Source organism: Bacillus rossius, chromosome 15 (genome assembly GCF_032445375.1).
Source record: "Bacillus rossius redtenbacheri isolate Brsri chromosome 15, Brsri_v3, whole genome shotgun sequence".
Taxonomy (NCBI): Eukaryota; Metazoa; Arthropoda; class Insecta; order Phasmatodea; family Bacillidae; genus Bacillus; species Bacillus rossius.
In genome coordinates, this window is record NC_086342.1 from 41,869,940 (window position 1) to 41,928,698 (window position 58,759).

General features: G+C 37.4%; 1 protein-coding gene across 1 annotated transcript; it reads right to left on the reverse strand.

Moving 5' to 3' along the window:
- Window positions 1-9,769: 9,769 nt before the first annotated feature.
- Window positions 9,770-40,121, reverse strand: LOC134539494 (actin-like protein 6B). The gene is made up of 4 exons (XM_063381569.1): window positions 39,256-40,121; window positions 35,125-35,376; window positions 33,622-33,819; window positions 9,770-11,490 (listed from the first exon to the last, which is right to left on the reverse strand). The coding sequence occupies exons 1-4, from the start codon at window positions 39,919-39,921 to the stop codon at window positions 11,275-11,277; spliced, it is 1,332 nt and encodes a 443-aa protein (XP_063237639.1). The 5' UTR covers window positions 39,922-40,121; the 3' UTR covers window positions 9,770-11,274.
- Window positions 40,122-58,759: the final 18,638 nt, after the last annotated feature.

Sequence of the window (58,759 nt, forward strand, 5' to 3'; positions counted from 1 at the left end):
TAGAAAGGGCTGGTAACTCGTCCCCACTTGGGCTACGTCGCGCCCTGAGAGCGAGACTCAGCCGGGTCCACGTGCCCTTACACGTGGTGGCGCCCATGCATAACTTCTTAAAATCACCGGGAACGTGCGCGCAGCCCTCAGTACATACCATAAAAATAATAATATAATTTTTCGACTCATTTCTAGTTTCAATAAAGTTGATCATCTTAATCTGTGAAAGTGTAGCTAGGTATATAATGTATTATTTTCTTTTTTTAATTAATTTTTACATAAGCCTGCAATTAGTAATTTCATTATACTGTAATGTCTATGTTTTGTATTTCTTTTTATGCATTTTATATTTTGATGTTTATTTTTAATAGTTATACTTATTTTAACTTAACTTGTTTGTTTGTATTTTGTTTGTATTGTTTATATGTTGTCCTTGTATATATGTGTCGTGCCCACCGCTAAAGCCCTCGGCTGTTGGTGGGCATGTTACAATATTAAATAAATAAATAAATAAAAAACTATAGTGCGTTTACGAGACGTGTTGTAAAATCACCAAAGATTGCGTACCCCATACGTTAAACTTAAAGCGCATGTACGAGAACTCTCGTATTTCGGCAAAACTAACGTGATCAAGTTAACACAAGACAAATATGGTAAGAAATGATTACGTAAATTACGTATTTTAAATTACTGGGATGTATTTATTTTCTTTGGCCTTTTTGGTATAACAGTCAGGTACTGAAAATATTAATTTAATTTAATCTTGTTTATTAAAAGTACTGGTCCAGTATATTTTACAGTATGGTACTAATTTGACTAGAGTAGTCGCGGCAGCCATCATTATTTCTCGTGTTTTCTTTTTTCCGAAGCAAATTTCTATAACCACACTTCTTACGTTAAGTTTACAATATTATTGTTCTTGAGGTGATTTGCGATGAGCAGGCTTACGTTGTTTAAGTTTTCCAAATGGAGAAAAGATAATGACGACCCAGATGACCCAGAACCACCCCAAAAAATGTCTAAAGTTTCTTCTGACGAGCAGAATTCTTCCAAGAAAACAGCAACTGCAGTCAGCGCAGTGGCGTAGCCAGGATTTGCGTATGGGGGGTGTTAAGAAGCATGCCCCCCCCCCCCCCCCCCGTATTAAAGCGGGGGGTCCGGGGGTCCTCCCCCGGGAAAATTTGGATTTTAAGGTGTATAATAGTGCTATTTTAGCAGTTTTCGGTACTTAAATTTAAATATTGTAATGGTAAAAATTTTATTAATTTTAATATGAAATTTGTTTGAGTGATGAATAAGAAATTAATTAAAGATTTGGAGCTAAGGGGGGGGTTCGAACCCCTAAAACCCCCCCCCTGGCTACGCCCCTGAGTCAGCGGGTTTTGTAATGTAGATAGGTAACTTAATTCACATTCGACTATTTTTAATGTCCTTTTAAAAAGTTTAACTTATTAAAAATGTTACGTTATGTCTACCACAAAAATATGTTATGTGGCCTTATGCTGAATGTTCGTCATCTTTACAATAATATATTGTTTTTAAATGAAGGTTAGTGTACACTGAAAAAGGAACGTAGTCTTTTTTGAAATTTAGATGGAACTTCTCCATGAATTAAAAAAAAAAAAAAAAAAAAAAAAAGATATATATATATATATATATATATATATATATATATATATATATATATATATATATATATACATATATATAAATTTAACCAATTAATTTCATAAAAACTCAAGTTTGACCACAAAATTTTTACCTAAAATCTTTTTTTCCTATTTGTTTATTTAAAAAAGAAAAGTTTATTATTCAATAGTGGACTGACAATATAATGCAGTCGCGGCCGACGTGTACTAAAAAATTGTTTTGGCAGCACTGCGCACGAGTCAGTGACAATAAAAAAAACTGTTTAGTGTTTATGTTGTGTCACAGAGTCAGTTATCAGTAATCTGTGGTCGTGTCGTGTTTAAAAATAACGAATAACGAATTGAATTACATTTGGTTTTGTGGACGAAATAAGATTGAAGTGGATTGTGTATAGTTTATATTAATATACCTACTCAATATAATGAAATCTCATCTTTTTGTGAGCTCACATATTCGATCGGACTGAGGTAAGTAAGTAAGGTTATAATTATGTTGTAGTTCATTTATTATCATGTCAACAAGAGTAACAGTAAAATCAGTAATTTACTGAATAACAGACTAAACAGTGTTAGTAATTAGATTAGTAAATTACTTTACCTGTAACACACACATTATTTATTAACCTACATCGTTACATTTATCGGGATTATTCTACTTTGCGATACCATAACAATATTGATGACGTCAACAAGATGGCGTTGCTTACGTCATTACCACCCTACTTTCTTTCGGGAGAAGCGCGGGAACATGGGGGTTTTGGGCGAGGAACAATAAACACACTATTTTTCACGCATTTCATTTTTTAAATAATATATTTTCGCGGTATCGTAAACTAGAATATAATCCCACCCGCTCTATTCTATTTTGCGATACCACCAGTATCGCAAAATAGAATTGACCCGGTGAGACTATATTCTAGTTCACGATACCGGATACCGTGAATATATTTTATTGAAATTACTCCAAATCAATAAAATAAATTCTGGTATCGCAAAATAGAATTGACCGGGTGGGACAGTATTCCATTTCACGATACCGTGAATATATATTTTTTTAAATTATCACTTTCTAAGAAATATTTTCCGGTATCGCGAAAAGAATTGACCGGTGGGACAGTATGCTATTTCACGATACCGCGAATATATTTTAATGAATTAAAAGAATTGCAGGATTGTGAATTAGAATAGTCAAATTAATTTCGTGAATAAAACTGCTTCTTAAATCAACGAACATTACACAACACACGCAGTACATAACCGCCATCACTTCCACTAACTGTAACTATTTCGCAAACAAATGAACAACGGCAAATCAAAAATACCCACTTTACTACTACCAACACTTTAATAAACTTCTACTTGTTACCAATCTCATTTGCCTACATATATGACATCATACATTTCCCCTCCGGGGTTCTCAACCAATATAAACGCAGGTATCGAATAATAGAAAATACCCCATTTATCTAGCAAACTTATTTCGCCAAATTGTAAACCTATATTCATTTATAAAACAATAGGTATATTAATTGATGAAATCAAGGAATCTATTCATCATAATATTAGTCTGAATCATTCTGTAATGAGGTATTAAATTTATTTGTGTGTTATGATAGTGATGTGACATGTTTGATTGATGAATTTATCGATTTTAACTACTATAATAAATGAACTTTTTTTTATTTCAGTCTGACAACACGTACGATGGCACCTTCCAAGAAGAGTGATGTATGGAGGTTTTATGATAAAACTGAAGGAAACAATGACTGTGCAAAATGTAGACTCTGTCAAAAATTAATCAAATCTTGTGGCAATACAACTAATTTAATTGGCCATTTAAAAAATATAAATAAGGCTGCTTTTCAAGAGTTCAATAATGGATGTTCTAAAAAATCTGATATTCAGAGCAACACAATTAACAAAAATATACAATTAGTCCCCAATAGCTCTGATCCACTACCATCAACATCAACGAGTTCTGCTGGCATAATGGAAATGGAATCAACTAGTGATGTCGATAAAAAATGTGACTCTTCAAAAGACGATGTATGTGTTTCTATCCCTCCAGCTCCAAAAGGTCAGAAGTCTATTGTGTCAAGTTTTGAAGAAATTAACGCTTTTTCAGAGAGAGGTGATAAAACATTAAGAATAAACAACGCCCTAATATATTTGATGTGTAAAGACAATCAACCATTTACAATTGTTGAAAATGAAGGCTTTCGCAGTTTGATTAAAGTTGTTGCACCACATTATAAACTACCTAGTAAAACAACGTTGACTCGATGGGTTGATGATAAATACACAGCATTATCAACAGTCTTCAAAGATAAGTTGTCTAATATTGAATACGTTACTCTTACTACTAACACGTGGTCTGAAACAATGAGCATGAGAAGTTTTTTTAGGAATAACAGCACACTTTGGTGAAGGTAATGATCTTTTTTCAATCACTCCTGGAGTGTACGAGTCAAACGAACGCCATACTTCAGAACACATAGCTGAAATGCTGCTGAAAACTTGTGCTGAATGGGGTATAGATAGTGACAAAGTTTCAGCTGTAGTCACAGGTAACGCAGCTAACATGGTAAAAGCTGTTGATTTAGCTTATAGAAAAAAGCGTATACCATGTTTCGCACATACGTTGAATTTGGTTGCACACAATGCTATACAGCAGTGTACTAATCTGCGAAACTTGATAACCAAACTAAAAGAGAAAGTAACTTGGTTTAAACAAAGCAATGTAGCCAGTATTGAATTACGTGAAGCAACCCAGAAAGAAACTAAATTGATACAAGAGGTCCCAACAAGATGGAACAGTACTTATTATATGATCGAGAGATTTTTGGAGCTTCGCAGCGTCGTCAATAATATAGTCATTCGTCATAAAAATGCACCACCGATGCTAACTGCATCAGAATTATGTATTCTTTCTTCGGTTTTACAAATTCTGCAACCGATTGAAGCTGCAACTAAGGAAGTGTCAGGTGATAAGTACTGCACTAGCAGTAAAGTTATACTACTTATCCATTGTCTTCTTTTAAAAGTTAAACCTCTTAAAGTCGAAGAGTCTCTTGCCCAAGAATTGCAGTCATTGATCCTGAAAGAGATTGACAAGAGAATGGGTGTTATAGAGAGAGTAACTCCTCTCGCTATAGCCACAATCTTGGACCCCAGGTTTAAAATGCATTTCACGGACTCAATTGCTTGCTCAATAGCTGTTTCAAAAATCAAGGAACATATGAAAAGTAGAGTACAAAATGAGTCTGTGGAATCTGATTCGTCAGTGTCAGATCTGTCTGACAAAGCAGAAGAAAAATTTTCTCTGTGGGAAGATCACCACAAATTAGTCCACAAGAGCTGGAAAACGGTGAAATCTGACGATTCTATTTCAGATGAACTATCTACTTATATACGTAGCCCAGTCGGCAGGTTAAATGAGAACCCTTTAAAAATTTGGAATGATCTAAAGATTCAGCTTCCCAAACTGCATACAATTGCATACAAATACTTAACCATAGTAGGAACTTCAGTCCCATCTGAACGTTTGTTTTCTAAAGCGGCACAAATCGTCAATCAACAACGAAATAGGCTGCAAGGCAAACGTTTAAATAAACTGTTGTTTTTGCAAAGTCTCCCAAAAGAACAGGACATGACAGACTTAGCAAAATTATTACATGGCCTTTACTTTTTTTATTAAAACAATGTTTGAATTAGTGATGGTTTGCATGAAAAGTTGTGTTGAGTATACCTGGTCTGTGTCCTGTGAATTATATTTCTTAGCTACATACAATAGAATCCCGCTGATGCGACCCCTCGCGGTTTCTGTAAAAACGGACTTATAAACGGAATGGTCGCAATAGAGAATTCGGGGTGTCACCGCATCGTCGGATACATACACGTGAATGCCGCACGGGCAGTGTCTATCCGAGCTCTGCGCCTCCACTATCGCAGGAAAAGCCGTCTCAGCTGTCATGTTATCTTACCCGCCCGCACGAAAAGCCGCTGTGGTAGCTGTGTTTTTTTTTTTTACGCTGTGAAGGGACGTGGAAAAGATAATTGCTTGAGCTGTCAAAATAAACATCGCTGACGGCAACGGCGGGAGCGCATCCTGTCGGTCTGTCGCTGTGATTATCTACTCCAAAAACATGTCACAGCATTTCAGGATAGCATTGTTCTTATATCTTTCGTTTATAGCTGAATGTTTTCTACCTGATCCACACAAGTTCCTTCGCCACGTTTTGAACGAAAATAACCACTAGCCGGCTAGCATAGCCGAACTCGCATGACGCGAATTCACGTAGCGCAAGTATTATCAGAACCCATTGTTCGAGGTATGCGAGTCCGAGCTCCGAGGTGTATAGAATAATTCCACGCAATTTTTTTTGTTTAGCTGCGCATGTGCAAAGTCAGCGATGTTATAGAAAAATAGCCGAGAACCAAACACCTGGCAACGTCGTTAACACAGTGAAAACAGCTTTGTGTGGCCAGTGACACCTGAGATGCAGCTGGCAAGATCACACTAACCATTCGCAAGACAAAGGCACGGGACCGGGATGGCAATAGACGTGCGCGTAAATGCTATCAGGTGATGCGCGCAGTTTCCTGGTATTGGCTAGCGTGGACAGTCTAGAGGGGTGGTATCTATTTTTAGCAGTCTTTTGTATGCCTGCCTGCTTACAGTACAGCGCTCGCCAAGATAAACGTGAACACATAGCGCCCAACAAAGTGTAACAGACTTGTTTTTCAGCCGATTTTACTCAAATTTTCGACTTTCTCTGCTCAAATTTTTCACGGTTTCTCAAAAAACGGTCGTATAAACGGAATGGACGCATCAGAGGGGGGTCGCATCGGCGGGATTCTACTGTAGTTTACTATCTGTGTTACAATTTTCCTGATAAGATCTTCTAGATAGCTTATTTTTATTTGAAAAAAGCAGTGAATCTGTGACTACATTCAAAATATTGTGAAATAATTTAAAAGATGTTCTAGGAATTCGCAATTTCATATGTAGCTATCCCAACCAAACAAACCTAGCACCCGATTATACAATAATTTTTGATGTAGCTATCCTAACCTAATTAACCGTCTGAAAGGTATTTTTTTAGTTTCAAATGTGTTATTAGGCTAGATATGTTTGCTTTAATTGTTAAAATAGACGGTATATACGGTGTAAATTAACGTAAATAAATAACAACAAGTGATAAACGTGTAATCTGTGCATTCGGCCCTTAGTGTTAGTAATAGGAACCCGTTTAAACCCGGAACCCTAAAAAAGTACTCGCGTACAAAACATTGATGTTTTCATCCGATAAATCGAAAGACATCGATGTACAGTTCCGATTTATCGAATCGAAAAAACATTGATGTTTTTTCAAAGTGGACACCCCAAGTCCACACAAATAAATAAATTGTAGATTCTTTAAATATAAATGACAAGAATTCCGTAGCATCCCTGCTGGAAGTAGAAGACATTCTCTTGGAAACTCCTGGTTGCTCCGAGCGCAGTGCAGAAGAGGTAGGTGATTGGCTTGCTTGTGGGTATAAAGTTCCAAGCGACGATGAGCTAGTTCAAAGAGTAACACAGGTGACCAAGAGGATGACGTGGCTACTGAACCAGCCGTGGGACCATCAGCTAGTGAGGTGTCAGGGACGGAGCGGCAGTCCGGCAGTCCGGCAGTCCGGCAGTCTGAACGTGACCACATCCCGCTGCTCACCGTCAAGCACACAAACAACTTAACATGTCTCAACAGCTGACTCTTACCAAAATGTTTAAGGAATCGCAAGCATTGTACTTTAGGAAATATAAACATTTTTTTTTTGTTACTAAAATAAATACAGTATGTATATATTTTACTGTACATATTCTGTAGAATAATTTGCTTGCTTTTTTTTTAAAGAAATATTTAACTGATTATCAATTATTATCCAATTATCAGGATATTTGGTAATCCAGATCAGGTGTAGTCCCAACTGATCCGTACAATTGGACTTCTACTGTATCTGTGTGTTTGAGCAACTATGTGTACATTGTTATATGAAAAATTGCAATAATTTATATGTTAGAGATATTGTGCTAACTTTGAGAAGATAGGCAACCAGATTGGTTGGCAGCTTGTAATTGGCTTGCATTGTTTGAAAAATTATGTGATAGTGAACTAGGAGGTAGAGATTACAAAAGAGGCTCCTCTACCTTGATGCAGGAAGAATAAAAAGAATTTGGCTTGGCCAATTTTAAGGCCTAAAGGGTATATTAGTTATATAGTATATACACAGCTGAAAGACTTGTTACTGTTAAAGCCAAATGAGCCTAAACGTGTTACTAATAATAAGTTTGTGTGTCTAAATTTAATACTTGGAAGTTATTTTAAGCGTTAAATTAGTGACTGATTTTATTAATGGTCATAGCCATTTTGCTTCTTCAGGGTGAATGGAACTTTTCACCAACTGAAGCTATACCATTATTTTTGCCTGCACTGACAGATCCCAATATAAGTATTGATTTTGATGGGATTTTTTTAAGTGATCATTCCAGGGATAAAAATTTTGTGCATGAACTTAGATTTATAACTACGTAAACTTTTATTAAAAAGTAATCCGCATTAGTTAGATGGCAAAAACCAGTGATAATATAATGGAATTAAAGAAATTCTACTTTTGAGCCTACACCTATCCCTCACTTAGCACGGCTTCAGATTGTGCGAATTCATTTAGCACGATTTTAATTTTACTGCCCCAGTCTCAAATAGCACGTCTGTAAACTTCAGTTAGCACGAAATCTCGGAAGGAAAAAAAAATAGTCGAGCACGATGCCACGAAGTCCGTTTCAACTTCTGTGAACATGTGCTGTGGGATACATTTAGCCAAACAAGGGGAGGGGGGGGGGGGGGGGGGTAGAGAGAATCGCGTGCAGGTCTGTCTACACTATCGGCTGTTGTACAAACAACAGCTGTGGCAAGTTAAATTGCAGCTATGGAGTGTAAAGGACAAAATGTTTTTAACGTCCGCGCGTATGCCGCCGTGCCGTACCGTTGTCGCTGTACGTGCTTGATCACTCTTTCATAATGCATCATGTTCAAGTATTTTAAACAAAACTAGAAGTATTATGGCACGCAGATTGTCATGAAGGCCACACTTATGTTGGTCGCACTTTAGTTTTAAGCAAGTCAACTGTGCACACAATCGTACAAAATAAGGACTCTTACCAAAAGTTTATATAAGTCTGATACTGTTGTTTGTACTAGCGGGAATATATTTGACATTAGATACCGGAACAGAATTAACAGTTGATTCACGTGGGAAAGGTTGTTAAATGAATGTTGTAATGAAAAAAAAATTGCTTAACAGGATTGGTGTGTACCAGGTGGTGATACGCAAATAAAAACTTTCATTTTTGAAAAATTAAATTATAATCATTCCTACAGTAATATCGGTTTCACTGTCAGTAAAGGATGGTTTGGAAAAGTACGCGACGTGAGTTGAAGGTCACACCCAGGCGGGAAAGTCAGCCAGCCGACTGACGATAAAGTACATAACCACGTATCTCCCGTTACGTGGTGTCATATTTGTCATACAAAGTGTGATTAGAGGCATATAAAGATATATGGTGTGACATATTTATAGTAGAGTGTTTTTCAACGCATTTATATTACGTAAAGTATATTCCTGCACAATTTTGGAACACATTAAATAAATTAGCCTTGCTATTTATGAAAACTAATGCTTCAGAATACGCTATTTAGAATAACACGAGCATTTTTAGGAACAAATTAGTCGTGCTAAGTGAGGTATAGGTGTACTGAGCATTAAATTTCATAACCATTTTTTGAACCCTAAGAATTAAAGAAATAAAATTAAGCACCTGATGCTAAAAAAATTTGTTTATGAACAATATTAGAAAACCATTGAATACTTTAAGTTGTGATCACCAGCACCATTTTATTAGCTAGTTTATCATTATTTTTTTTATTTATATTAGTTGGAAAGCATTGTTTTCAAAATACAAAAATATAAATTTTTCTTCTTAAGACCTGTAAGTATATTCATGGAAAACATTGTACCAAAATACATTGTGTATATTTGTTGTGGTCCTGTAAATGGATTTCGGGCTAGTAAAATATAGTTGTCATATCTTTGGATGTTAATTCAGAATCTTTTAAAGGTAGCAAGAGACAAAACAAAAGGTAAGAGGTGACACAATACGACACCATACACTATATTTCCCATAGACTAAGCAACAAACAGAGTGACTACAATATATCAATGAAAAACTAGACCTACAATGCATCTACAACCACTATATTTCAAATCATACCGTAATTTATGGGCATTATTACTTCAAAACTGTGCAAATCTAATAAAGTTTGCATGATTGAACATACTTAGTTTGTTAATAATGAGGGTAAATGGAGAAAAAATAATACATGGCTTCTTTGTCATGAGGGTAACAAAATGAACAAACTTCAGTTTGTATCAAGCAGACAGTTGCATCACAAGAGCAGATGTTAACATTGACAGATTATATAACTTACCATTTTCATTCATCTTAGCTTCTTTTGCATCTCCTTTGTTGAGTAATAACACCACGAGCTATAACAAACCCGTTTTTTTTAACTCTCTGTCTGAATTCTCTTTTACAGTCATGTCCCAAATTGACAAAGTGACATTCTCTCTTGCAATTCTGAAATCAACCTTTTGGTGTGGGACCCTGACTTCGCCATCACTCAAAAGAAAAAGCTATATTGCAGAAGTGGCTCGATCAAAAACGTACCAGAACGTACATGGCCAAGGTGGCCACTCAATGTGAATAGTTCTGTGTGGTTTCTCATCATTGAGTTGCCAGCGTGAAGGAAACCTTAGACTATGGACTCTCAGGAGATGAGGAGTTCAAATGTTGCAGTTAGGGCACAAGTAAATGTTCTTACATTTTATAACCTAATGTTTTACAGAATACTTGGCCCAGTTTTCATAGCAGATGGCTAAGGTGCAGCCGGCAGAGTCGAAAAAATGAACATATTCACTGCTTCTTTAAAATACAAATAATGCAAGTTGGAATTTTTGTAGGTGTCATAGCTGAGGAACATAAACTTCACTGTAAACAAAAGCAATTAGTACAAGTGCACCACACAGGAAGTCAAATGCCACACCGTCATTATGCCACCCAATAGCATTTGGCCGCTGTTAGTGTTTTGTTCTGGAAAAGCCTAATTTTGTTTCAGCTCGGTTTGCTGTCATACTCTGTAAAATTGAAAATAATCTAAGAATTTAGATTGTAATTTATACAAACTAAAGTTCTTTAGGAAACTAACACGAATCATACTTGTTCAAGGATCTTGCAAGTGTGTGGGACAATGTTTGCGTGAGTGGTGGGCGGTTCGGAGAGCTTTCTGCTGTTACAAGTATTACTGACAACAAATTTTAAAAGAAAGAGATATGACTGTGGCCAACTTCAAGAGAAGAGTTATTCACATTTAAGCAGACTTTATTTCTAGTTAAGGTTACCTTCAGCACATGTCAACACATACTGTCTGCATTATTAAAAGTTCAGTTTTAAAACTGCAATAAACTGGAACATTGTAAAATAATGTAGAAAAAAAATTAAATGTTAAACGTAGTGTTTGTAGCGAATGCAATGCTATCACGGGCACTTTCGCTCCACTTGGCCTTTGCCACCTTCTTCGTACTCCTGTTTGGAGATCCACATCTGCTGGAAGGTGCCGATGGATGCCAGGATCGAGCCACCGATCCACGAGCCGAAGCGGCGCTCGGCACACCCGTTGGCGCTGATCACCTTCAGGCGCATCGAGGACGGGATGCGCACCGAGAGGTCCCTGTTCAGTCGCTCGGGGAAGCCCTGGAGCACATCACAGGCATTCACCCTCCACATCAGCTGTTGGAAGAGTTTTCTCGCATAATCCCCGCACATTTTATACTAAAATCAAGTTTGAAAATCAGGGGTGCGACGATTATGCGGAAAAAATTTTTTTTGTCAGGTAAAGTTATTCATAAAAACAAAACCAGTTCATGAAAAGTACGTTTATTTAAAAGAAATGGTGGTATATACAAGAGCACGCCAAACAATTTATATCAATAATTCATGCAACAAAAACCTTTCTTCAACCTTAAAAAGAAAAACAAAATCTATGACCCGAACGCAATCCACTTCAATATGTGACGTGAACTAACGCGTAAACTATCGTTGTAGTACACATTTACCACGAAAGAGTGCGGGCCATCAAATGTAATTAAGAGGCAGAGTCACAAATTTGCGCTCCTATCTATATCAATGTTATTTTAAAAGGCAGTTTTTCTCAAAGTCTATAAGAGGTAGGGGCCGGAAATTTCGCCTACTGAAAGTATACAATACATTTAACATAACCGCTTGTTTCAAATTTAGTTATCATATCATATATTATTTCTGTGATGAAAATAATATTATCAATATTTTGATTTGTCCAGATACATTGAAATTTTGCTTATATTTATAATTATTTAGCAAAAACTGAAAAGGCCATTGAAATGTATTGCACAGTACCTTCCGATCAGTGACTTCATGATCATGATGGGTTTATAAACCTGGGTGTAATCAAGTCTTTAACTATTACATGACAACATTTATACTTAATAATTTGGAGATAGGCCTTTTCTATCCTCAGCCCCTCAGCTTTTACTATCTGGTCTGGCGACCGACCTGTCACCCTTCAACCGCCCCAGGGGTCTCCGACTGCACATACCATAAAAAAACCTGTTCGTTCATTTGTTTTTGTGTTCGAGTGAAGGTTTACTTCTCCACAAGTGCCACAGTCTTCACACATTTATGCTAAGGGAATATTCCGCTGATGTGATGCCATACGAATGCATTATTCGCGACCATACAACTTTTTTGTTTGTCATCGGGAAGAAATAAAATCATGGTGTTTTTTTATACAGGGAAAAACCATCGTTTATCAAGCAAGAGTGGGGTGTTTATTTCAACTAGAAGAAAGAAAAACAGAGGGGAAAGTTTGCAGAAATGGAGATGCAAGGAAAAATTTAAGTAAGTTGTTTATCATATTAACATTAATAGATAGTAAATTGTCAACATCAGCTATGAACATTAAAGATAGTCAAGAGATCGCCCAAAACTTGTACAAATTAAATTAAAAGCTATATCCATAATGTAACGTCGTGTGCAGAATGCCAGTGCTGAGAATAGTTTTACCCTCTAGGTTTATTATCATGAGAAATTACTTTACATCTTCCCTTGACCACAATAATCCAATGTTAAATTAGTTTAGGCTCTTTTTGTGTTTTAATTGCAGTTTTTTATCATGTTATATTTGAAGATAATGAAATGGCTAAGAAACAAGGTTAGGAACAACAGGCAACAAAGAAAATATAATATGTAACTGCCTCTTATTTTATTGTCACTGACACAATTCGGAGTGTCATCCTAGTGTGCGAGTGTTTGAAGTGAGATTTAATTTTGTTATTTCGTTGATTTTGCATTTATTTTGTTGAACATGCATAGCACCACCATACTGAATGATCAAATTGAAAATTTTATTTGGCCCAATGATGAATCTTAAATAACAGTATAAACAGTGAGGATGTGCACGCAGATTGTATACCTACTTTCCAATAATTCTGAAGCAGGGATTGTAATTGTAATTATTTGACATGGTGTAATTATTTTAATGGATGAATTCCCACATCTAATTTATTATATTTCCTTACATTGAAACAAAAAACACTACGTGGTGAATAGCTTCAAAATTTCTATGTTGAGATCACTATCACATCCAAAATGCAAATGTACCACCTTGTTCCCCATAAAAAAATCATTTTGTCTTTTACTTTCAACATATATATCACAAACGTTTTGTTGTATATCGAAATGAATAGATATGATATGTGCCATACATTTTCCTATTTTTATTAACAAAATCCAAAAACTCAGGAAACTGTATCATTGCCAGCAAAAAGTACTAGTCGTGTAACAGTTTCAATGATTTTTGAAACGCCTCATCGTATCACAACTAAACGATATGATGAAATGTAAGATACAAAATTTATTTATTGTAAGAGTATGACTGGTATATTGCTAAATTACATCCGACAGCTTCCAAAATGCTGATTGTCATGCTACGTCTGCAGAAGCATTCGTGAAGACTATTTTGTTTGAAGGCTAATCGTGTGTTTTCAATAATATTGCAGTGACATGGTGAATGAATTAGTCACATTCAGCACAACAGTCAATTACGAAAATAAAATATAATGTTTGTAAATACTGAGTTTAAATTATTGAATAGTCAGTAATTTCCATAATTAATCACTGTCTTTCTTTATGAAATGTAGTGGGAATCCTGAATAACACATATAGGGCAAAGGATGTTAGACAAAATAACCATATTAAAAATATATATTTAAATTGTAAATTGCAAAATTCTATTGAAATAATCTGCATCCCAAATATCTAAAATATCAAAGAATAAATTGGATATATTTTTTACAAGAATTATGTTAACAGCAGGTACTTAAACACTAAACAAGAAAATTATGTTACGTCAAGCATCAAGTTATAAGAAATTTCAAATTAAATTTTAAAAATGAATAATACATAAACTGATGTGCATGATACTGAAGAGACGGTCTACTTATATCACTCTATAAAAAGAAAATTAAAAAATAACTTTAATATAGAAACTTGGCTAATGGTTTTGCGACAACATTATTGCATGTATAAAACAGTTTTTTTACATTGATATGCCATCTGACGAGTGTGACTATCTGAAACAGTTAAAAATTACCCTTAGACCCTTGTTTCTAAGACATAGGTTCAGGTTTAGTCCAGAAGTCAACTCTTTATCGCAACAACCTGCCAGCATAAATGCGAAAATTAATTAGTTTAAAAATCGGGCTAAGGATATTTATTTTTCACTAGCAATAACTTATGCTAGCAGTAATTTTAATTGTTTTTTATATTACAGGCTTTAAAGTATATCGATGCCTAATTTACAGATTTATGTGTAGCAGAAAAGTTATGTCTAAATGCATTGTTCTTTTTTTTTTTATTTTGCTTTTGAAGAATCATATCTGTTGTGAAATGAAAAATTGTTTTTCAGACTCCAAGAAAGGGACAACACAGAGACTTGCTTCTCTGATTTTTCACGAAAGTCATCAGAAAAGTATCAGCAGTCAACTAGTTTTCCTCAAAAAACACATGAACAACAGAAAGCTCTAGCAGCATCGTGTTCCACTAATAAGTGTCAGTCAGAACAGCAACAAGTTACCCCAGATGGTAGCAATGTGGATACTGAAGCGTCGTTTGAAGTGTCTGGAAGAAGGATAACTGACATTGATTATTTTTTTAAGACTAAAAGTTTTGTGTAATCATGGACCACTAGGATGTGGCATACAAAACTTAGTTATCACAAATGAAGCAAGAAGAGGTCTCAATTCAATTTTCAGTGTGAAATGTAACATGTGCAACTTTCAAGATACTCTACACAAAGAAAACCCAAAAAGTGAGTCTATGGACATAAATACAGCTGCTGTAACGGGATCAGTCTGTACTGGCATTGGACACAGGCAGTTGGAAGAACTCACTGCTGCCATGGATATACCAACAATGTCCGCAAACACGTATGCTAAATATCATGACAAAGTGAGTGATGGCTGGGGAAAAAACTGCAATAAAAGAAATGGGAATTGCAGTTCAACGAGAAGCACAGTTAGCTGTGGAACGAGGCGATGTCGACGAAGATGGATTCCCAGTTTTTACAGTCATTGCCGATGGTCAGTGGTCTAAAAGAGCATACAAAAACAGCAATTACAGTTCGCTCTCAGGAGTTGCTGCCATCATTGGATTTTACACAAGAAAGTTTTGTTTATCAGTGTGCGAAACAAATATTGTACAATGTACGCTCGAGCAGCAGCTATGGGCGTAGAAGTTAAAGAACACATTTGTTACAAATTGGTCAGGAAGCTCCAGCAGTATGGAAGCAGATATTATATTGGAGGGTTTTAAAGCAAGTGTGGAAATGTATGGAGTGAAATATGGGACGCTTATTGCAGATGGTGACTGCAGTGTTTATAATAGCATTGTGACTGCAAGACCTTATGGAAATTTGTCTGTTAACAAAATAGAGTGTCGCAACCATATTTTAAGAAATTACTGCAACAAACTAAAAGACATCACAACAAACAGTTCTTTGAAACATATCTCTGAGAAAAGCACTGGGGTCAAATATTTTAAGAATGAGAGGTGCCGTGAAAGGAACTGTACGTCACTGGCAGAATGAAAATGTCAGTGAATACGAAAAAATAGTAGGCCTGCGAAAAGACCTCACAAACGGACCCAAGCATGTATTTGGTGAACATTCCGAGTGCTCAGAATATTTTTGTAATGGAGCCAAGAATAATGAAATCAATTTTGTTCCGCTTTTAGAAGAAAGCGGAATTTTGCATACCATAGAAGATGTTGTAAGTCACTGCATACTGCAAAATGCACGAAGTCTCTTGAAAGATGTGGACAGCAATTCTGTTGAACAATTTAACTCGATTGTTGCAAAATTCATCGGCGGCAAACGTGTGAATTTTTGCCTGAAGAGAGCTCACTCTGCAAGAAATTACGCTGCAGTCGTATCTTACAACACAAATACACCTATCTACAAACTTCACAAAACAATGTATGAAAGAAGCCCTGGAAAGTACGTGAAAAGACTTGAAAACAAAAGGAAAGCAGTATTGGAAATACCCCGAAATAATGCAAAGAAAAGAAAGACAATTAGCTTAAAAGTTATTTCTTCACAAGATAAGCATTACGGACCATGTGCGCAGAAGCCTGACTTGACAGTTGACGACTACGAAGAGGCAAAGTTAATGTTTCTAAAGAATCTACCTGCAACTGCAGAGCAACGTGAAGAGTTGGAAAGAGGTACTCTACTACAAAGAGACAGTGGGCGATGGAAAGAAGTGCGTCGGAAATTGCTTACAGCTTCTAATTTTGGATCAGTTTGCAGACGACTTCCTTATACACCATCCGACAAACTTGTTGTCAGTATGTTGTATGGAAATTTCGACACCGATGCCATGTTGTGGGGAAGATAAAATGAAATGAACGCCATTCAAGAAGTTGAGAAAATACTTTCAGTCAAAATCAAACCATGTGGACTATTTGTAGACCCAGAACTTTCATATTTAGATGCAACCCCGGATGGAACTGTTGACTCTGATGGCCTTGTTAAAGTTAAGTGACCATCGTCAGCAAAAGAAATTTCTCCTGACGATGCTTGAAAATATGCTGTTCATTGTTAACTATTTTTTTTACATCGAAAGCAACTAACTTTTCAGCAAATAAATTTACATCTGCATGGCGGCAAAGAATACGAGGGTCAACACAATTTTTTTCAAAAGAATCTGTTGATTAGTCTAGGTACAATGACAAGTTGAATTTAATACATTTTAGGCTTGGAATGCATGGCCGTGGGTGCTGTTATCACGCCGAGCCGCTAGGTAGCAGCACTGACGCTCTTCGCCCGCGCGGCTGTGCTATTAGTATAGAGCTGTCCTGTATTCTCCCTCTACAGTATTTGCTATAAGCAATGACGTTTTCTAAATATTTACATAAACCTAATGGAATATATATTTCAATACTTTATATCTACGATCACATTAACGGCAGTATTATGTAATCAATGAGGTAATGAAATATCTTTAAAGGATATTTTCTCCTCTGTAAAGTAAATTTGTAATGCAGCCCTTTTAATGTTAGTCTTGTGAGTTATTTTGTCTTCTAATATGCTACAGCAATATATAAAATTAAGTTTTGTGAGTGTTTTAGTCTTGTGTAATGTTAAAGTGTAATGTAATCAATTCAATAATTTTTTTGTAAATTTGTATTCATAAAGATAGATACCATAATAAGATAAATAGTGATATTTGTAAATATTAAATATTTGAAACAACATCCATAAGAGGTTCTCCTACCTCTGTTAAACTGTATGATGGTGCATTGTAAAAAATGAGGTAGTCTGACTTAAGTGAGATTGTATTTAGATTGTGTGTAATGTATATGCAATATCTAAGCATATGAATTTATGTTATCCTTTTATAGCTTTACATGATGAATTTCGTATACTTTTTAATGTCAACTAACATTATTTTTCACGGAATATTACATCCAGATAAAGAATAATTACCACATGTTTGAAGATTAATTGTATTCCGATACGTTTAAAGTATTAAAATTTTTAGATACGACTGATACTACAGTTGTAAATGTGAGGTTTCTTGACTGAATCCCTGCACCGCAATTTCCTAGTGAGCCGCCGGTCAGATTGTCATCCTCTCAGATTGTCGAGGAACCAGCTACATTGTTCGTCGAGTAAGCTGGAGCTGTCAACCTTCCCACTGATCCTGTGATGAGGGTATAGTGGCATTTTCACGCGCTGCGGCTACAGTTCCTTTGGTTGAAAAGGCCACTAAATCTCAATGTTAAAAGAGAGAACTTTTAGAGCAGAATAATGGAAATAAATATTTACTGACACGGCATCTTAACTCGGCACTCTACAGAGAGCGCGCGTTGCATGCAATCGGCGAGATATCGATATTTGACTACGTGTGCGCACTCTATACAGGAAGCAACATAACCAAACATGAATGATGCCAACTAGCGCTGGCTACAGTTTTGTAAGCGGTACACCGCGGCGACACAAACGAACAGATAAAGGTTATAACGTTTAAAAACGTCTTAAAAAAAAATGTCCACTTCAGACAGCTTCGTATTTCCGTTAATTAAACAAGTTAAATAGTTAATTTCCGAATAAATATTAGATTTACACTTTAAAATACACTGTTTTATACATAAAAGATACCTACACAAAGCGCTCGGAATCTAATAGAGGGACCAAAAACATCATGCGACGTTTACGAGAGAAGTTTTTTCATCCAAATTTTGATGCCTTAAAATATGGGTGCGACGATTATGCGAGTGTGACGATTATGCGATAAAAGAGGGTAACATTAAGGCTTATTAGGCCCTCGGCTACGAGGATAAATTTCCGATGCTAACACATCTGTTGGTCGTTTCCAGAAACATAGGGCAAGAATGAAAAAAAAGTTCAACTGTTGCCTGTAGGATAGCGCTTCAGTCGCATGCCTATCAGCAAGGTCATTTTCTGCTGCCTCCGTCAAACCTTACTTCCTCCCCACCACCCACCTCTCCCGTTTCTTATCTTTCTCTTTGACACCATTCTCTCGTGTTCACAGCCGATTGTCAGAAATGACGCTGGGCTCGCCTCCTCCCTGGTTGTCGCCCTCTCCGTTGTTGCCAAACTGCAGACGGAGCGATAGAGTGTGAGTGCAGTCTACGGCATTTTCGGTTTTGTCAAAATGCCAAAGTGGCGCAAAGGTGTTACGAAAGGGCGAAAACGTTCAAAACGCTCTTTATTGACGTGACGTCTAATAAATCGATGAATGCCGGCTGCACGCACGAAAAAATGTCCCGTAACGCACATTGTCCCATTATGCTGTGTCCCGTTACGCTCATTGTGCGCTTGCGCCGCATATATCTCTCTTCCACTCGATTGGAACAACCATCCTTTCCTACTTTTCCTATCATCGTCCTATCCTTAAACAGAATAACACAGATTGGAAGAAGTTAAATAGCAAACATTTATAAAAGTTATAGTTAAAATAATCTCTTCGTTAAAGTAATAAACATATTTGAATTAATGAGTGCAAATAAAAGTAAATTTATCATTTAAATTGTAGATTTCATTTCACTCCTTCTTTGTATCCATACAAAATAGTGATCATTCAATAACAATGATTCAATTTTATTCATAACAGTATGCAATCATTTAATCAATGTTTTGTTATGACGTCACGTTAAACTATTGTCCGTAAACCGACTTTACAGAGAACAAACTTTTTTTTATCAAGAAAATGAATAACGGTGTTAAAAGTAAGAAATCGTTGGCAAATTTGGTACAAACATAAAGAGTGGAGAAACACGGGTGAGTTAAAGCAACACCTATTATTAAAAAACAGTTAGACAAATGGGTAAAGGTCTCAGGAACATTGTAATTAAATGTTTCTTAATGCCTAACGAAAAAGACACATTTCCGTAGAACAATCACATATCCAAAAATTAATTTATTCTCGACTAATAAGTAGGGCCATGAAGTTCGCGAAAAAATTTGAATGCCCATTAGACCGCAAAAAGGTATGCCCACGCCAGTGGTTTCCTCCTTGTGACTGGTGGCCGCCTGCAAGAAAGACAGCCCTATTTCACCGTGCAGATCAGAATGCTTTATCTCCCGCACTGGATGGCTGTGATTCATGTACTAATAGTAAGCATGTACTTGAACGAAACTGAACCAGTCACAAACCATAGACAATACTAGTGTTTTAACTCTGAGCTAGTCTCGAAATCTTTTCGCAGAAAATGCATGCTCTTATTAATAAGGAAGTGATGAAGATAAACTTAGTATTTCTGCACTATTAAAATATAATTAATGATTGCTTATTTTAGATTTTAAAAAGATACCTGATATCATCATAAGGCTGATGATATAATAAGTTGCGAACCAGCATTCGAAATTATTACGTTATTAACGTAAGAATAAATCGTCCATCCAGGTATGGCCAATTGGTTAATGCTTTGTCACTAACGCTAGCCTATACCGACGCCACGCAACATACAGTATTAACATTTGCGAGCGATATTTTGATTGCATTGACATTACGTTAATAAACTTTAACCCACCACTCTTAAATATTATATTGAATAATTTCATTAGACTCTTTGAAGTGTTAAATGGCACAATCATACGAACATTCAAATACACAACTGACTTACAGATATTAAGACTATAATAGATCTCAAGTTTCTACCAGACAATTGATTAAATTTATGAGCTAGCAAACATTTGAAACGTAAATTTATTTGTACATTTGTAACAGTGTGCTCATCGCATAGGCGTACCCAGGAATTTTTTCCGGGGGATGTTCTTCCAGATTTTTAAAAAACTGCATAAACACCAAAAATTAATTATTTCTTGAATAAATAAATAGAATAGTCTCAAATTTCATTTTTTAACCTGGGCTATTGTTGATATGTAATTTGTACATAATTTTTCTTTCAATTAACTTAAATAAGATCACATTACAATATTAAAATACCTACAAAAAAAACCCAAAAAGATGTATGTATGTATGTATGTATGTGTGTGTGTATATATATATATATATATATATATATATATATATATATATATATATATATATATATATATATATATATATATATATATATATATATATATATATATATATATATATATATATATATATATATATATATATATATATATATATATATATATATATATATATATATATATATATATATATAAAATTAGTTAACGAATTTACGTACGCACTTTACAAACTTATTCCTAATAAGTTGACGTCGCATTACAATAGAATAATTGCTGTATAATTTGATTGTAAGGGTGTAAGCAACTAAGGCCGGTATTACAATAGCCCGTCCATCCGTCATGTCAATTACGTGACCTGCACCCAATAAGATGGACTGAAAAATGTCATCCACTCATCCGTCTAAAGCTTGATAACTTTATACTTTTGACGGGTGAACGGATGAAACTATAACCTCCTAATGTCTTCTAGGTGTTTGCATATAAAATATTATATTATAATGTATTAAAGTTTGTTTAATTGTTTAGCTGATTCCAAAATCATTTCTTAGTTTACGTTTAGACACATTTCGAAAGCTCTTTTTTGAAACAAAAATGGTCTAAGTCATGGAAGTATTATAATTATGTATGGTAACTCTGGAAATGTGAAAATACATACCACAAAAAAAAACACTCTTGAGTTTAATGAGTTTCAAGTACTTACTTTACATAATTGTTTAAGTAATATTATTACATATGATAATTTTTTTCCCCCAAATTGTTAAGTTTTCTCAACAGTTGTCAGCACTGACATGGAGAAATATTATGACGGACGAGCGGAGTGTTGTAAATCGCCAGTTGACCTCCGTAGCGTAGTCGGATGCACACCGGCTTATGGTGGGAGAGGTTCTGGGTTCGAGTCCCGGGTAAGGCATGGGAGTAAAATTGAGACTTATTCAAAATTTACACTTGCGATAAAAGATGATGAAAAAGAATAATGAAATTGATATTTCTGGCTGAACGGATACCGCTCAAGGCCAAAATCCAAGCAGTGGAGTGAAGTAAAGTGAAGTTGTATATCGCTTGGCGGCTGACGGACGAACGGATGACGCTCGGAAGCGACGGGCTGTTGTAATTCAGGCTTTACAATTCAAGTGTAGCAGAACAGAATTAAATCTTTATATATAAAAATCTCGTGTCACGATGTTTGCCCGGGCTGATTTCCGAAACTAATGCATTGATTTTAATGAAATTTCGCACAAATATTTGGAACTTTGTCCAACTTTATATATAGGCTACATTTTATTTCGATTAATGACAGCGTTTTCCGAAAATCAGCTGCCAAGGGTGGTTAAGCACTGGCAACAGTGGATACTCCAGCTCCATGACAATGTTTATGCCTTCTGCGTCTTCATGGCAACGGGCATCGCTTAGATCGATTTTTTTTTTCAATTCGAGGCATATTTCTGTATAGATTTAATTATTATGTTATGTAAAATTATTTAAATTTAAAAATATATTTGTGCGAAATATCACTGACTGACTCATTACGATTGACTTGAAATCTTTCAACTGATTGAAACTTAGCATAGTTACTATTTTGTGATGTATGTAGACGCTCACTAAGATGTGATTTTCCAAAAATCAGCTCCCAAAGGGAGTTTTGGGGGTGTAAAATATCAAAATTCAAGTTTTTGGTAGAAAATCACCATGCCAACGGCTGTTGCTTTGTTGATGCTTCATTCTTATTTTTTATGGCAACAACTAATTCACTGTTAGTGCAGTCCTCATCACCGTTGAAATTTTACGGGGACTTTAAATACCAAAAATTGCCCTTTTTTTCAATTTTATATCCTACAGACTTGAACTTGACAGTAATGTTCCTCATGTTATGCAGGATGACGTTTTCCGAAAATCAACTCCCAAGGGTGGTTAAGCCCGGGCAACAGTGGGACAGCGGGATTTTGCATTGTTTATGCCTTCTGCGTCTCCATGGCAACGAGCATTACTTTGATTTTTTTTTCCATTCGAGGTGCGACAGTGGCGTACCCACAAGGAGGGGCATGTATAATGAGCGGCGCAAGTGTTCTGCCTGTAGACTGCCGTAGCGAAGTACGGGTACATCAGTTGTACGTTGCATGCTCGAGAATCAGGAAACCATCGATGCTACTCGTTTTCTCTCCGGTACATTACAAAGCGTTGTACAGTTAACCCTCGATTAGTCGGACCTAGATGTTCCGGACATCGGATAAGTCGGACAACCATTAAAAATAAATAAAGAAATTTAAAAAAATTGCAACAGACAATATTAATTTCTTTAACGTATAAGACACCACAATAGCAATGGCGGTGTTCTTAATGTGCAAAAAAACAAAGTATGTACAGCGTGGTATGGGCCGATTCTTTGAAGGGAAAAAAAGTGGCAATTCGGATGTCAGAGACTTGACAAAGCTGCCTTGCCGGCGGAGACGTGGCGTCATAGCCGGCCGGCCGCTAGCTAGAACACGTCCTTCTCTTCCCCTCTTGACGGCAGGTGCACGGACTACTGTGCGTCACGTGCTGTTAAACAGCAGGTGTACATGTCAGTATGCGGCTAGCTTATTGATAACACTCGTTACACTTCCCCAGTTCCGCACGCCGCGATTTGTTCATGTTATGAACATTCACATTTCACAATGGGGCCTAAAAGAAAGTGCGTGACTGACTGTTGCTGAAAAATTAAAATCGATAAAATAACTTGAGTCTGGAGTTTCCATCATGTTCATACAGTAGGCCTAAGGTAAATGTAGTGTTCCCGATCCCGAAAAGTGTTACTGATTCCGACAGTGATTAAATTGCTACTCGTATTAAATGAAGGACCGAAAGTTTGTGGTAGCCTAAAATTCACAGTTTTTATACCGTATATTGGTATGTATAAGCAGCGCCGATGTTTTGAGCCTTCAAATTTGGAAAAAAACTTTAAATTTTTTATGCCTGGTGTTGTGTACGAGGTACGTGCGGCGGCAACGCAGCAACAGCTGAGTTGATAGATACGCACAGCGCGCCGGCAGACTACTGTGACCTTGCGCGCGACCTTGCCTGGCCGTCTCGTACTCGCTGCTCACAGTTGACCTTGCTAGCAGCCATACGCAGCTACGGACTTGTGTTTCGCTGCAGAATATTTGCCGTGCTTTACTTAAAAGACACTGAATAATAAATTATGTATTACATTTCAACTGTCTTTCAACTGATACCACTTTGTATACTTTTATTTCGTAACACTAGTTATCTTTGGGTGTAACCTAAAATTATCCACACGATAACTCGGACAAATCATAACTCGGACAACTTCTCCCCCCTTTTAGTCCGACTTATCGAGGGTTTACTGTAATAATTTTTTGTCGAAATTAATTGCATTTTATTTCATTTATTATTACTGTAAATGGGATATTTAGTCTCATTTTTCCCCCATTAGTATAGCCGTGCGAAGCTGGGTCCGGCAGCTAGTATAATATATATTAAATTATATTGTTCTTTTACAATATTCGCTAAAAACACCTACACATTAAGTTGAGGCCATTAAGCTACTGACTCAAACACAACTTCACACCACGTTGCACTCAACGAGGTCCCTTTCATCTGAGGTGAGAAATTTACATTTCAGCTTTTCAATGTTTGTAAAAGTCGTTTAAAATTACACACCTTGGGATAATCAAACTTTTTTCTTCGTGTTATATGTACAGATGTACAGTATTTAAATGAAAGTACCTGACTTGACAAAACCAACGACCAAAAAAGTCCCATCCCCCCCCCCTCCAACGTTTTAATAGTTTTATAGAGTTTTGTATGAAATTAGGTCGCAATCACTACTGTTACTCAATGCCCAATTCTACTAAGCAAATCTAAAACATAATCAAAGTAGAGTTGAACTGATTATTTCATACATCAATCACCGCAATCTGAGAATTTAGACTGACCTATCATGAACCAACCACTGCAATTCAAATTTGTTTACGTTTACTTACCAATTGGGCTGCTTGGTGACGTTATTTCTCTCGTTGCTCTGTGTTTAGAAATTGAGCTCGAATGACATGAGTGTTCATAATTTTCTTGCCTTATTTCTGGGGATGGGGGGGGGGGGGGGGGTTGAACCCCCAAAACACCCCCCCTTGGGTACGCCTATGGATCATCGTATCTCGCCACGATAGACAGGAAAAACCTGAATGTTATTTCGGTTAAACGTAAATACTGAATTTAGGAATACATGGTATTTATTTATTTGTGTTTAATTAATATATTAGTTTTAAAATAATTTTATTATTTTGTATTCCTATTTATGATTCTGCCAAAAGTAAATGTCAGCTATTCATGGGTTGTGTATATCATGACCAATATTTATTTTTTTCACTAATTGATATTTTATCTTTTTGCAACTAATGTGCATAGTGCAGTGCACTAGACACCACAACCAGTGAGTGGTATTGTGTTACAGTGTAACAAAATAAGTAATAAGATAATAAAAAATTTGTAAAGTGTGTGTGGATGTATTATCATATTAAGATAAATGTAGGGCTAATGAATTTTTTTGTTTAATGTTCTACGAGTTATGTTTGTATAATACTGTAGTTTTTGTTATAGTATTAAGAAATTATATAAAAAAAAGTGTTGCTCTTCAAGTTAAGTGTTTTTAAATTTTGTATGTGCCACTTCAATACATATATTATTTCTGGTAGTATAGCAATTATGATGAATCGTTTATATGCATTGAAGTGTTAATATTACAATCATGCTGCTAAATTATTAATGTTTTATCCAAACTAGCGTGTACTAATTTCAAATTAAATTGTGAAATTCCCTTGTAATAATTAGCCTGTGTGTTGCTTGGGTCATATCTCCAATAAATAACTTTTCCGTGGAGAATACAAAATTTTATGCTATATATTTCATTTTTTCGCTATTGCTTTGCTGCATCATTTTTAACCAACGTTCAAAACTTATTTTCATGGCAATACAAATGTGAAAACATACAGTATTTCTCATGCTATTCGTTTATTGCTATGATGGTTTATGTCAGTGACTTTGCGTGAAATTGCTAATATTTTCTTCAATCCTAAATGTTACTGTCCGATTTCAGCTTTCCTGGCAATAGGTAAGGAAGTAATTTCTCAATAGTGTAGCTGTGTGCCCATATGAGGGCTGTTTAATATAATTATGTTAATATACAATATGTAAATATATGTAACTATAAAAATATTAGTTCAGTTATAACCAGTTATTTTTGTGTTTTGCACGAGTGTTCCTAGAGAATTCCTTTCGTTCTGGTACTTTTAAATGGTTTCAACCAAACGTTTGCAGTAAATGTTATTGAGTACAATTTAAAACATGTTTTCAATTTAATGATAGGCCGATTCAAGTATTTATTTATATATATTTTAATTTCTCTTTAATATTTTTTCAAACAAAGGCATTTTTAAAATTTTACATTAATGTTACCCAAGTTCAACTCGTTAAAGGAAACAATTTTTGACTTGTTTTCATTATTATCATTAATATATTACTACATACAACTTGTCATACGTTTTAACACACCTTGCACCAAACCCTATGCCTAAGCGTTTTTGAGTTATATTTTTTTCCGCTCACCCAGTTGGTAATATTCCTCTAAAAATTAGCGACAATGTTTCGGTGGCGTTTGACGTAATACGTTAATGGCATAAGCCACGAACTTTCTTATATCTTTGTCCTATTAATTTAGTACTACAAATTATAATATTCGTTTGAATGAAAGTCATTAATAATTTTCTTTTTACACAAATACGTTACATTTACTTCCTTTACGTTCCCAATTCCTCCCTCTCCCATCGCCGTATTAAACGTTATTCATAAACAAACCTTAAGCGCAATGCAAAAAAGAACAAACTTATTTCATGCATTGCCAAAGATAAAATTTACTGCAAATATTTTTTGCATTAAGATATTTAAGATTGTATCTCACTTTGAAAATGGTGCATAGAATGACTCGAGTCAGTTGAAAATCTACAAAAGAAAAAGGTCCTTTCACAGTGCGTCACTATAATTAAACTGCTTAGTATACATTGTATTTAATGCCTTACACTTGTAGTATAACTAATTCATGTCATTTTGGATGTTATTATATTACCGAAGTAACTAATAAATCCATTTATTTATCTCCATATCTTGGCTGGACCGCTCATATAACTGGACGCCTGGGCGTTATCCCCTTTCGATCCTCCCCTCCAGACGGCCAATTAAAAACAGGTGTAATTAATATCAGAATGGCAAAAACTACTACATATCGCAATATGTTTAGATGAACATAAGCCCCTATATATGTATCTTTAGAAAATATTACAATAATAAATCTTAAAAAGCCTGTAAGCAAGTAAAAGCATCCATAAAATTGTTTAAGCAAAATAAAATTATTTTCTTTTGTATCTTTTTTTTTGTTGATAAACATAAATCGATAACGAATGCAATGACTGATACAAAAAATTTGCTTGATGTTCATTTATTAAATTTGTTGGTGTAATGTGTAAGTTTTCAGGATACCATACATCGTTGACTTCTTAATTAGTGTATTGCGGCCTCTTCTCGTCACTCAATACGACCTCCCTCAAGATTTATAAAAATTATTTTAGCCACACAACACTCTGTGCCCAATATCGCTCGGAACTGCCACTTGCTTGAGCAGTCTAGCCTTCCACTGCGCGTGGCTGAGCATTCCTGCCAGAAGGACATCTGGCAACGCTGTTCTGGGCCCTTCCTACTTCCCCCCCCCCCCCCCCCGGTCTTCCTCCCCCACGTGCAGAAAGAAGACCGCGTGATCCACCGCCGATAGCATGTCAAACACCACCTCGGCTCCATTCACACAACCTGGGAGAGGGGTAGGGGGAAAATACGTGGCGAGTCCAAGCAGTTTGTCTCTTTGCCGCGAGAGCGCTGCACTGTACGGCCTTTGAATATTACATATGTTTGAAACATGCAAGCCTTTGTCTTAGCTGCTCCAGCAAGAAAGCTACGCAATTAAACTTCAACATCGTTGAAGATATACATCATTTAAATAGTTAAAAATGCACCTTTTTGATACAAACTCATTTTAATTTAGTGTTGAAAGTTGCTAGAGCGCTACTTGAAAAGATATATTTTCATCTGAATGTAAAACTCAATATTTTAAACTTTTGAAGCACCGTTTTAAGAATCTTTTTGCATGAGGGCAGTCTTTATACTTTATTGTTTTGTAAAAACAAGTTACTTGAAAAAAATGTTGCACTTACTTCATGCTGGAGGTGCTGCAAAACATGATACAATTTTAAATTAAAATGTTCAAAAATTCATTAATAATTTTTTTTATTTTTTATTTTTTTACAGGAACTCATATTTGTAATGTAATGAACAATTTCACGAAAGGAAATCTTTATCTGAGCAATTTTAATTTAGGGATCAATACCCCTTAAGTCTAATCATTTACTTCCATGTCATTGATTAAGTTCTGTTCAAGAAAAGTTGACAACAGGGTAGCCATGGGTTAAATTAAATAAATCATATAAGAAAAGTTACACAAAGTTACACAATAAGGCTTTTTCATAATTTGCCACACCCAAGCACAGAACACTAAAAGTATAGTTGCACAGCTAATTTTTAGGATATGTTCTGTCCTCAACCAGGGCTACCCTTCAGCTTGATGTGTCTTGCAAATGTCAACAACATACTTTTAAACCTCCTGACAAGGCATGTGTGCTTGGCTTGAGCGATGTAAAATCAATGCCATGATCCCCTTAATTACCTACTTTAAATAAGTGAATGAAATAGTGCAATGTACATTTCCCATTATGCCATGTACCTGTATTTTAAGGAGTATAATAATGACAGGCAGCACTATGAGCTCGTATTCATGAATGAACCCCACCCGTGTGGTTTGAACCGAAAGATTAACCCTTTTATTTTAGTATTAATGTAATAATTATTATTGATTTGGCTTCAAAATGTTTAAGGGTTAAATATTGCTCGCCAATAGCAGGGTTTTAAATATACCAGTCAACAGGGTGAGAAATCTCGTTCCCGTACAACCATGACACCTTGACCCCTGGTCAGTCCGCCATCATTGCCGCACCTTGTTTACTTCTACCTTCTGATCTGTTAATATCCGCTGTTCATATAAGTATTTTGAAAAAATTTTTCTGCTCAGAGTAAAGAACTATTTCACAATGAATTGTAATTCCATTGCGGATATTTTTAATTAACCAAAACTAAGAATTACATGGTTGCTACAGAAATAGAATCTTAGAATTCCCTGACTTTTCCCTGTTTCCCAGAAATTTAAGAGAAAAATTCCCTGACTTTCTTTTGAAGTACATACTATAAATATTAACGTGCATATGATTAAATGCAATATAAAAATTTCAACATGAGGTAAAATAAGTTTTTTTTTTGTGTTATTTTTACCTCAGAATTGAGAATGTGTTTTTTTCCTTCGACATGGCTGGTGAGAGCTCTTCGACCCATATTGCTGAGTTGAATACTTTTGTAGCACAAAGTGCAGTACATAGCATTTATGTTTTAAGCAGAGGGTTTGATATGCTGAAACTGTGGCTCCTTGAGCCAATTCTCCTTAAAAGTAGTTTTTTTCGACATCTCTAAGCTAAAAAAAAAAAGTACATAATATTTTCAGGTTAGGTTAAAACATTGTTTATGAAAGCTTAAAAAAATATAACTAAACAAATATAAAAACTATTACAAATTCACACCTAGCCATATAACGGGCCTACTTAGTGAATTACAATAGCAGCATTACAACATACAATACTCTTACAATCTTACAATGTTAACTAACGATTCTGGGGAAAAACATGTTCTGTTATGCATATTTTTTTATACACAATGTATGTGCCACGCAACAGAACTCACGGATTATTACGGTTGAAAAAAAAAGTAATTAAAAAAATAGGTAGAAAAAAATGCAAAAACATAACCGCACAAAAGCCACGTATTTTCGTATCAGCTTGGTAGTTTTCAAAATGAGAATTGGTATTGCCTCTTAATCAAAATGAACTTTATTTTCTTATGATCGCATCAAAAACTAACTTCACCTGAAACAATGCCTTTAAATTCACGTAATAAGCTTTTACTCATCTTATTCCACATGAAAATAGCCTTCAAAAGATAAACGACGCCATGCCCGTTCTGTAGTTCACTGCATGGAACGGAACATAATACAAAGTCTCAACGGCAAACTAAACAAATGAAGGCCTGGATTCGGTAGTGAACAAACGAGTGCCTGGATTGGCCAGAAGTTATGGTGGGTGGTTGTAACAGCCTATTGCAACGGACAATCGTATACCAAGTAAAAAAGAAGTTGCAGTTGCCGTGTGCCTTAAGCAGCAGCCTTTTAGCGGAGTCGTTCGGTAGCGGTACAATCTCATCAAAACAAAGCTTTGTTTGAATTATACACAACTTTAAAATTTCCAGATTTCGTAGAATTTTCCCTGACATTTCCCGGAATTTCCTGACCATTTTGATTTCCCTGACATTTCCCAGTTTTCCCGGTTTTCTAGTCCTGTAGCAACCATGAATTACTAGGACAGGCCACACAAGGTGCTTTGACCTGCACATAAACCAATCCTCTACCGGCTTCAAATGATTCTTGCAATGAGAAAACTTGATTCAAAAAGTTTTCATGGATGTACAAAATTGCTGGTTTTAACTGTACCTCATAGAGAAACCACAAGCACGAATAAGAAAGATGAAAACACAAACACACTGAAAACCAGACGAGATCGGACGATGTCCAATGTTAAACACATTGACAGCACAGAATTAGTCGAAAAAATATCACAGCACAGACTAACAGTGGGTTGACAATGAAACAGCTGTAACAAGAACAGAAAATATAAACAAAAACCATCTTAGACTAGACAGCAACAACACAGATGAACCAACGATGATACAAAACAGTTGCAATGTTTTGGGAACTGATATCTGTGTCAATCATGAAAAACAGACTGATAGAAGACATTAGAAAAAAAGATTTTATTATTATTATTATTTTTAATGTTTTTGACCACCTCTCCTAATGCGGCCAATAACAGGCAAACACTTTTTTTATTGTTCGCGCACATAAGAGTGTTTGTTATTGGCTGGTGTCTTGCTATGAGGGTTGTTGATTTGAAAATTTTTTTGGGATGTTTCTTTTTGTTTTTATAAAAGTTTATATGCAAGTGTGTGTGTATATGTATGTGTGTGTCTAAATATATACAGTAAAACTCGCTTAAGACGTTCCCGCGTAACACGTTTTCCCGTTTATTAAGTTCAAAAAATTATTCCCTTGATCACTTCCATATATACCTATGTTAATTTTCCCTTTCATTACGTTTGTGTTTATATATGCTTCCCGCATATAACGTTTCACATTTGTAGAAAAAATATAAAATAATAACATTAACTTTAAGCATTTGAACAATTTTTAAAGTTAATTAAAAAAAATTACGTATGTATTTACAAACGATGAGTTAATTTGAACAGCACAAGACCATCGAAACCTGCGCCACACGCCACTCGCTGTTACAGACACGCTGTTCTATCTGTGCGCCATTTCCCCACTCGAGTAATAACTGGTGACGAATGATAAACGCGGACGATCGTCGAAACCTGCGCCACACACTGCGCGCTGTTACGAGTGTATTTTACGTCCAATCATCTGCTTGACTGAGACGCTGTTCCATCAACACACCATTTCCCCCATTGAGGCATAAATTCTGACGAATGATAAACACACACGATCGTCAAAACCTGCACCACACGCCACACGCTGTTACAAGTGTATTTTGCGACCAATCTTCTGCTTGACTGAGCCGCTGTTCCATCTACATACCATTTTCTAACAAAAAGCAGTGCGCGCACTTTATATCGTGCTCAGTAAACAGTAATTGATAACCTGCAATAAAGGGGTTTTAGGTTAAGTGTGATTTTAGGCGAACTTTTTATTTGTGATTTTGTGGTTATTAATAATAATAAACTAAGGCCGCAAATTGATGGAAATTTACCATCAATAGCACGCCGTACGCGGAGAAAGGTCATTGTACTTGGCCTGCTGCTGTTACGGCACGGCGTAGCCGCCGGCTGGCTCTCTTTGTTCCCTGAGCTGCGCATGCACAGTATAACTCACTTTCTATGCTCCGCCCAGACTCATGACCTTCCATCAGCAGCCAGCCAATAGATGTGAGCTTAGCGGGAAAAAAAAATATAAGCTCCACCTCCCGTGTACCAGTTTTGTCCAGTTCTAATACCAGTTTATTGGTATATGCACCAGTTTTCTCGCTGCCGTGACATGTTCAAGTTTACGTTCATCTTGATACCAATAATTAATTATTTACGATCCCCAGAAATAAATGGTTAGTTTAAAAAATATGCGTCAAATGTACAATACTTCCGAAATTATAAAATACGTATAAAACAGTTACCAAGACTCCGCTCATGTTATCTTGTGAAGTTTATGTCTTGTACCAGTATTTTGGCTAAGTTGTGACATAAATACAGTATCAGAACTTACAAGCAGCCACGTAATTATCCTGGCATTCCTTTTACGTATATACATTAGTGAGTTTACATTTTTCCCTTGTGCATTTTAGATTGTCTCCTGCTATAATTACTCTGACTTTTACATGCCTAGGTTTAAATTATTACATGTTTAGAAATAAAAGCAACTTTTCATGTTATAAAATACGTATATTTTGTGATTTAAAATGTTCATTGCCGACTATAAACGTTACGTTTTACACAATTTTTTTAGCCCTAATAGCTAATCTTAGCAACACTTAAAGTACCCACGGAATTTTTTTATTTGAGCAAATATGTATATTGTGTTATTATTATTTTATTGATATCAAATATAAAAAAAAAAAGTAAAAATGGGGCTTACGACACTGCCTTCCGAGTAAAGTTTTTTTTTGTTTGATTAGCTGAAGTGTTGTTTCTGCACGAATAGGATATAATTTTGATCGAAAATACATCAGCATAATATACAGACACGGCAGGTCATTTCCCGTGGCAGCAGTACACGCCAACAGCAATTCATTTCCCACGGCAGCTGTGTAAAAAATTTTGGGGGTGGGGGGGGGGGGGAGGGATAGCCACAAATGGACGTAATTTGGCCTCGCTTGTTCGTACGTACAACTCGGTCATAAGGACAAATTTTGGAGAACCGTGAGTGTACGTAGAATCGAGGTTTCACGTACTCTGAAGCACTTGACCACTTGGACAAACAGAAGTTATTTGTGCATGGAACATAAAATGTTCCTGATAGTGTGAGCAAGAGTTTGTGGGAACTTGACAATTTTGATTTGCGTCAGTCGGAAAATGTGTTAAAACAATCAAAGCTGACACAATATTTTTCAAAACAGTAATTTTTTTGCTAGTGTTTTAATAATTTTTTTATTATGCTTATTACATTTAATTCAGTGTATATAATTAAGTTTATTGATGTAATTGTATAGTTTTCCAAGTGCACTGATGATAATAGGTGAGTGAAATTTTATAGTTAATACAGTGTGTTATTTGAATAAATTTGGTTTTTATATAGCGACTGAATTTTAACCACTGTATTACCCCTGTAATAAGTTTTTAGCATCCAGTCCCTTGAAAAACGTCTTAACAGAGTTTTACTGTCTGTGTGTGTGTATATGTATATACATATGTGTGTGTGTATATATATATATATAAATATAAATGGTAAAATGCATCCTGTGCTAGAAAACTTAGATGTATGGATTTAGTAAGCTAGGTAAACCAAAGTTAAACAGTACTGGCACCTGCAGGAAAGAGTTTCCCCCGGTGACGACGACGCTGCCGTACAGAGCAGGGCGCACGTCCACGTCGCACATGCCCACGCTGGTGGTGACAATGTGGCCTACACCCAGCATCGTGTTGCCCACCTGCCCCCCGCGCATCTGCACCACGCTGGGGTCAAACAGGGCCTCCGGGATACGGAACCGCTCGCTGCCAAAGTCCTGAAAAATACTGCTAGTTCGTCAAAGGCACCCTAACCTGAACATAATGTTGCCCAGCTGCCCACTTCTTATATGCAACATGCTGCAATTAAACAGGCCATGGGTTACAAAATCACTTACTACCAAGGTATTACAATGCACTACTACCTCGCAACATAAATAATATCAGCGCATCATCATTTAGCTATAATGATAGAGGCAGCAATGTTGCCAGTGACTATAACACAGAGTACTGTAGCTGTAAGTACACTACTCACTTGGTGGTAGACAGTAGGTCTGACATAAACCAATTTAGGGATAGAGACAGTAGTAAGTACACTGGCTGCATCATTGTGCACTGTACAGATAGAGGCAGCAGTAAGTACAGTGGCTGCATCATTGTGCACTGTACAGATAGAGGCAGCAGTAAGGAGGCCCTTACCTGATAGTTGCCAGAGGCTATTAGATAGAGTTCTGCAGGGATAGAGGCAGCAGTACTGGGGAAAGTATAGTGCTTTGAAAATTTAGATCTAGAAATAAATGGGCCTTTCACCTGTTACTAGCCAGTAACTATTACGTAATGCACTGTAATGATAGAGGCATCAGTAAATAGAATACTCACCTATTGGTAGACAGGGCTATAACCTAGTGCACTGTAGGAATAGAAGCAAAGGTAAGTGCACCACTACCTGGTTGTAGACAGTGTGAATTATTGTAAAGTGGACCCTAGGAATATATAAAGTGGTAGTACGCCACAAATATTGTGTAAGACCGTGAGTATAAACTAGTGCAATATAGGAATAGAGAAAAAGGTAAGTGCATTACCTCCTCATGGTAGCTAGTGAGTATGATGTAATGCAATGTAGGGAAGGAGGCAGCAGAAATGGGGCCACTCACCCGTACGAGCAAGTGGCTATGACATAGAGCACTGTAGGGATAGAGGCAGCAGAAATGGGGCCACTCACTCAGAGGTGGCTAGTGACTATGACTTAGTGCACAATAGGGATAAAGACTGCAGTAAGTGGACAACTCATCTATTACTAACCAGTAGTATGATATAGTGCACTGCAAGGATAGAGGCAGTAGAAAGTGGGGCACTAATTTAGTGGTAGCCAGTGACTATGTACGGATAGAGCAGAAGTAAGGGGGCCATTTACTGGTGGCAGCCTAGTACGCTGAAGAGATATAGGGAGCAGGAACGGCCACTACCCGGTTGTAGCCAGTTGGTATTACCTAGTGTAATGCAGGGATACAGGCCGGTGATACTGGTGGTGGTAGCCAGTGGCTTGACCTAGTGCGGGAGGCAGCTGTAAGGGGGCCACTCACCTGATGGTAGCCACTGGGGAACTCGTAGTGCACAGTGGGGATGGAAGACACCGTCTTCTCATCATACGGTGTCTCCGACACTTGCAGCACGCTAGCTTGGAAGTCTTGGATAACCTTCTTCACCATGTAGTTGTGCCAGCCCGTGGTAACCTCCGGCACATTACGCTTCCGTGTCCAGCGGGCCTTCTCCCTCTCTTTCACCACGTCCTTGCTGCCTATTAGGTACGGGGGTGTCACTTCAATCTCGTTGTCCTGTAGCACAACCATTGTGTTAGTACTGCAGCACATATGGTAGGGATGACATGAATGAGCTGACGTAGTGTGGTAGCATGTCTGGGAAACACTGCACTATCTCTTACTAAATGATAGATAGGCAAATCTTAAACACTGTAATAAACACATAAATGTTACTTTTTTAAATTCATTTTATGGATAATATTAAAAATATTTTAGTTTCTAATTTTTAACGATAAAATAATAAACCTCGCCAATTAGAAGTTCTGCACACTGTCCTCTGCGATCACTGCAACAGGAGGGCCATACATTCTCTGAGCGGCCCCAGCCTCTGACTGGATATGTACATTCTGCCCGTAAGTCCAGTATTAATGTAATTGTGTACTAATAATGTATTTGAAACATCCTTAATCACAAATAAATTAGCACATTACATGCCAAATGACAGCTCTGATGTAACTCATCTTAATCCATATGAAGATGTGTAAAAAGAGCTGGTTTCGCCCGGATTGAGTATGCAGTATCCTTCCACTCTAACCCATTACCAATTACAGTGTGCCTTCACATTTTCCTTCGCAGGTTTTATTATTTGAACCGTTTTCATTCTATAATTTTAAAAATAACAGTCACTATGTTTGTGCCACAGCAGAAAAAAAAGAAATGTACATTTTAAAATTTACACAAATGATACTTTCACAACCATTCAAATGATGAAACCTAAAATGTTTGCTTATAACAGAAGGCATAACCCAAGTTATGTAATAAAGTGATAAGGTATTAAGTCCCAAGGCAAGTTTGGGAGAAGTAGGCGGGTGTATCCTCTGATTCCTGCTCATTTTCCCCAAAAAAAGTTACATTTAAAAAAAATTTGTTAAAGGTTTAGGAACAATAATATAGAGTATGTTTCATACATATTCATATATTTATCTTATAAATAACTTCAGTACTGTTACAAGTGGAAAAACAAGTTCGAAAGGACAGCCCAATTAATTAAATGCAGTTTTATTTCTTAATGTTTACACTATTAAGTTATAAAAATTAAATTGTCTATCTACCAATTTATTGTTCTTTTATTTTATACGGTCCACAATTTACTCTCCTCTCTAGAGCTCGGCTCGATAGTGGCTCGTCTCTTACCGCTCGCCTCCCACTACCTCTGCCGCACACACACCAGTCCCAGACGCTTCCGTCCCCAATGCATCAGTCTCCACACAAGAAGCCCGTCTCGCACTGTCCATCACCCGCCCTCTTCACTTCACTGCCTCCGAGTTTGGCATTGCCATTTTTATACCTCCCCTTGTAAAGTAAGATGTAAAATTTTAATTTTTCCACAAACTAGTACAAATTATGAAATCATCCCTTCAAAGTAAATTTAGGGACGTGTGCAGTATGTAAAAACCATATTTTCCAAATTTTTTCTTTCCATTACAAAAATCAGCGACGTCCGAAAATCACCCGCATTTATCAAAACTTAAAAGTTTTATATTTCAGAAGAGCACATACACTAATAAATGACTGAATACTAATACAAGTATAATAAATTAAGTGTAAAACTGTTATAATAAAATTTGATTTTTAGCATTAAAAATTAAATTTGATGTCCAAAAGAATATACACCATGAACCACATATTCAAAGTTTATAACTTCATTTATCAAAATACAACTTTACTGACAGAAGCCAACGAAAAAGGTTAAATAATATTTCTTAACGCAAAATATATTAAAATGGTTCAGATTATAGTAAACGATAAAACACTGCACATAAAATATATTTGGTATTGTATTATAAACTAGGATTAAATTAGTTCTAGTATATAATAAAATACTGCACATTGAATATTTTCAATACTGTCTTATAAACTAGGATTAAATTAGTTCTAGTATACATTAGGATACTAAATTAATTCCTTTTTCAAGAAATTTAATGTGTGATAAAAAAAAAGCATATAAATATTCTCCCTCAAACCTCCCATATTCCCATGTGGTAATTGTTCCGTATCATATATCAAAGTTTATCCCTTGATCCAGATGGCATGATCCTGTATGACTGATCATTCAGTATTATGATGCTTGCTGTTTTAATTTAGTACCTCAATATATCCTGGACTTCACAAATATCTTATTACAATGTTAGGAAGTAAAAAAAAATCATTTGGTAAATATGTAGAGTAGCAGTATATGCGAAAAAAAATGCTAAAAATACGAAAATACTTTTATTCTATGCTCTTTCACTTCCTCTTTTCAAATCAACCGGCGGAGGTAAGAAATTCCAAATACTTTAGGAGATATCGAATTTTTTAATTTTGCAATACAACACCTGTACAACCATTCGACCACAGCATTTTTGTTATTTTGCCGTGTGTTCGTGAATGCGTAATAATTAAAATGGTCGATTAGGTCAGGTCAGTTACATTATTAATACTTTCAAACTAAGTGGACATAAAAAATAATGTGAATTAATTTTAATGGCTGTTTAGTTTTAAAATATTTATAATGTAACTGACCTGACCAAACAAACCGGGACAAAGAATAAACAGTAGGAACTAAAATGGTCGATTAGGTCAGGTCAGGTACATTATGAATACTTTCAAACTAAGCGTACATTAAAAATAATATGATTTAATTTCAATGGTTCCTTAGTTTTAAAGTATTTATAATGTAACTGACCTGACCTAACAAACCCGGACAAATGATGAACATTAACAACTCACGTAAAAATGTTTTGTTACTTATTACTTGCGCAACAATATCCAAATAAAAAATAAGAATTAAAATTAGAAACGTTAAAAACTCACCTAAGTTGGAGGCGGGTACATTTCCTTTGCCATTAGAAGGAAATAATGTAGTCGTTCACCTACGTCGCGATACCTCCGACGGAACATGAATAAATAAATAAATAATCACGTATTGGTTCATTTGAATACTGGCCAATCACGGAACTGTCACGTCACAAAATTGCCCAATAAGAAACATAATAGATACTCGTAAACAAGAAGCAATGGTGATCGCTGCATGAATACACAGCTATTGTGATGAAAAATAAAAAATTCGATATCTCCTAAAGTATTTGGAATTTCTTACCTCCGCCGGTTGATTTGAAAAGAGGAAGTGAAAGAGCATAGAATAAAAGTATTTTCGGATTTTTAGCATTATTTTTCGCATATACCGCGACTCTACATATTTACCAATCATTTTCCGATTTTTATTTGATTTTATTTTTCAATCATAATTCATTGTTACATTATAATTTTTCGTGTAGTTCGGGATATCTCGATTGTACTAAATTAAAACAGCAAGCAACATGTACCACAGGATCAATAAATTCAGGATCATGAAATTGGGATCAAGGGATAGACTTGGTTATGCAATACGAAACTTTTACCGCCGCTTTTAATGAAAAGAGGAAGTTGAAGAGCATATATTAAAGGTATTTTCGGATTTTTAACATTTTTTTTCGCAAATACCGCTCAACTACATATGATGAAATTTAAAAACTCGATATCTCCTAAAGTATTTGGAATTTCTTACCTCCGCCACTTTTAATGAAAAGAGGACGTTGAAGAGCATAAAATAAAGGTATTTTCGGATTTTTAACATTTTTTTTCGCAAATACCGCCCAACTACATATTTACCCTTTTACCTACCCCATGTTTGTCCCATTAGAATGTAAGGATGACAACACCATCATAATGTTGACATTATAAATAATGTTATGGAATCGTGATGCATAGGGTAACGTCTCATTTCTTTAAAAAGCTATACTTATCAACAATAACAGTTTATTTATGAGTAAGGATGCGCAAATGAAATGATGAAGCAGAATCATTTTTATAATTAAGTGATTTGGCATTAAATACTCCCATAAATATACAAGTATGTAGATAAATTCAAATTACCTGCAAAAAATTTTTGCACTGCATGCTTATGTAATCTCCGCCCAACGGAGATTTAACAATAGCCTGGGACAACACAAAGCCATCTTGCACTGGTATAGCAGACGTGTGTGTAGCTCCACTGTCAACCACAATTCCTGTGGCACGGCCGTTTGCGAAGGCTGCTAGAACGGCATTTTTCACGAGAAAGAAGGCAGGAACCTTGTACTTTTCAAACATCAACTCTGTGAGTTTCTCGCGCTTGCCCCTATTGTTCCACGGAGCTTCTGACATAAGAACAGGATGGAACTCCGACTCTGACTGAATACATTTAGTGTAGGTGTAATCCAACACCTTCTCAAACAATTCCCAGTCCTCAATCATACCATCCTTCATGTATGTTTGGATTTCAACACCCTTACGAGCTACATGCAAGTAATTCGTATCAATGTAATACTTCTTATCCTTACTCGTAGAAATTGTTGTAGGATCAGTCTTCTTGTCAACCAAATCTAATTGGTCGCTTTTAAGTACAACATTTTGATTCCCGTCCTCCACAACGCCGACTACAGCGGGTATTTCGGCTTTTGGCGTATCTTCTTGAGCATAACCTACACGCAAAGAATGATGTCCTATGTCAAATACGAGAGCGCCTATTTCATCGCCACCATATAACATTCCCGCACTCATCTCAAACACACAAAAGTCAAAATATTTAGCTTCAATAAACTTTACATAAAACGCTTTCAAAAGATTTCAATATCCATTGCTATTTGTTTTCTTTTACAATATGTATTCCATAGAATACAGAAACTGCTACACTTGGGTAGCTGTCGGATACTGTAGTTAGTGCACTTGGAAAAATGTGATAAACTAAACACACTAACGCGGGTCATTAAAATGGGGACGCGGATTTGTGTCGAAAAGAATAGTGACTATTCCGCCTAAGCAATGGCAAAAAACGGATTTGTGTCGAATCGGAATAGTCACTATTCCATACAAGATTTAAATCTCACAAGTTGGCACGGACTTGTGCCGACCCGGAATAGTCACTATTCCGGTTCGACACATTTCCGTGTAGTGAAGATTCCGGGTATGGTGGAAGTCGGGTTAGTTGTATGCGGAAAAGTTTCGAATTTTTTTCGATGGAATTCATGTAGTTTGGTCAAACATGGTCCGATCCGGATTTTATTCGAATATGAATTTTTCAAGTAGTACCTACATAACGACGTTAGAGTGCAGTGTTCGCGTGGTTTAGCAACGCTATCTGTCAAGTTACTCATAACTAATTGTTGAAGCTCATTGCGAATTATCACTGAGCAGGGTGCGCCAGTATACCCTTTTCCATTTATAATTTTATAATTTATTGTGTATCTCGGTTTCTATTTGCACACATGATTTATTTTATGCCTGTACTTTTTAAGTGAATAAGTTGTCAATTCATACACTGACTATGTTTCTTTATTTTCTGTGCAATACAGAATAAATTTTTACTTTTAAATATAAAAAATAAATGTCTCTGAAACATCAAAACTGCCAATCTCCTGTTCCACAATACCAGACCAAAAACTTGAATTATAATCGGTTGACACAGCTCGACAGGAGTTCTAGATCACGTACGGCATGTATTATGTTGTAAAATAATATGTTGTACATATTTGCACATGGTGATGTGATAATTATAAAACTGACTTAGTGGTAGACGCGTGAGCCCTGTTTCATTAAATATATTGTATTATATTTACTAACAAGTTGAGTAGAATTCATACAGTAATGCTATTATTGTAACATTAAGCCGATTGCAGGTTCAGCTTTTTTTGAATTCTGCAAAAAAAATTATAAAACGTGTTACCACATCATTACTGAAATTTTAACAAATTCAAAAGTTAGCTAACTTATGTGAAATTTATGTTGATAGATTTATATTTAAAATTTAAATTAATTTGCCGATTCTCTTGCATCTTATATAGCATAAATATTTTATAATTCAACTTCTTTTTAAACAATTTTAAGAAAGATATTTAAATGTATGCAATTTTGATGTTGCCACACATTTATTTAATTAATTTTTTAAGTACGATTATAAAATAATTGTGTAATTTTGAAGTTGCCAATATACCTACACTTTTTGGTTGAAAAACGCAGATTTTAAAACTAATTTGCAAGAGTAGGCAGCAAGTTTTGTTAATCTTTTTCGTTCGTTTCTTGATGTTTTAATGAGTTGCAAATAAGGTGGAAAGTCGGTTTTTAGGATAAATTTTTATTGTTATTTGTTTGATGCTTACTTAATTACTATCAATTCAAAACATTATTTTTGCAACACGATAAAATTATAGTTAGGTATATGTGTGTTTATAGTTATTTATTTTCTGTCTAATATATAAAGCGAGTTTTTTTTTTTTTTTTTTTACAAAGACCATCGTTGGAAGAGAAGATTTTCTCAATTTTGGGGGACTCGAAAATAGTACAAACAAATAGCCTACTATGTTAATATGATGAAAACATTTGTTTCAGTTGCAGTGACTAACATTCAGGTTTCTCCTGATGTATAGGCCTATTTGATGGTTTTGTGTGGGGTAGGCTCAATGTGTGTTGTTAACTGCCTTTATCTAAAGTTATTTGCAAAAAAAAAAAAAAATCTTAAAAAATTTCGTAAATTCTTAAGCTACAACAAATACAAATACACCATCTCAGAAAAAAAATTGGTTGTCTGTAAGGTCGGTTTACGGACGATAGTTTAACGTGGCAACGTCATAACAAAACATTGATGAAATGATTGCATACTTTTATAAATAAAATTGAATCATTTTTATTGAATTATCACTATTTTGTATGGATACAAAGGAGTGAAATGAAATCTACAATTTAATTGATAAATTTACTTTTATTTGCACTCATTAATTCGAATATGTTTATTACTTTAGCGTATATTTACAAAACATCCAAAGTATATTTTAAAAGCGCACGTTAGAAAATGTAATAAATAAAAAAATGACTATGTCTATAAACTTTAAGTCGATTTCTTAAAACCGTATTATAACACTCTGATACGTTTTTGTAATGGTTATCTTAGCCACGCATTTTCATTCTTAAAAATATCAGTTTTAATAACATTATACGATTAAATTTTAAATGATTGACGAATACGCTTTAATGAAATGTGTCTAATACTATATTAGACAAGCTAAGATTATGTGTGTCAAAGATTTTCTCTTCGAGAAATTACTGATTTTGTACTCCGGATTTAAATCGCATGACTTAACTAGTTAAATTTTAATCCACAATTAATTTTAATTAATGTTATATGTGATGTCCATACAGTGAGACAGAATTATAAGAATATAAAAGTAATAAAATAACAGCGAAAAGCAGCTAAAACGCTGTGAAACAGGCGCGCCGTAGAGCGGAGTGAGGGACCACTCTTGATGACGTCACGCGCTTGAAAGCAGGCCTTGTGTCCACAGGGTGTTGGCTGGGCCTCTCGGCCTCAATGTTTCCATTACAAATAACCATTCTGTCAGGGGTGCAACAGAGGGGGGGAGGGTATTTTGCCCCCCCCCCCCCCTCTGAAATCTTGAAGTGGGGGCAAATGGGGGCAAAGAAAGTGCTGCGTAATCAATTTTTAGATAATAAAACTGCTTAAATAGCACCATTTTCCACCTAAAATAAAAATTTTCCCGGGGGAGGACCCCCGGACCCCCCCCCCCCCCTGCTTCAATAGAGGGAAAAGATGATTCTTTATAAAAAGGTATATTGCCCACCCTTTGGAAATTTAGTTGTTGCGCCCCTGCATGCTGTGTCTTTGTTTTTAGAGATAGAGTATCAGTCCCGCTGACTTTTTTTTAAAGAATTCAACTCAGTCAAGGGTGCAGTACAGCTGTTTAAGCGATTTAATTAATAGCGTGAAAACTATGATACTTTGAATATTATATCACATGATATCACCATCTTGAAATAAAAAATTAAAACTTTTGAAGCCATAGCACTGTTAAAGGTCTTCAAAATCTACAACAATGTTTTTGTTTGACGCTATTATCACAAAAATTGTGGAAATCGCGCAATAATTTGTTTTGCATGTAAATGCCTATCCCGCGGCCGGAGTGAATTTGGTTGAAGCCCGGCCTTACTCGCGGACAATATATCACCCTGGGTTCAGCCTGGCAAACGTTGGGTACTGCAGCTAGTATTATATATAAACCATATGGACATTAATTATATTATATTATATTTAAACTCCATTTAAAAATAGTTACAGGTAAAGGTGTATGTGACTGCGTACAGTTAAGTTTGCGTAAGAATTGGTGTGTAGATAATTTTTAAAAGTTGTAATATGTTCACATTTCCCGTAATAGACGCTTGGGCACGAGTTTTAGGCCCTTGACAACGTTAATTTGACCGCTGGGTGGAAGGATACCAAACAAGATAAATAATATGATAGCACAGTGGTAGAGTCGACTATGCTTAATAACATACCGAAAGTTTGCCGCTGTAGACCTTGTGCGTATCACCGAAAATTTGCAGTTAAGCCCTAGATGACAGCGACTGACAGCAGTTCATTAAAATGCTTTCCATTTACGCACTCTTTACCGTAGACTCTCGATAGCTTTATGAAAATAATCTTAAAACACTACTACACACATTTATAATGAATAAAGTTCTAAGTGTTAATATAAAAGGTAAGAAAAAAATTGTTTCATTAATGAAATAAGTTTTTTTTACATCAGTCAAGGAAATAAAAATATTATTCACTTAAAAATAAAGGGTTTTACGAAAATATTTCTTGAACAAAAGTTGTTGTATAATTCTTAAGCTTAACAGCGACATATCTCTTAAATGTCTAGCTTAATTTATTGGATCACTAGAGCCTTCCGAGCGTATCAATTTCGTCTACGCACTGCGACAGAGCCACATCCGCAAGCGCTGGGGCCACTTCCACTCCCACGAAATAGAAGAGTTTTAATCTTTGTAAAATTTGCTCCAAACTGAAATTTGAAACAGTAGTAACATACACGTTTTCTAGCAACATGTGAAATGTTTACCTCCGCAAACCTTTCGCGTAACACCGAAAACATGTAGGCCTAATTAAGTACTAAATAATACTTTATTGGCAATTTAACAATATAGCACTCCTTAAACGTAATTACTATAGTAGACCTTCATAATATCAAACCAAAACTAACTCAAAACATTAATCTCTATGATTAAATTTAAAAACCTTTCACTACGTTTGACTAAATATGCTATGAATTCAATAATATTATGAGAGAGGTGTTATGCAAAAAAATGGCACAAATGGAAATACGCATGAAAAGCCCGATGTGAAAACATTAAATAAAAGTAGTAGCAAAGTTCTTAAGCTTTACATTAGTTTATTTGTCGAGAGTCTGGTACAATTTGTCTGACCGCCGAAGCGATCCGAGCCGCGTAGTGTATACCACTGCGAGGTTGCCGAAGATGGCTCGGGTTGGGACGAATTTCGCTGTTAAGAAACAAAGGTTTTTAATACATGGAAAATTATCCCAAAGAAGAAACTTTGTACAGTTGTAGAATGACCGTTTCTTAGTAACATGTAAAAAGTTTACCGATGTAACCCCTGTGATCACACCAATAACGAGCATTTAAGTCCTAAATGATAATTTCCCAAACGATCCACAAAATTGTGTTTCGTAAATAATTTAATAACTCCATAAATACTTTTTTTAAGTAGGCTCTCAGTATACAGCAAACTTGGTTTTTCTTCAAACGCCATACTGCTACGGTAATAGGAATATGAAATCACTACAGACAAGATTTTGTTCCGTTTACTGTGGTGAAACCAGAGCTAACCGAGAAATGACCGAGCGTCCCGGAAAGTTGTGATATTTGACGATATTTGACTATATTGCGCGAGTAGCACACCCGTACGTGACAGAGAATGACTAGTTTCCTTAACCGTTAGGATTTCTGGGACGAACACCCTCTCACAGCTAGGGTCATAAAAAAAATAATTTTAAAATTAAATTTATGACAATAGTATATAAGCAATACTAGTATAAATGAGAAAAAAGCTTGAGGCGCTTTGTGCCATATTTTTTGAATATTAAGCGCCCCATGCTTTTTTCTCATTTATACTAGTATATCTTATATACTATTGTCATAAATTTAATTTTAAAATTATTTTTTACTTTTTAGTTTGATAATCTTTAAAAGCATGTTTCTTTAGTTTTTTAAACTATATTTATTTTTAACTTTTTAGTTTGATATTCTTTAAAAGCATGTTTTTTAGTTTTTTAAACTATATTTATTTTTAACTTTTTAGTTTGATATTCTTTAAAAGCATGTTTTTTTAGTTTTTTAAACTATATTTATGTATAATTATCATAGGGAAATGAGTTACCGACACTACCTATTACCATCTGAGATAACTATTTGGAGTTGCAACGTCACAAAGAAATGGTAAAGTCTCTACGAATCATTTGCAGTTAGATGTATGGATATAATATTAGAATTTACCGGGGGAAAAAAAAACATTTTTTTTTTCGGCGTGGCCGGGAGTAGAATCCACGATCGCTGAATCCGAAAGCTGACGTCACATGAGTCGCGCGCCTCAGACCGCTCGGCTAACGAACGTAATGAAATGGGTGGGACATTTTACAGTGATGAGTCAATCACTCTTAGTCGAAAGAGTTACAGACGGACAGACAGAGTTACAGACGGACAGACAAACATACAGGTGAAGCTAATATAAAGCATGTAATAAGGTCAAACTCTTGCAAAAACATCCACCACCGCTCTTTGCCACTAGCAATCCAACGACGTCAGCTAGGCGCAGCACTCAAATACATTAACTTATAAAAAAAAACTAAATATGTAATGCTACCTATACATTTTACAACACAACTCGTGTTTTATTTATTTTCTGAAAAAAAAGTAATACCTATTATTATAGGAATTATGTTATAAAAACGAAAAAAAAAACTCAGAGTACATTTACGATGTATCGTTTTATTAAATTTTTATGTAGCAAACTGATTTTAAAGAAGTAAATATATAATTTTTAATATTTTCGAATACAGACTACATTAAAATTTTGCATTGTTCTGATCGAAAATAAAACGATATATCAGAAATAAAAAAAAATAAAAAAATAGTTGCTACAAAAATAATTTTTAATAATAAAATTGTTGCAACAGAATAAATCCATGCATATATAAAACCAGAGGTCCTCTAGAGTTTTTCATTTACAAGTTCCAAGCAGAAATCGTTTATTGTTAATTTTATTGTATCAAAAAACATTCATATAAGAAAAAAATGCATATCTCATTACATGTAACATACACCCTCTCATATGAATTAGCTATGTTTAAAGTAACCCTAAGTAAGACCCAGTTGAATGAGTGTCGCAGTACGCAGTGTGACGCAATGCCGCGCTGGAACGGCGCGGCGGTGGCCGTGAGAGATCAGTACGGCCGCAGTACACTGCAACGCTCGAGCCGCTTTAATGAGCCAACTAATTACGTTAGACTCTTTATAAATATACTGTATTAAAGCTAAAGGTATAACCATAAACATTTATTTGGACATTTTTCGCATTGGGCTCTTCAAATTGGTGTATATCGTATTTTTATCTGGGTGGCAAAGATAAAAAAGTCATGAATTAATCGCTTAATATCATATCTTTAATATTAATAATTTATGCTTTTTACAACATTAATTGCTGCATTAGAGTCTCAAGATTATTTTGGTAATTTTATGGACAGTCTAAATTAAAAACTGTACAAATGGGTAGCATTTTAATGGACTGATGTAAGTCGCTGTCATCAAGGACTTAAATGCAAATTTTCGGTGATACGCACAAGGTATACAGCGGTAAACTTTCGGTATGTTATTTTATTAAGCATAGTCAACTCTACCTACTTGTAGCTGGCTTTTTGTAGAATGATGTACAATAATGATTATTGACAGAACAATATAAGCATTACGTGTTCTTCCGCCTGTATCAGCAGCAGTGTTGCACTGATTGTACAAAATTTGTTTTACTCTTCAGACAACTAATGGCAGTCTTGAAATTTTCTGCAAATTTGCAGCAAAACCAATTTGATAGTATAATAATTTCAATCAGAATTACTACAAGCATATGAAAGCACACTTGTTATAAGCTTGTTGCAAGCACTTCACTACTAGCTTGCTGCATAGCAAGCATCTCATGACATCTAGTGGCAAGCCACTGACAGCTTGGCATTGTAAGTTTGCTGCAAGCTGGTCATGGCAAACCAGCTGCGAGCTTGTCAAGGCAATAAGCCTGCTGCAAGCTTGTCATGGCAAACCAGCTGCAAGCTTGTCAAGGAAATCCTGCTGCAAGCTTGTCATGGCAAACCAGCACCAAAAATGTAATGGCAAACCAGCTACAAGCTTGTCGCGGCAAGCTTGCTGCAAGCTTGTCACGATAAGCCAGCTGCAATTTTGTCAAGGCAAGCCTGCTGCAAGCTTGGCAACCAGCTGCAAGCTTGTTGCGGCAAGCCTGCTGCAAGCTTGATTCAATCACATTGTGGCAAGCTTGCTGCAAGCTTATCATGGCAGGCTTGCTGCTGCAAGCTTGTCAAATGTAAACTAGTTAGCTTGAATCAAGCTTGATTCAAGCGTTAGCTTGAATCAAGCTTGATTCAAGCTTGTAGGCTTGTCATGGCAAGCTTGATTTAAGCTAGATTCAAGTCTATTTTACTATCTGGGTAGTTAGTGGCTTGACATAATCATCACCTCTAATTCTAACAAAGTTGTGTGCCATGGGTATCTCCCTGCACCGGGTCTATCACGCCACAATTTATTTACCATGGTTTTCCATTCGCGCACCTAAGTTTCTAGCTACATAAATATCAAAATTTTTGATAAAACTGATTAACTTAACAAAGTGGTCTAGTTATTCTTATAAACCCGGCGTGTGGCGCGTCCTCCGTCTGCACAGATGACACCGGCATCTTGTTATTGATGGCTCGAGGGGATACTTGCTTTCAGAAAATATAAGGGAGCTATTAAACGCGACGATGAAGTGTCAAATACAGTTTTTGAATCCTTGCATGGTCTATGAAACAGTTGTATCCAAGATGTACGCAAGGCTAAATTGCTTACACCAGCCGGCTCACGGCTCAAATAAGGCGTGATTTAAGAAATAATGTTAATGCAAACAAAGCTCCAACTGCGAAAAATGTATTAACTCTAACGATTTCAACTCTCATTTCCTAATAAATTTCATTCCTGTGGCACCTGACATCCAAAATAAGGCAACTAAAGTCATGTTCATAATTCAGAAAGTCAGTTGTAAAAAACATAATGATACAGTTCTTTTTAAGGCCCGTTCTACAATGGCACGGAAACGGAGACGGATCACGTAAACGGAGACGGATCTCACGGAACAGAGTTTCCACAATGGCACGCAGATGGAGACGGACCCGCACGGATTAGCTCGCCATGCTGAGCTCTTCCGTTTACGTTGCTCCGTGCGACCAATAGACGCCGAGTATTTGGATGTGGTGGTAGCCATGTTTGTTTATGTTCTAAATACGTTAACATTTGTTTAAAAAACTAACATTTTTAGTGTTCTTTATTAATTTGTCGTAAATTTTATATATTTGCAAATTCTGCCCGTGCTTAGATTTTAAAAAAATAATAATTATTTTTATTACAGGGTTCCCACGCTCCTTGAAAGTCCTTGAAAAGTGCTTGAAATGGTTTGAAGTAATCAAGGGCCCTTAAAAGTGCTTGAAAAAACATTTAGGTGCTTAAAAGTGCTTGATAAAATTTACACTGTTTGTAAGAGTTATAATTACGTTGTATTTATTTAGAACAAGTTAAAAGTGGGGCACAGCAATTTAATTTTACGATATTTATGGTATGTTCAAATAAATTTTACATAGATTAATGCCCCGTTTTTCGACGGCATACAATAACATATCTTCAATGTACTATTTTTATCAGCAGTAATGGTGTCATCAATGTTTTTGTTCTGATGAAAGTTCGGTATAATGTTAAACTCAGCCAGTTTGCAATGTTACTGTTCCTCCGATAAGCTTTTATCTTTCTGTTTGTAAGTAATAGACAGAGAAAAAAAAAAACAATTCTGCATGTGTTCAAAAAATACGTACTAAAATTATTTCATAATATTTGGGTCCTTGAAATTTTTGAAAAAGTCCTTGAATTTGCTTGAAAAGTGCTTGAATTTTTTAGATAAAAGGAGTGGGAACCATGTATTATTATTTATTAATCTTGAAATGCACTCTCAGGCCCGTTCTACAATGGCACGGAAACGGAGACACCGAAAACGTAAACAGAGAAGGATCTCCCTGACATTTAATTGTCGCATCCGCTGCTTCCACAATGCACGGAAACGTTACAAATGGCAACCAATGAAAGTGCATTTCAAAATTAAAAAAAAAAAAATTAACTAAAAAAATTATATGTTTTAAAATATAAGTACGGGTACAGGGACTATTTTAGATTTTTGTATACAACATGTCCAGAACCGTGATTTAAATAAAGTACAGACAATTAAGCCCAATTTCTTTGCTGTATGTGTACTTTTTGGATTTAATAATAGTTCAAATTTATATCCAGATTTGCTGATGCATAATTATATTTTAATATAATCATGTATAGCAGGTTTTCTTAACATTAACTGTCAATTTATTATTTATGAACCAATTATTATTTCATCTATAGGTATGTGACTTTTTTTGTATTTAAATTACGTGGAAATAAACCTGATACTAAGATTCTGTTAATGGCATTTATAATCCTATTATGAAAACGTTGATTTTGATGTTATTTGCGACCCTTGCGAAACTCCGTGGATAGTATTTCAACTTCAAGTCAAACTCATAGCTTTTAGCTTCAATGCCAGGTGGCAGCATTGCTCAAACAGGATAAGCCTGCAGTCTAACGTCATTTTATATGAACTAGTTTTAAAATATCAGATTCGACAGAATTCCGGATCGGTATGGTTCTGGCGTACAGGTTAGTCACTGGAATTTCACCTAAAATATTTCGACACTTTTCCGTGTGCTATTTGTAGATGCTAATAACAAACAGAATAGTCACTACGCCGTTTCGACACAATTCCGTCATTCCTACGATTGTGCGGAATATATACTATTCCGTGTCGGTACAAATCCGGGCCACCTTTCAGAATTTATTTCGTAGACGGAATAGTCACTATTCCGTTCGATGAAAATCCGTTCTTCTACTTAGGGAATCCGGAATAGTCACTACGCCGGGTCGAAACAATTCAGTCGCCCCATTAAAATGATACAAGTTGAGATGTAGGAGTACTTATTTGATTTTTTAAACCAACAATCTTAATACTCTAATTTTTGACAGTTAGAAAAATAATATTATATTGAGGCATGATGTTAATGTCAGAAACTTGTTTATACCTTTAGAAAATTTAATATTTTAGTATAATTTTAAATTTCATTAAACACTAAAATTTTATATTTACTATATAAAAATTAATTCTGTCTCTGTAAAAACTTTAAATGGAAAATAATTCAGAACAATACTCAATAATTCTTTAACCTTAAAAAGGTCATATTCGTTATGGGGGCTTATTATTGACACAGTCGGAATAATTCCACTAGAGGAATGATCCGATAGTTTCATTCCTGAAAAGAGCTATGGCAGGTATAGGAAATAACACTGTCGGGTTAACGAAAACGCTCTATGGAAGTGTGGCAATGTTGCTTTTAGTGTTGACTTCACACTCAGAAGCTAAAGGTAAATACAATACAGAAAGAGTATTTCTCGTGAAAGTGTGTTAATATTTTAAGTGATGCTTTTAAGCTGGGAAGAGCGCAGCCAGCTACACTTGCCGTCACCCGACCTATGTGAAAGGCCCGGGGGGTACCTGACGGGCGCTACGGGAGTCGCGGTGCTCTTGTTGTCCGGAGGGGCGCCAGGCTAGCGGACTGCTAGGCCGTTGATGTTAGGTCGTGGGTACTCTGCCCCCGCGTGCCCCGCCAGGTACACGGCTTGAATCTACCCTGAATAGTTCTCTCTTGACTGTGAAGGCCGCTCGGCCGTGTGGAGGACGGGAGACTCCGGAAAATTAGTATACATGAGTTGGTGAGAATTACCTTTAATCTAGTCCCGCTACAAAACACTCTCACCAACACTTGGTGACGTCTAGCCGTTACACGATTAATAAAGAAAAAACATAACGCTACACGACATTAATGGTTACCGCGGCAGTCTCGCGGGACACGGGTCGATGCTCGCTGGAGACGGCCAGCGCCGAACATTAATGGGTGCAGGGGGTGCTCTATGAGCGGGCTCCTAAATTCGGCGAAACACTTACGTGTGTGCAGCCGGCAGGCATATGCACGGCGTCCTTAAGTAAAAACACTTTCGCTGGAGTCGGCCAGTACCGTACGTTTTGTGCTACGAGACGTATCGCGGTATCACACTGAAGACGGTCGGGATAGGCCCGGCTCCGCAAAATACGCGCCGAGTCGACGTGGGCAGCGGTGAATTAACAAAAGGTTTTAAATTTAAAGATTTAGTACAGAATAAAAAGTAATAAAATGAAAGAAACTTGGATGCTGCCCACGGACACACGTCTGTTCCCGGCGCGGAGTGGTTCGAGACTGCCGGACATGGCCGCCTCGCAAGGAAGAGAAACTTTCTCTTCTTTGTGAGTCGGCGTCAAAAAACTTATATTAATTTAATTTACTATATTACCAGTTAAAACATGTTCCAGGAGCTCAATTAAAATGTAGCACCTGGTAATTGGTGCTTAAGGCTTAACAATAGTTTTAATGTATTTAATTATTTAAAATGTGACATCAAGTTGGCGACTGTAAATTTACTACCATGTTGTCCCACTGTGAATTGTTTTAGAGGGACTTCTCCAATTCCGACATTCACGGGCATTTTAATTAAGGCCAGTGGCCGCGGTGACTGTTAATTTGGTTTGTTGTCTATTGGGGTCACGCCCGAGGCGCTCGCCTGACTCAAACCAGCTGGGCAAGGGGCGCGCTCCAAAAACGGGATACGGTACTGGCGGTGCGGAGCACGGGCTTAAAGGCCATGGTCGGTACGACGTCACACTGCGGTGGAGGACGGACGTGTCCCGGAGCAGTTCCTGCGGTCTAGCTTGTTTAGTTGTTGATAGCACTTCTGAGTGCTATCACAGCCGACAGCAGACATTCTTGAAAGGTGCCTGTGTGCCTAGTGCGCACTGACGGTTACAGTTATTGCTGTACAGGTAAAGGTATTGACGACCGACGAACTCAGCGACACCCGGGGTGTTAAAACCCCTGTAGCCTAGCCACGAACCCGGCTAACTAGCCCCGGGGGAGTGGTCAGTGGGTGCAACTGAGCATTTAGGACTGAATGACCATTAACAGCGATATGGACGAAGGCCCTTCAGGCAGTGGCGACCAGCCAGTCTGGACCACAGTGTCCAACAAGAGGGCAAAGCGTGCCCACAGCGACAGAAGTGCGGACAGCAGCGACGAGGAGGGCCCCGCCCCCCAAGCGCCTTCAGCGCAAGCGACCAAGGCTCCCGAAGTGAAGCCATTATTTGTGTTCCTGGATGCAGGGCATCAGTATCCGAGGGTCTATCACGCCCTGAAATTCACTCTGGCAGAGAAGTTTGTCTGCCAAAACCGCGGCCGCGACGAGCTCATGGTCCACACGGCCAATATCACTGAGTACCACCGCTCCATTAAGGCCCTTTAGGCCATCGGCGCTCAGCACTCCATCCTGCTCCAGCAGGAGAAGACGCCCCAGAAGTTCGTGCTGCATGGCATGCACCGCCACACACCAAACGACTTTCTACAACAGGATTTCGCTGCAGCCAACCTGCCGGTACAAAACTGCTGTTTTCTTGAAAACTGGCAGAAACGCAAAAAATGCGACGCGCTCGTCATCGAGGTGCCGCAGACGTACCACGCCGAGAAAATCCGCGCCCTGACAGAATTTGCTGGCATGCAGATCCGCGTCGACGACTACCGCCGCCCCTCAGGCCCTAGTCAATGTAGCGTATGCCAGCGATTCAACCACATTGGCAAGGGTTGTAGAGACCATTGTTGTTGACACAGCCCCTGTGTCACAACCTCCCCCACCCACACCCGCCACCGACACGCAGGTGCCACTCCTGGAGGATGTCCAATCCTTCCTCCTGAACAATAAAGCCATAAGTGCCAACACTCAATTGCGCAGTGCCATCGGCCCACTTTGCCAACTGATGGCAATCTGGCTCGACCCAGCGAAATCCATGGCCGATTAAATCCGTGCAACCATGAATTGCGTGTGTGCGCTCACCGACACCATCCATGGCGGCGATGAATAACACAAACCCGGCCAGTAGTTTTAAGTTACATTCCCTCCTATCCTGGAATGCACGCTGCATTAAAAACAAATTAACGTAATTAATAAATCACCTGGATAAATATAAAATAAAAATAGCAGCGATAAGTGAAATGCACTTAAAACAGACTGATAGGCTAACCATTTTAAATTATGTCATCTTCAGGCGCGACCGCGATGCCAGAGGTGGCGGAGTCGCCCTGGCAGTACACAACAGTATCAGGCACTCTGCCTGCCAGCTCCCCGATTTTCAAAATTTAGAAGCAATAGGTTGATGCCGACCGCCGGTGCTCCCTCTGGTTCGCACAGGCTGTTATGTCACAACAAAACTTACTCTTAAGTGCATCGAACACGCCCGAGCGTGATTTCCGCCGATTGTATAAAAGTGCGCTGCGACGAACACTAAAGTGATGACAGCACCCGGCCGGGTGTGGCAATGCGCCGAATTAAATATGTAATTATTCTTTTAAATCAAAAACAACTTAGTTAATAACAATTAAAAGATAACTAGTCCAAGGGAAATTATGTCCAATTGTTTTATAATCTGACGCCGTCCCCGTTGCCTGATCTGAATTTTACGTGAATTCAAACTGTTTAATTAATTTTGGGTCTCAAGGGCGGGGTTCCTGGCCTCGTGGCTGCAGGCAGGGACGCGTCGACAAAAGACTCCCCGGGCTGTTTTGGCCTCCCAGGACGCCTTATTAATAAAAACACACACGTACTTTTAGCTGGTTTATTCCGTCGCACACTTTACACGTTACACGCTCACGTAACTGGCCGCTTCATCGTCGACCTAAGCTCCACGCACGCCACCCACTATTGGCGGACTCTTTACGGCCACACGGTAGCCCGGTGGCAAGTACGTCGATAGGGGCTAATCCCGGCGAATTACGAGTGGAATGCTCTGGCAGGCGATAAGTCTGTTCATACCTGTATGAAAGTCTGCGGCACGCAACGTGAAATGCGTGGGGAGGTTGTTCACACGAAATTACTTAAAATCAAACACTACACATTAGTCACTGCGATTAGTCCCGAGTTCGGGTTTAGGTAAATTGTTCCACTCAACTGGTTACTAACTGCGGCTACTCCGCGGGGTGGCGAGGGCCACGTTATGCTGGGTATGGGCGCGGTGGAATCCTGCAGGATATCACACACGTGACCGTGGCACGTCCCAGTTAATGACTCGTCTGAAAGTTTTAGATTCGCATTTGGCGCAGTGCCGCCCTGCGTGGGCGATGAACTACGTCCCGATGTGGGACTTTACAGCGTGAGGCGCAGGTGCCACGATGGGCCACCTAATCATTTACGTAGTATACTAAAAGTCCTGTGTCGGACTGCACATTTTATTAAAGGACCGCGCGGAGTCTCGAACGGTCGATTCGGGCCGACCGGGGAGCTGAATTAAAACGATTTGGCTATAATTACCTATTGTAGTGACTGGTGATGTTGGCGCGAAAGTTGAGGGCTCCCCGTGCGTGGGCTGTCGGCCCGGGCGAGTGCTGGATGGCGACTGACTAACCTCCCTGGCCGCCGGGGCCAGGGAGGGGGGAAATTCCGCGGGAAAACTGCGGAGCGCGGGAAGATGACTTCGGCCAGTTTTGTGAATGATAACCCTTTATAAAATGATTATTAAATTAACATTAATTATTAATGGTTTTAGACTTATGAGTTTCTGTTTATCTTATCAAATGCATGAATAATTAATACACTTGCGCAGTGCCACACCCGGCCGGGCGCTTTGCACACATAGGGGGCCGTGACTGACGTCACGCCGTTCGGGGCACTGCACTATGTTGCCCGCACGGGCGCGTTCGAGGCGCGGCACTGATCAGGTGTTGAGGACACATAACGGCCTGTGCTCTCAGAGGGAGCACCGACGACGGCGTCAAATCATACATTGTGTAACATGTCTTTTAAGCCCAAAACTGGCCGGATCTGTTTTCCCGCGCTCCACGTGTTTAGGCGCGAGGCCGCTGGGCGGTCTCGCGCTCAGTTACCGTCGGGAGCTCGCAGGGGTCGGACGCTCCGCGAACGCAGAGCCATCAACTTTCGCGCTACATCCACGTTTCAGCAATAGTGTAAGTTCTTAACATCCTTTTACCAGCTCTGCGCCGACTCCATCCAGTTGTACAATATTTGGTGCGACTCGTTAACTAATTAATTTTATCGCAACAGAGAGCTTTGCATTTTCTACGTAATTTCATGTCTAGAGATTAAGCACAGCGTAATTGAGTTACGCAGTTTCGGCTTCACAGCCAATTAATTGTTATCGTCGAAGACTCTTAGCAACGTGTGTCGAGTTCTTACTCACTGACTTTCGCCTCTTAACTTTCATCGTCTGTAAATGTGTAACTTGCAATGTGCAATCTAACCGAGTAATTTCGAATTAGAAAGTAACTGTAACGTGTAAGTTTCCAGCTTACCGGGTTACGTACTTTTCGGGACTTTAATATTTCGCCACAGGTTAGATTGCAAATAACTTTGGAACATATGTGCCATTCATCATGTTAACGTGAATGTCTGCATAAGTTGTTGCAGCACAGTAGCTCCGCGACTATCCGCCACATCTTTCACGTTGATAATCGGCCACTGTATCAGTCTGTATATACCACTTTGCAACCTATCCTGGTCGCGCGCACTGTTTACGCACAGAGATACGCGTGTCGCAGCGGTCAGACAACAGACACGGCCAGTACCTGGACCAATAAGTGTATCGGTTCTGAATAAAGTGCAGTGTCGTGTCAATTCGTTTACCAGTTATTTACAAGGTGTCCTGGGTGGCATGAACAGCCCAGGTAGGTTTCAAACCGCGACGCGCTCCTGCCTGCAGCCACGAGGCCGAACCCCCGTTAAAACCCCTGAGATCTTTTCCAACGTTAATAATTACTTAAAAAACGTAAACAGGCAGCGGGAGTGGCGTCAAGGTATTAATTTGACTATTAACCGCCAACAAATTAAACTCATTTCAATGTATGCGATCCCTGGTAGGTCCCTCAGCGTGGCGAATCTGGACGCTCTGTATGGGGCGGCCCCGAGCTTCCTCGCTGTAGGCGACATAAATGCCAAACACATAGAGTGGAGCTGCAGGTGCGCTACAGCGAACGGCAGATTACTCTACACTCACCAGCTTAATAAAAACTATCATGTACATGCTCCCTCAGAGCCAACACATGACTCTGGCAGACTTAATAGCATACCCGATATATTAGATATCGCCCTAAATAAGCGTGTCAACACGGGATTCGAACTTGAGGTTGTACACGACACGTCAGATAATTTCCCTGTTCATTTAATCTTCGATGACGCAACTGTAAATAAAAATCCACCGCACAAAGTTAGGGATTACAAGAACGCAGATTGGCAATGCTTTAAAAATTACTTATTGATAAATCTCCCTGACGCGGCCGAAATTAATATTGAAAATAGTGAAAATCTAGATTCTGCGATAACTGAATTAACTGTAAAAATCCAGGAGGGTATCAGCCAGTGCATCCCTGAAAAGGAGGCTAGGTTAGCACATGACGAACTGCCAGAGTACATCCGCAGCTTGATCGCACAAAAGAGTCGACTGCGGCGCGAATACACGCGGCGCCGTACACAACAGACGAAACGCTGAATCAATGAACTCAAAACAGTCACTCTGGCGCAGCAGCCAGTGGGAAACAAAAATATCAAAACTCAAGACCCAGGACGGCAGTGCCTGGGCCCTGACTAAACTAATTCTAAACAAAACTGATAAAATCCCGCCCCTCCAAACAAACAACGGCGTAGTTTTTCAGCCTCAACACAAGGCTCAGGCCTTCGCCGACACACTGGAAACAGCTTTCCAGCCTAATATGCAGCCCTGCGACAGGCAATTCACCGCACAAATTTACCGCGAACTTCGTATTAAATTGCGACAGCCCACAGTCTCCGAACCCTTGCGAACACAAGCACAGTAAATAAAGCGAGCAATCAGAAAAATGAAGCCGCGCAAAGCTCCCGGAAACGATGGCATACAAGCTGTTGTTCTTAAACAACTCCCAAACGAAACACTTGAATACTTAGCGGAATGCATAAATGCAATGTTTCGATTAAATATTTTTGTAAGATGTTATGTTGGCGACATGTTAACCAACATCCGGGGCGGCCATGTTGTGTGGCAGGAACAATAAAAACGTGTAAGCCTGTACAGACGTGTAATTAAAGACTCAAGATGATAAAACTGCAGTGAACTTCTTATTTATAACATGGTATAAGGCGCGGGGTTATTTGTGTTCGTGTTGCGAATGTATAAAGTTCGTTCGGCTCGTCATCAAGACCAAAATGGACAAGTTTGCGAAACCACCTGATCACCTTTGTGTCGAGGGTAACCTAGACAAAAACTGGACCTTTGGAAGCAAAAATTCAACCTGTATCTGCAAGTTTTAAAGATAAAAGATGATGCCGAGATCCCACGAGTTGCACTCTTACTTAATGCTATCGGAGATAAAGGGATTGAGATTTACAACTCATTCAACTTCGTTGAAACCGAACGGGAGAAGTTTGAAACAGTGATTGCACGATTTGATAAGTACTGTTCGCCACGGAAGAATTTGCTGTATCATCGGTTCCAGTTCTTGACTTCAAGGAGGCCAGAAGGTATGGCAATAGAACAGTTTGTTACTGATCTTAAAAATCTTTCACGCGTGTGTGAGTTCGGCCAGAAAGAAAGTTTTTTGTGCCGGGACATATTAGTGGCGGGAATTAACGACTCTGTTATGCAAGAGAAGCTGCTTCAATGTGGAGACGACTTGACTCTTGATAAAGCTGTAGATGTGTGCCGGTCTGTTGAAGCAACTCGTATTCAGCTCAAAACCATGCAAGGCACCACAGAGAATCCAAATGCAAGTTCATCTAAGGCTGTATTGTCAGTTCAGTCACCCCAAAGTCTGGGAAAATCAGGTTATGTTAGGCAACAGCCCGGTCGTAATTGTGGTTATTGTGGATACAATCATGGACGTGAGAAGCAGTGCCCGGCTTTTAATAAAACATGTACTAAATGTCACCAGAAAAATCATTTTGCAGCAGTGTGTAAGAATCCATCGGCCCATCAACAATCTACAGATCATAGTAAACACAATAGGCAGCCTAACATACGTCAAGCCAATGCTGTCTCTGTGGATGTAGAATCACTGTCACATCAAGATGAAACTGTCTATGATCCTAA

Coding starts and splice junctions, on each gene's coding strand:
- LOC134539494 (XM_063381569.1), bottom strand. CDS start 39,921: ATGAGTGCGGGAATGTTATATGGTGGCGATGAAATAGGCGCTCTCGTA. Junction 35,377..39,255: donor AGTGCAAAAATTTTTTGCAG/GTAATTTGAATT, acceptor GTTGTGCTACAG/GACAACGAGATTGAAGTGAC. Junction 33,820..35,124: donor TCCCCAGTGGCTACCATCAG/GTGAGTGGCCCC, acceptor AGTATTTTTCAG/GACTTTGGCAGCGAGCGGTT.